At 42.4% G+C, this 72089-nt stretch overlaps 2 protein-coding genes and 1 long non-coding RNA gene across 13 annotated transcripts; 2 read left to right on the plus strand and 1 right to left on the minus strand.

Moving 5' to 3' along the window:
- The first annotated feature begins 20237 nt into the window (after positions 1-20237).
- On the plus strand, positions 20238-39249 carry LOC112261718 (serine/arginine repetitive matrix protein 2). Of its 5 annotated transcripts, none has more exons than XM_042322033.1 (10): positions 20238-20374; positions 21774-22028; positions 22608-22703; positions 35486-35665; positions 35779-35868; positions 35961-36020; positions 36476-36589; positions 36810-36948; positions 37110-38934; positions 39129-39249. In XM_042322033.1, the coding sequence occupies exons 2-9, from the start codon at positions 21781-21783 to the stop codon at positions 38817-38819; spliced, it is 2637 nt and encodes an 878-aa protein (XP_042177967.1). In that variant the 5' UTR covers positions 20238-20374; positions 21774-21780; the 3' UTR covers positions 38820-38934; positions 39129-39249. The 5 variants fall into 5 exon arrangements, with proteins under 5 accessions (XP_042177967.1, XP_042177963.1, XP_024293072.2 ...); XM_042322029.1 differs by having other exon boundaries at positions 20276-20512; XM_024437304.2 differs by having other exon boundaries at positions 20276-20495.
- Positions 39250-48169: 8920 nt separating this feature from the next.
- On the minus strand, positions 48170-50714 carry LOC112261725. 2 transcript variants are annotated; one of them, XR_002955193.1, is made up of 5 exons: positions 50625-50714; positions 50194-50300; positions 49926-50088; positions 48972-49120; positions 48170-48714 (listed from the first exon to the last, which is right to left on the minus strand). It is a non-coding gene; the product is annotated as an uncharacterized LOC112261725 (long non-coding RNA). The 2 variants fall into 2 exon arrangements; XR_002955192.2 differs by having other exon boundaries at positions 50194-50685.
- Positions 50715-60744: 10030 nt separating this feature from the next.
- On the plus strand, positions 60745-69275 carry LOC112261590 (ras-related protein Rab-35). Of its 6 annotated transcripts, none has more exons than XM_024437059.2 (7): positions 60745-61155; positions 61940-62999; positions 63462-63512; positions 63656-63779; positions 66600-66724; positions 68055-68179; positions 68741-69275. In XM_024437059.2, exons 2-7 carry the CDS (start codon positions 62939-62941, stop codon positions 68888-68890), a joined length of 636 nt encoding a protein of 211 aa, XP_024292827.1. In that variant the 5' UTR covers positions 60745-61155; positions 61940-62938; the 3' UTR covers positions 68891-69275. The 6 variants fall into 6 exon arrangements, with proteins under 6 accessions (XP_024292827.1, XP_024292819.1, XP_024292836.1 ...); XM_024437051.2 differs by having other exon boundaries at positions 61954-62999; XM_024437068.2 differs by having other exon boundaries at positions 60745-61151.
- The last annotated feature ends 2814 nt before the right edge of the window (positions 69276-72089 follow it).

The raw sequence follows: 72089 nt of genomic DNA on the forward strand, positions 1-72089 counted from the left end.
TAGTTGTCACACTTTACCAACCATATCTAGCTAAAGTAGGGCAGTCTCATAGGCTTTTCCAATGGAGGAAAGATATCAAGGCACAAGGCGAGACCCAGATGCAGAGGCAGATGGTTGGAGTCTTACAATGTTTATTAATCCAAAAGGAGTAGGCAAGAGAATGGTCGTGGACAGGCAAAAGGTCAAAACCAGATCAGAGTCCAGGAGGTACAGAGTGTCACACCCTGACCATAGTTTGCTTTGTATGTTTATATGTTTTGTCATTGTGGGTTGTGGGTGATTGTCTATGTTATGTTGCTTGTTAGCACTGTGTTTCAGTAGCGTCACGGTTGTCACTTTGTTGTTTTGTTTTTGAAAGTGTTCAGCTTTTCTATTTAAAAAATCACGAACACTTACCACGTCGCATCTTGGTCCTCCTCTCTATCTCCAGACAAAAACCGTGACAGAATCACCCACCACAAAAGGACCAAGCGGCGTGGCAACGGGCAGCAGCAGCAATGTCAGAATTTCTGGACATGAGAGCGAGATCTGGACTGTGTCACTACTTGGGAGGAGATAGACAGGTGGGCGGTTGACCCAGGGAGAGTGCCGGAGCCCACCTGGGATTCTCTGGAGCAGTGTGAGGAGGGATACTGGTGAATACAGTCAGCACGGTGGCGCGGTAGGAAACCCGAGAGGCAGCCCCAAAAATGACTTGGGGCTTGGGGGGGGAGCACCACAGGGAGTGTGGCGAAGCCAGGTAGGAGACCTGTGCCAACTCCCCGTGCTTGCCGGAGAGCGAGAGGGACCGGGCAGGCACCGTGTTATGCTGTGGAGCGCACGGTGTCCCCAGTGCGGGTGCATAGCCCGGTGCGGTACATTCCAGCTCCTTGTATCGGCCCGGCTAGAGTGTGCATCGAGCCAGGTGCCATAAAGCCGGCTCTACGCATCTGGTCCCCGGGGGCATCTCCTTGGGCAGGCGTACATGGCACCAGCCTTACGCATGGTGTCCCCGGTTCACCAGCACAGCCCAGTGCGGGCTATTCCACCTCGCCGCACTGGCCTGGCTACCGGGAGCATGCAACCAGGTAAGGTTGGGCAGGCTCAGTGCTTAAGAGCTCCAGTGCGCCTGCACGGTCCGGTCTATCCAGTGCCACCTCCACGCACCAGCCCTCCTATGGCAGCCCCCCGTACCAGGCTGTCTCTCCGTCTTCTGCCTACAAGTGCTTCCTCCTCTCCAGTGCTGCCAGAGCCTTCCTCCTGTCCTGAGCCGCCAGAGCCTTCCTCCTCTCCAGCGCTGCCAGAGCCTTCCTCCTCTCCAGCGCTGCCAGAGCCTTCCTCCTCTCCAGCGCTGCCAGAGCCTTCCTCCTCTCCAGAGCTGCCAGTCTCCCGTCTGTCCAGAGCTGCCAGTCTCCCGTCTGTCCAGAGCTGATAGAGTCTCCCGTCTGTCCTGAGCTGCTAGAGTCTCCAGTCTGTCCAGAACTGCTAGAGTCTCCCGTCTGTCCTGAGCTGCTAGAGTCTCCCGTCTGTCCTGAGCTGCTAGAGCCGCCAGTCTGCCCTGAGCCGTCAGTCAGCCAGGAGCTGCCAGAGCCGTCAGTCAGCCAGGAGCTGCCAGAGCCGTCAGTCAGCCAGGACCTGCCAGAGCCGTCAGTCAGCCAGGACCTGCCAGAGCCATCAGTCAGCCAGGACCTGCCAGAGCCGCCAGTCAGCCAGGAGCTGCCAGAGCCGCCAGCCAGCCAGGAGCTGCCAGAGCCGCCAGCCAGCCAGGAGCTGCCAGAGCCGCCAGCCAGCCAGGAGCTGCCAGAGCCGCCAGCCCCGAGCTGCCCCTCAGTCCAGTGGGGCCCTTTAGTAGGGTTGCCAGTCCTAGGTTGGCGGCGAGGGTCGCCGTTCCTAAGGGGCCACAGAAGCGGACAGCGCCAGAGCCGCCACCGCGGACAGATGCCCACCCAGACCCTCCCTATAGGTTCAGGTTTTGCGGCCGGAGTCCGCACCTTGGGGATGGGGGGGTACTGTCACGCCATGACCATAGTTTGCTTTGTGTGTTTATATGTTTTGTCATTGTGGGTTGAGGGTGATTGTCTATGTTATGTTGCTTGTTAGCACTGTGTTTCAGTAGGGTCACGGTTGTCACTTTGTTGTTTTGTTTTTGAAAGTGTTCAGCTTTTCTATAAAAAAATTACGAACACTTACCACGCCGCATCTTGGTCCTCCTCTATCTCCAGACGACAACCGTGACAGACAGGCTCATGGTCAAGGCAGGCAGATTGGTCAGGTAGGTGGGTACAGAGTCCAGAAACAGGCAAGGGTCAAAACCCGGGAGGACTAGAAAATGGAGAATAGCAAAAAGCAGGAGAACGGGAAAACCGCTGGTTGACTTGAAACATGCAAGACAAACTGGCACAGAGAGACAGGAAACACAGGGATAAATATACTGGGGAAAACAAGTGACACCTGGAGGGGTTGGAGACAATAACGAGAACAGGTGAAACAGATCAGGGTGTGACGAAAGAGATCAATTTTATATTAGGGACCCCCTGTACTTAGGTTACGCAGGGCTCTGGTACTTGGAGTACTGTTATCCTGTTTATTCCAGTGGCACCTAACAGAAATATAGTAGGGTGAATTCAGAAGAAGTGGAACACTTCTTTGACATCTATTCAGCATATTAGTCCAACACATGATACACTTCTGAAATCCTCAATATTATCATCTATATTATTATCATATAACAATAAAGTGTAAATTACATTTTCAAATAGGTACAATTAGGACTATTTAGTATTTTGTTATTTTATTAGGATCCCATTTAGCTGTTGCGAAAGCAGCAGCTACTCTTCCTGGGGTCCACACAAAACATGAAACATTACATAATATAGAACATTAATAGACAAGAACAGCTCAAGGACAGAACTACTTACAGAGGCAAGAAAAAGTATGTGAACCCTTTGGAATTACCTGGATTTATGCATAAATTGGTCCTACAATTTGACCTGATCTTCATCTAAGTCACAACAATAGACAAAGACAGTCTGCTTAAACTAATAACACACAAACAGTTATACGTTTTCATGTCTTTATTGAACACACCGTGTAAACATTCACAGTGCAGGGTGGAAAAAGTATATGAACCTTGGATTTAATAACTGGTTGACGCTCCTTTTGCAGCAATAACCTCAACCAAATGTTTTCTGTAGTTGCGTGTCAGACCTGCACAACAGTCAAGAGGAATTTTGGAATTTTCTTCACAAAACTGTTTCAGTTCAGCAATATTCTTGGGATGTCTGGGGTGAACCGCTCTCGAGGTCATGCCACAGCGTCTCAATCGGGTTGAGGTCAGGACTCAGGACTGGGCCACTCCAGAAGACATATTTTCTTCTGTTGAAGTCATTCTGTTGTTGATTTACTTCTGTGTTTTGGGTCATTGTCCTGCTGCATCACCCAACTTCTGTTGAGCTTCAATTGGTGGACAGATAGCCTTACTTTCTCCTGCAAAATGTCTTGATAAGCATGGATTTCATTTTTCCGTCAATGATAGTAAGCTGTCCAGGCCCTGAGGCAGCAAAGCAGTTCCATATTTTACAGTTGGGATGAGGTTTAGATGTTGGTGTGCAGTGACTTTTCTCTCCACACAACAAACAACACAACTTGATTTTAATCTATCCACAGAATAATTTGGAACATCCAGGTGCTCTCTTGCGAACTTCAGACGTGCAGCAATGTTTTTTTTTGGACAGAAGTGGCTTCTTCCGTGGTGTCCTCCTATGAACAGTGTTTTACATATCGTAGACTTGTCAACAGAGATGTTCGCATGTTCCAGAGGTTTCTGTAAGTCTTTAGCTGACACTCTAGGATTCTTCTTAACCTCATTGAGCATTCTGCACTGCTCTTGCAGTCATCTTTGCAGGACGGCCACTCCTAGGGAGAGTAGCAACAGTGCTGAACTTTCTCAATTTATAGACAATTTGTCTTACCGTGGACTGATGAACATCAAGGCTTTTAGAGATACTTTTGTAACCCTTTCCAGCTTTATGCAAGTCAACTATTCTTAATGTTAGGTCTTCTGAGATCTCTTTTGTTCGAGGCATGGTACACATCAGGCAATGCTTCATGTGAATATCTAACTCAGATTTTGTGAGTGTTTTTCATATTGCAGGGCAGCTCTAACCAACATCTCCAATCTTGTCTCATTGATTGGACTCCAGGTTAGCTGAGTCCTGACTCCAATTAGATTTTGGTCATTAGCCTAGGGGTTCACATACTTTTCCCAACCTACACTGAATGTTTAAATTATGTATTCAATACAGACAAGGAAAATGCAATAATGTGTGTGTCATTTGTTTAAGCACACTGTGTTTGTCTATTGTTGTGACTTAGAGGAAGATCAGATCAAATTTTTTCACAAATGTATGTAGAAATCCAGGTAATTCCAAAGGGTTCACATACTTTGTCTTGCAACTGTACATACAAAAAGTACACGTAGCCTACATATCAATACATACACACAAACTATCTAGGTAAAATAGGGGAGAGGCGTTGTGCTGTGAGGTGTTGCTTTATCTGTTTTTTTTAAACCAGGTTTGTTGTTAATTTGAGCAATATGAGATGGGAGTTCCATGCAATAAGAGCTCTATATAATAATGTACGGTTTCTTGAATTTGTTCTAGATTTGGGGATTGTGAAAAGACCCCTGGTGGCATGTCTATTCGGGTAAGTGTGTGTGTCAGAGCTGTGATTAAGTTGACTATGCAAACAATTTGGAATGTTCAACACATGAATGTTTCTTATAAAAAGAAGAATGGTGTCCCACAAACTGAAAATATGGTTTTGGCTCCGTGTACACAAATGGGTGTCATGCCTCCTGTGAATATTATGTCAACATTTGCCCTGTTTGTGTCATTAAGAAACATCTTGAGGATTTCATAAATGTATCATATGTTGGGCTAATATAGATAGATGTGAGAGAAAAATGACAATATTATGTTTAATAGTGTTCATGAATCGAATAGCTATGGCGAGTACCCTCATCTGTGTCTGTGGCACTGAGTTGGGCCTCTGGAGCTTGAGCTGACAATTGACAATGACTGATTAAAAACCTACAGTCGGCATTCCATAGATATGATGTGGTGTGTGTGACCCGAGATAGAGATAGCCTGGAAAAGTTAGGACAATCCCTCATTGTCTCATCTTTGTCCTGGCATCTGGGAAACTATGCCGGGTTGGGGGTAAAACAACATTCTGTGCGGATAACCAGGAGATGAACCCAGGTTGGGGTTCATAATGTGGCTTATGATGCCCATGATCAGCATGGGAGGGGTGGAACCAGCCCTGGCTAAGCATTTTTAGGTCTTCTGTTTAAGATCTGTTTTTTCATTATCAGTTAAGCTCTCGGCAGCACACTGCAATAATGAATCAATATCAAATAAAGATGATTGTTTGAAGAAATGATAAAGTCTCTTGATTAGAATATTCCACGACAATATTGAAAGAGGTTACAGAAGACGGAAATGCTGTGTCCCACTTTTTCTGAATTCACCCTATGTAGCCTACACATATCAAACAAGCAAGGCACAGAAAGGCAGTAAAAAGTGATTTAATGTTATTTTTTCATCGTCATTGCAACATTTGCTAAACAGGAGCTGGCTATATGACAGCATAACTATAAAGATGACATCAATGCAATGTGTAGACTGCGTCTTGCTTGTGCTATGACAATATCCGTTACAACAGACAGAGAAGGTTGTAGCCTTCATATATATTTTTGGAACGTTCGTTCAAATTGCAGCTGTTCAGAAATATCAGGCAGAGAGATAGGCTACATCATCATATTGATCAAATTGGTTGAGTGTTCAGAAGAGGGTGAGTAAAGAGAGAAATGTGACTCCAATGAAAAACAGCTGCTGCTGTTGCAAAAGCTAATGGGGACCTGCAAGGCGGGTGCAAAACCTTTGTATTCGTAGCCTCAGTCGGACTTTACTTGAATAAAAACTGGACAGACCTTTTGGTTAACTACATTTTAGACACCTTTCTGGACTGGTAACAGCACAAATACATAGTCCATGAATACAGCAATTAAAGTTAAAGTTCAAATCGTTATTGTCCATTCTATTCAAGAATGGAAATTTGTCTTTGGCTTCCAGGCCTGTGCTTCATACACATAGCAAACATACAGACAGAAAACATAGAAACAGTAGTTTCACCATACTTTCTGCAAAATGAGCTAAATATGACTATGATTATTGTGTTGAGGCTTGTGACAAGCCTTAGCCTCACAGATCCAGCGTTGTTCATGGTTGAAACAGGACAGGTAATTTCAGCTCTCCAGGGGGTCTAAAGGATTGACCAAGATCTCCAGAGTCCTCCTCCACCTCTTCGCAATGGTGGAAAAAGTACCCAATTGTTATACTTGAGTAAAAGTAAATATACCTAATAGAAAACTACTCCAAAACAATGACCCAGTAAAGTACTACTTGAATAAAAGTTTAAAGGTATTTGGTTTTAAATATACTTAAGTATCAAAAGTTCATGTAATTGCTAAAATATACTTACGTGTCAAAAGTAAAAGCATATTAATGGCGCTGGAGTGGATGGCTGCCGTTTTATGGGCTCTTAACCAACTGCTACTTTTTATTTTTTTTGCATTGTTTGTAACTTATTTTGTACATAATGTTGCTACTACCATCTCCTTTGACCGAAAATAGCTCCTGGACATCAGAACATCGATTACTCACCTTGAACTGGATGAATCATTTTTCTTTAATGAGTCGGACGAGAGGGATTTACTCCAGACACCAGACGAGGCCATCATCCCCGTCATTCACAGGAGAAAAAGACAGCGATATTGCGGAAGAAGATCGGGGTGCCTTGTAAGGATCCGGCGACGAGTGGCTAATCTGCCTTTGCCATCGGTACTATTGGCCAACATACAATCGCTGGATAACAAAGTGGACGAACTACAAGTACGTATACCTTACCAATTAAAAACGGTAATATCTTATGTTTCACTGAGTCGTGGCTGAATGACGACATGAATAACATACAGCTGGCGGGTTACACACTGTATCGGCAGGATAGAACAGCAGCCTCTGGTAAGACAAGGGGTGGCGGTCTATGTATATTTGTAAACAACAGTTGGTACACGATATCTAAGAAAGTCTCCAGGTTTTGCTCGCCTGAGGTAGAGTATCTCATGATAAGCTGTAGACCACACTATCTACCAAGAGAGTTTTCATCTATATTCTTCAAAGCCGTCTATTTACCACCACAAGCCGATGCTGGCTCAAAGACTGCACTCAATGAGCTGTATACGGCCATAAGCAAACAGGAAAACACTCATCCAGAGGCGGCGCTCCTAGTGGCCGGGGACTTTAATGCAGGGGAACTTAAATCCATTTTACCTCATTTCTACTAGCATGTCAAATGTGTGACCAGAGGGAAAAAAAACTCTAGACCACCTTGACACCACACACAGAAATGTGTACAAATCTCTCCCTCACCCTCCATTTGGCAAATCTGACCATAATTCTATCCTCCTGATTGCTGCTTACAAGCAAAAACTAAAGCAGGAAGCACCAGTGACTTGGTCAATAAAAAAGTGGTCAGATGAAGCAGATGCTAAGCTACAGGACTGTTTTGCTATCCCAGACTGGAATATGTTCCGGGATTCTTCCGATGGCATTGAGGAGTACACCACATCAATCACTGGCTTCATCAATAAGTGCATTGATGATGTCGTCCCCGCTGTGACTGAACGTACATACCCCAACCAGAAGCCATGGATTACAGGCAATATCCGCTCCGAGCTAAAGGTTAGAGCTGCTGCTTTCAAGGAGCAGGACTCTAACCTGGAAGCTTATAAGAAATCCCACTATGCCCTCCAACGTGCCATCAACCAGGCAGAGCAGCAATACAGGACTAAGATCGAATCGTTCTGCACCGGCTCCGACGCTCGTCTGATGTGGCAGGGCTTGCAAACTATTAGACTACAAAAGGGAACAATGGCCAGTAATGACACAAGCCTACCAGACAAGCTAAATAACTTCTATGCTCACTTTCAGGCAAGTAACACTGAAACATGCATGAGAGCATAAGCTGTTCTGGACGACTGTGTGGTCATGCTCTCCAAAGCCGATGTGAGAGACACCTTTAAACTGGTCAACATTCACAGGGCCGCAGGGCCAGACGGATTACCAGGACGTGTACTCAGAGCATGCATTGACCAACTGGCATGTGTATTCACTGACATTTTCAAACGGTCCCTGACTGTGTATGTAGTACCAACATGTTTCAAGCAGACCACCATAGTCCCTGTGCCCAAGAACACTAAGTTAACCTGCCTACAGTAAATGACTATGGCACTCTTTAACCATGAAGTGCTTTGAAAGGCTGGTTATGGCTCACATCAACACCATTATCCCAGAAACCATAGACCCACTCCAATTAGCATACCGCCCCAACAGATCCACAAACGATGCAACCTCTATTGCACGCAACACTGCCCTTTCCCACCTGGACAAAAGGAAGACCTACGTGAGAATGCTATTCATTGAGTACAGCTCAACACCACAGTGCCCTCAAAGCTCATCACTAAGATAAGGACCCTCGGACTAAACAAACACCCCCCTCTGCAACTGGATCCTGGACTTCCTGGTGGGCCGCCCCAGGTGGGAAGGGTAGGTAACAACCCTTCCCCTCAGGGGTGTGTGCGCAGTCCCCTCCTGTACTCCCTGTTCACTCATGAGTGCATGGCCAGAAACGACTCTAAAACCATCATCAAGTTTGCCGATGACAACAGTGGTAGGCCTGATCACCAACAATGATTAGACCGCCTATAGGGAGGAGGTGCGAGACCTGGCCGGGTGGTGCCAGGACAACAACCTCTCCCTCAGCGTGATCAAGACAAAGGAGATGATTGTGCACTACAGGAAAAGGAGGATAGAGCATGCCCCCATTCTCATCGACAAGGCTGCAGTGGAGCAGGTTGAGAGCTTCAAGTTCCTTGGTGTCCACATTACAAACTATCATGCTCCAAATACACCAAGACAGTCGTGAAGAGGGCACGACAAAGCCTATCCCCCCTCAGGAGACTGAAAAGATTTGGCAATGGTCCTCAGATCCTCAAAAGGTTCTACAGCTGCACCATCGCTTGCATCCTGACTGGATGTAGCACTGCCTGGTATGGCAACTGCTCAGCCTCCGACCACAAGGCACAACATAGGGTAGAGCGTACGGCCCAGTACATCACTGGGGCCAATTTCCTGCCATCCAGCACCTCTATACAAGGCAGTGTCAGAGGAAGGCCCTAAAAATGGTCAGACTCCAGCCACCCAAGTCATAGACTGTTCTCTCTGCTACCTCATGGCAAGCGGTACCGGAGCACCAAGTCTAGGTCCAAAAGGCTTCTTAACAGCTTCTACCCCCAAGCCATAAGACTCCTGAACAGTCAAAGGGCTACCCAGACCCCTTTTAACCTTTTAAGCGCTGCTGCTACTCATCTGTGCATAGTCACTTTAATAACTCTATCTACACTACCGTTCAAACGTTTGGGGTCACTTAGAAATGTCCTTGTTTTTGAAAGAAAAGCACACAAAAATTGTCCATTAAAATAACATCAAATTGGTCAGAAATACAGTGTAGACATTGTTAATGTTGTAAATGACTATTGTTGCTGGAAACATCAGATTAAAAAAAAAAAAATGGAATATTTACATAGGCGCAGAGGCCCATTATCAGCAACCATCACTCCTGTCTTCCAATGGCACGTTGTGTTAGCTAATCCAAATTTATCATTTTAAAAGCCTAATTGATAATTTGAAAATCATTTTGCAATTATGTTAGCACAGCTGAGAATAGTTAAAACTGGCCTTTAGACAAGTTGAGTATCTGGAGCATCAGCATTTGTAGGTTTGATTACAGGCTCAAAATGGACAGAAACAAAGAACTTTCTTCTGAAACTCGTCAGTCTATTCTTGTTCTAAGAAATTAAGGCTATTCCATTTGAGAAATTGCCAAGAAACTGAAGATCTCGTACAACTCTGTGTACTACTGCCTTCACAGAACCGTGCAAACTGGCTACAGAATAGATAGAGTGGGTGGCACAAATGAGCAAGAGGACAAATACATTAGAGTATCTAGTTTGAGAAACACAGGCCTCACAAGTCCTCAACTGGCAGCTTCATTAAATAGTACCCACAAAACACCCATCTCAACGTCAACAGTGAAGAGGCGACTCTGGGATCCTGCCTTCTAGGCAGAGTTGCAAAGAAATATTCTTATCTCAGACTGGCCAATAAAAAGAAAACATTAAGATGGGCAAAATAACACGAACACTAGAAGGGAACTCTGCCTAGAAGGCCAGCATCCCGGAGTCGCCTCTTCACTGTTGACATCCAGCTAAAATGATTTGATTTGGAAATGTGATTTTATTTATCCGATATTTTCCTTGCCAAAAAAAACGATACCGATAACATTTTAAGCATTCTAATACAGTTAAATAGTAAACACACACACGTGGACGCAGTGGTCTAAGGCACTGCATCTCAGTGCAAGAGGTGTCACTACAGTCCCTGGTTCAAATCCAGGCTGTATCACATCCGGCCGTTATTGGGAGTCCCATAGGGTGGCGCACAATTGGCCCAGCATCGTCTGGGTAGGCCGTCACTGTAAATTTGAATTTGTTCTTTAACTGACTTGCCTAGTAAAATAAAAGGTTTCACACACACACCACACTTCCCAAAAAGTTATTTTATTGGCATTTACGTATGTCCCCATTACCAGTAAAACATAATCAAAACCTGTTTCTTTCATTTACTTGCTGTGCTGTTTCATTTTTCATTTGTTCAGTCATTTCGTTCTCAACCAAGATTTCTATGGAACGCCGTTGGGTGTTTACATGTCTAAAAATAAACACGTCAAATAACACTATTTGACATGTCAAATAAGCTTGTTGAGCAATCAGGACCTGAATATGACTGCCCGTCACATCATTTAACGCATTCATTAATTGTTTACGTAGTTATTACACATTGATTACACTATCACCCGTATTTCGTATGTCACAAAGATTTGTCGATACGTATGCTATAATGCTGGTAAAGTTGTCTCGCGCACCTACAGTGCTGGTGATAAAAATAAAAAACAGCTAGCTAGCTCGCATGCAAACAATTTTCTTCCCCAAAAACTTAGCAAAACGACAATCTGTTTCAGTAGCTATATTTAGCTGGCTAACTATATAGCTAGGTGTCATCTAAAATAAGCCTAATTTATAAAACAGTTCTTATTTGATTAATGGTTGTCAGGCCCATATGTGAAGCTAGCCACAATAAGGATTAGCTACAATAGTGGACTTTGCGGTTAGCCTTCAAAATAAAAGTGTGTCATTGACAGTGATGCGAACACATACAAATAGTAGAATTATGCCATAATTGAATAGACCATGCTAAACGAGGTTGGAATGTTATATAAAATCAACAAAAGACAATTCGTTTGACAAATCTGTTAATCACACTGGATGTATTATACTTTAGAATTACATTGGGGGCATACTTATTTCACTGTATTTCACTGTTATCTATTGATTGTGGATCAATGACATGGGATATCAGTTTACTCAGTGACACCCAGAGAACATTAGCATCGTAGCTCTTTTTGCAGGACTCTGAAACAACAGTGAATTAGCCACATTTTTGTCAACCTATGTGTACTGAACACTATTCCGAGGAAAAACAATACTGCATGGATGTTTGAGTCTGATAACTCTGAGGAGGACATTGGGAAAAGATATCTTTGGTATTGAGTAGACTGATACCCCATTTCATAGATCCCCAATCCTAAGGTAAAGCTGTACAGTGCAATATGAATGTCAATACACACAATAGGCTGACTGGGAAGATGATTTCTCACAGTCCCGTGATGAGAGCTACAACGCTAATATTTGTGTAAACTCTTCAGTTGTGTTCTGTTGGTGTCACCGAGTAGACTGGTAACCCATTTCAACCCAAATCAGTAAACACGGGCACCCTCAGATGTCATCCTAACTAATTCGCCCTCCAAATACACCTCTGCTGTTTTCAATCAAGATCTCAGCGATCACTGCCTCATTGCCTGCATCCGTAATGGGTCTGCGACCAAACGACCACCCCTCATCACCGTCAAACGCTCCCTGAAACACTTCTGCGAGCAGGCCTTTCTAATTGACCTGGCTGGGGGTATCCTGGAATGACATTGACCTCATCCCGTCAGTACATGATGCCTGGCTATTCTTTAAAAGTGCCTTCCTCACCATCTTAAATAAGAATGCCCCTTTCAAAAAAATGTAGAACTAGGAATAGATATAGTACTTGGTTCACGCCAGACGTGTGTGCCCTTGACCAGCACAAAAACCTCCTGTGGCATTCTGCATTAGCATCGAATAGCCAATGTGATATGCAACTTTTCAGGGAAGTTAGGAACAAATATACACAGGCAGTTAGAAAAGCTAAGACAAGCTTTTTCAAACAGAAATTTGCATCCTGTAGTACTAACTCAAAGTTAATTGTAGTCTCAGAGTTAATAATTTAACTGCGTACACATACCTGAAAAATTAGTGACAGTGAGAAGCTACATATGATCATTAAAAAGGCCTCAAACTATATAAAGAAAATGAACATTACCATATTCTGTATGTTGAGTAACAATATACGATAGAAAGAATAATAGCCACATATCAGTGTGTATATGTATATGTGTGTATGTATATATATAAGTATGTGTGTATATATATAACTTGATAACCCTTCAGAAGGTAGATTATTTACCGTAAACTAATGAACAATGTGACCACAGCGAGTCAGGATTTCAGGAGACATTAAACTCTTATTTACACTGTTTGCCTTTTCTTTGCTTTCTCAGTGAAGTGGTGCACCCAACATCAGTTCTGTCTCTTACTCTCTAGGCTAGTTACCTCACACAACTTAGCTGTAAATCAGACACAATGTCAAGTAAAAATGGCAACCACTATCTTAGTGGAACAGGACCTCTTCAACTGTCCCATCTGTCTAGACATGAAGGATCCGGTGACTATGCCCTGTGGACAAAGACACTGTATGGGCCGTATCCAGGGATTATGGGAGAAGGAGGACCTTAGGGGAGGTCAGATCTGCCCCCATTGCAAAGAAAGCGTTACAAAACCTTGGCCCATTCTGAACCAAAATACTCTTGTGGCGGAAATGGTGGCCAAACTGAATAAGACAGAACTCTAAGCTGCTCCTCTTATGTAATATATGGTTGCATGTGACTTCTCCTTTAGAGGAGAGAACAAAGCTGTCATCCTGCCTGGTGTGTCTGGCCTCTTACTGTGAGACTCACCTAAAGCCCCACTATGAAAACCCTTCCGTTGGTAGGCACAAGCTGTTGGATACCACCAAAATCACATTTTATTGGTCATATACACATGGTTAGCAGATGTTAATGCGAGTGTAGCGAAATGCTTGTGCTTCCAGTTCTGACACTGCAGTAATATCTAACAAGTAATCTAACAATTTCCCAACAACCTAATAAACACATCTAAAGGGGTGAATGAGAATATGTACATATAAATATGGATGAATGATGGCTGAGCAGCATAGGCAAGGTGCAATAGATAGTATAAAATACAGCATATACATATGAGTAGGAGTAATGTCAGATATGTAAACATTAAAGTGGCATTATTTAAAGTGACTAGTGATTGGGTCTCAGTGTAGGCAGCAGCCGCTCTGAGTTAGTGATTGCTGTTTAGCAGTCTGATGGCCTTGAGATAGAAGCTGTTTTTCTGTCTCTCGGTCCCAGCTTTGATGCACCTGTACTGACCTCGCCTTCTGGATGGTAGCAGTGTGAACAGGCAGTGGCTCGGGTGGTTGGTGTCTTTGATCTTTTTGGCCTTCCTGTGACATTGGGGGCTGTAGGTGTCATGGAGGGCAGGTAGTTTGCCCCCGGTGATGCGTTGTGCAGACCGCACCACCCTCTGGAGAGCCCTGCGGTGCAGTTGCCGTACCAGGCGGTGGTATAGCTCGACAGGATACTCTCAATTGTGCATCTGTAAAAGTTTGTGAAGGTTTTGTGTGACAAGACAAATTTCTTCAGCATCCGGAGGTTGAAGAGGCGCTGTTGCGCCTTCTTTACAACACTGTCTGTGTGGGTGGACTATTTCAGTTTGTCAGTGATATGTACGCTGAGGGACTTAACTTTCCACCTTCTCCACTGCTGTCCCGTCGATGTGGATAGGGGATTGCTCCCTCTGCTGTTTCCTGAAGTCCACGATCATCTCCTTTGTTTTGTTGCCACAATCTGAGAGCCCTCACCTCCTCCCTGTAGGCTGTCTCGTCGTTGTTGGTAATCAAGCCTACTACTGTTGTGTTGTCTGCAAACTTGATGATTGAGTTGGAGTCGTGCATGGCCACGCAGACATGGGTGAACAGGGAGTACAGGAGGGGGCTGAGCATGCACCATTGTGGGGCCCCAGTGTTGAGGATCAGTGAAGTGGAGATGTTGTTTTCCACCTTCTCCACCTGGGGGTGGCCCGTCAGGAAGTCCAGGACAAAATTGCACAGGGCGGGTTTCAGACCCAGGGCCTCAAGCTTAATGATGAGCTTTGAGTGCATTGTATATATACAAAAATACAACCAAGTATTAGACTAATCATTTTTCAAAGAAGAAGCAGGAAGGGTAACAGGAATATATACACATTAGGAATATGTTGAATATTTAAGTGGCAATGCCCTCGAAGGCGGTGTTTGGAGGATATAATTGGCACAGGTGTTGTTAGGCCCGAGACAAAGTTGGCGGCAAACCGTGCCAATATATCCTCCAAACACTGGCTTGTATTCATACTATTTCATCCTTCCACAAGATATAGTCCTGACACATCTAGGGTTGCTACCCAAGCAGGCTGGTTGTTCATTCTATCGGTTTGGTTGCTTGAGACATGACCCAGTCGTTCAGTCTTTTTCTTCTGTATCTATGGACGCGACCCTGTCATTCGTTCTAAATGTTCCATTGCCATACTGGCTGGAAACATTCTTATCCCTTGCTTGCTAGCTAGCCAACTACAGCTAATTTACAGTCACGTCAAAAAGTGCATCCAGATTAACAGCAAAGTAGCTGCGTTTGCATTTGTTTAAGCTATTTTCTAGTGAGATTTATTTGGATACATCAATAACAATTAGCTAACGAGGTGCGATTTTGCCTGGCATAGAAAATGTGCTCACTCGTCAGAACACTGTTGTTCAGAGGAGCTAGCCAACAACACATCTAACACAATCACTTCAAACTGAAGATGGAAAGACTGCAAAACATTCACCTTATTCTAATTTACATTTCTTTGTACATATACATAAAAATTATGCCAGCTGATTCATGTTTTCGACTTGCTGAGAAACGCTGCCTGCCTGTCTGTCTCGTCCTGACTCCCAAAACGTTCATTACTATGGGACAGCTGGAGATCGAATTTGAGTATTGAAACAATGTTGCAAATGTCGGAGAGACAGACAGCAAGGTTTATACAAATCTCTGCTGTTGAAAACTAAATGTTAGTCTAAAAGTAATGTGTGATAATGTCTAGATGCTCTTTATAGTAGAGATCAAGTTTATAAATTGCTGGGCTGATGAGACAGTGGATTGCGCAATCAGATGGAACAGAGTATTAGGCATTTTATCAGATTTAGCCTGTGGTAACTTGTGGAATAGACACCTGCTGGAATGCAGTTTTAACCAATCAGCATTCAGGATTAGACCCACCCGTTGTATAAACTTTGTATGAAATATACTATGACTACTACAGAAAATGCTGGGATGTGCAATAAAGTAAATAGTATTGACAGCGTGTGTGTGTCAGTGAGTGTGTCTCTCTCTCTCCGTGTTGTTGTCTTCCTACCTCCACTGCACTCTGCTGCAGCAGCTGAGCTGTCTGTACTACGTCTAGCATCACTGGGACCAGAAGATGAGGGGACCACACTGCCTGTACTGGGCCCAGCAACATCCTAGTTGTGAATGAATAAACACATACAGATTAGACAAATAAGAAAATTACTGAAGGCATTTAGCCTTATAGATCAGTGGTTCTCACGTGAAATTCAGCAGCATTGTGGTTCTTAACACAAACCATTTTTTAACTAGGCAAATCAGTTAGGAACAAATTCTTATTTTCAATGACAGCCTAGGCACAGTGGGTTAACTGCCTTGTTCAGGGGCAGAACAACAGATTCTTTTAACCTTGTCAGCTCGGGGATTTGATCTTGCAACCTTTTGTCCAACGCTCTAACCACTAAGCTACCTGTCACCAGTGTACCTGGCACCTACTAACATACCTCTTCAAAGGCACTTAACCCTCCTGCTGTACTCTGGTCGAATTGGTCCGATTTTCAAGTTCTCTCTCTGAAAAATATAGTTAATTTAATCTGATTGTCATAAGGTTCCATGACTTTGTCCACACAGGGCATCTGAACACACAAAATACATTTGGATGATTTTCATTACATTTTGGGTGTTGTATTTAACTTTTGTACACCTATGGTGTTCCTGGTCAAAAACGACCGGTCACTAGAAATGAATGGTTGAGACTACAATTAGTGTAAAAAATTGAGTTCAGGCACATGCCCATTCATCAGATGGACACACTTCCTCTCCCAGACCCCCACATGCAGGTGTGTTTGAACACACACACACACACACACATACACACCTCACTCCCCTTCTTGGCTTCCATGGCAACCCCCACAGGGACCTTTCCCCAATAGAATCTTTCCCCCCACGGGAACCACACCTGTCGGCATTCTCACAACCAATCGCAACATTGTTTCAATAATATATATAACTTTTCTTGCATATAGAGCTTTTTTGGTATATAGAGCTTTTTTGAGGCCTTGCTCACAATTCATTCTGTGGCAGCACAATGACCAAATGATATACTGTATGTGAGGCTCTTGATCATATCTTTGATCATGATACTGGTGAGGAGAGAGGCCAGGAAACTGACAGTGAAGATGCATTAGAGGAGGAAGTGTCAGATGTTGAAGACAACACAGAATATGATCCAGACCAAGAGACAACCGATATGGAACAATCCAGTAATGAGGAAGAGGGCCCTGCTGAGGTTGTTGTTACATTCCAGTCAAAGAATGGGAATTTGTCCTGGTCTTCATCCCCACCTAAGAGGAGAGGTCGGTTGTCGGCTGGAAATGTTATCAGGATGATCCCAGGGCTAACGAGATATCCCATATCCTGAGTTGATGACATAAAATCCTGCCACTATTTAAGCATTAGAAATGGTTTCAAAACGAACGTCCCTGTTAAACTTTGACACAAAGTAGTCTGTGATAAATAACATATGTCTCATCTGAGTATTTGTTATAGTCAAAATAATCCATATATTATGCTTTTTTACTCAAAAGCGAGTTGTATGAGCTCAGTTCAATGAGACCTACAGGCCATAAATAGCAAATAGAGGTTCAGAACTTGTAATGTTCACAAGAAGTTAAGTTGATAAACAAATTCTAACACAACATTAGGTGATAATATATGTATTATTTTTGATTTATAATCAGCTATAATGGGGCGGTCATTTTGGACCGGGAACACAGAAAGAATTAACATGAAACGAACACAACAGGAGGGTTAAATCTTTTGTCTTGCCCATTCACCCTCTGAATGGCACACAAACAAAATCCATGTCTCAATTGTCCCAAGGCTTAAAAACCTTCTTTAACCTGTCTCCTCCCCTTCATTTTTTATTTTTTTTATTTCACCTTTATTTAACCAGGTAGGCCAGTTGAGAACAAGTTCTCATTTGCAACTGCGACCTGGCCAAGATAAAGCATAGCAGTGTGAGCAGACAACACAGAGTTACACATGGAATAAACAATTAACAAGTCAATAACACAGTAGAAAACAAAGGGGGGAGTCTATATACAATGTGTGCAAAAGGCATGAGGAGGTAGGCGAATAATTACAATTTTGCAGATTACCACTGGAGTGATAAATGATCAGATGGTCATGTACAGGTAGAGATATTGGTGTGCAAAAGAGCAAGTAAATAAATAAAAACAGTATGGGGATGAGGTAGGTGAAAATGGGTGGGCTATTCATCTACGCTCATTGAAGTGGACATCGATAAGGGATCATAGCTCTCACATGGATTCACCTGGTCAGTCTGTCATGGAAAGAGCTGTTCCTAATGTTTTGTACACTCAGTGTTTATCTACTATATACTGTATATACTGCTGTTTTGGAGTTTGACTGACGGGGATGGAGTGCATTTATATGTTCAGCTTACAATGAGGAACCCTATTGTGCTTGCCTGAGAGGAGAAGCTGAAGCTCTGGGTGGAGTACATAGGAGGGTTATGACATTACTTTCTTGGCCAGTCTCATGATTGTTTGCTCATAAGCACAGTCTGCAATGTAGAGCTACCTCACACCTACTGTATCACCTTCATGGCAGTCTGGACCAGGTGATTGATTTGTTATTTTAAGGTAACTGACAAGTTGCCAAACCAGGCTGAAATGCCATAGGATAGAATGCTCTCTATGACAGCCTGGTAGAATAGGATCATGCCCTTCTGTTTGACTCCACAAACCCTGAACCTATGCAGAAAATAAAGGTGTTTTTGGACACTAGAGCATTTGTAAGATTGGAGTACTGAGTATTGTCCACATTATGGACCACCACAGGTGAGTGGTCACCAACAGATTTGGGGTCAAAAAAACATTTACACAGTTTGCTGGACATTTAGGATGAGGTGGTGGTCATCACATCACTACACAAACCTTTGTATCTCTGACATATACACAGTAGTGTCAGTGTCTATAAATTAGACAGAGAATGGCAATATTATCAGATATATTATCGTATATATTAGTATAGTATATATTGTCCACAATATAGTTATCAGGGTGTCTACTTGTACATTCATTTGTATACTGTGTGAATAGGATGGGTGAACTCTCAGCCTTTGGGGGGCACCTCAATGACCTTCGGCTCCAGTTGGTCAGAAATGAGTGATACCACCTGATGGTATAGGGTTTGACTGACATCTGTCTGAGTTTACTGAAGAGGATGTGTGACTGCAAGATGTTAAATGCTGAACTAAAATTCACAAATAGCAACCTTGGGGTTCTCCAGATGTTGCAGGATGAGATGCACTATGCTGAAGATTGCATCATCAGTGCCACGCTTGTATTTGTAAGAAAACTGATACAGGTCCAACAGTGTGTTTAGTCTGAGTGAAGCTAACACACCATGATCTTTTCAAGACAATTCATTACAATGGAGGACAGAGCAACAGGTATACAGTCTTTGTTTTCTTTGGGAGAAGGCTTTTGGGAAAGAGGGGTGATGATTGTTTTCTTTCACCGAGGTGGAACCGTGTGGGAATGTACAGACCTCTGAAAGACAGGGACCCAGGCTGGTGTAACTAAGGGAATGGCGCTGGCATGTATAGCGGCTGTTTTACGGGATCCTGACTAATTATGCTATTTTGTGTTTATTTTGCATTGATCTCAACTTTTTTTGTACATAATGCTTCTGTCATCATTTCCTATGACCGAAAAGAGCTCCTGGACATCAGAACAATGATCACTAATCTCGGCAGCGAAGGACATACTGCTCAACCGGGACCAGGCCCTAATCCCTGACACTGAGAAGAGGAAAAGACGAGAGCTCCGTTCGAGATTATTCTATTAATGGGACCTGGATTACCATAACGCATGCGCTGACCAGCTGGCAAGTGTCTTCACTGGCATTTTCAAAGGATTATTCCACCAACTCCATGGGCCTTTTCTACAGACAGCATAGGTGTAATTTCTGCAGCCCCATCATTGGGCTCCTGAGTGACGCAGCGGTCTAAGACGCTGCATCTCAGTGCTAGAGGTGTCACTACAGACCCTGATTCCAGGCTGTAACCGGCCGTGATTGGGAGTCCCATAGGGCGGCGCACAATTGGCCAAAGCGTCGTTAGGTTTTGGCTGGGGTAAGGCCGTCGGTTTAAATTTGAATTAGTTCTTAACTGACTTGTTTAGTTCAATAAAGGTTAAATAAATGTACCTTATTGTAAACAAGGTGGAAGGAATTACAGATTGTGCCTTTAAATGAACAAGAACCTGAAAATACAAGGGGGCTGTCATTCATGGCATGGACAATATGTCTTCACATTAGGCTACTCATACAGCAGATAAACTCATACTCAGAGTTGTTGTTACTTGTGGCATCAAGTCAACAAGGTGAAAAGTTTATACACCAATAGGTGTAGTCGGCCATAAAACTTTGAAGAAGAAAATTATTAATGGGAAACATGGGAAATGTAGTTTAGACGCGGAGTCTGGGGTCGCCATCATCATGCATGGTTTCCCCCCGATGTTCAGCCAGTGACGATATCAGCAGGCATTAGGTGTTTGTTTTAAGAACACGTACTAGAAGTAGATTTCTTTTTGTTTCTGTTGTCGTTTTATTTAGGCTTTTGCCAGTGTATTTGCTTCCCTTCATCGTCTCCGTTCGCGGGGATCTCAGAGGTAACGTTCGCTATTTGGTTGGTATGCTAAATTGGCTTAATAGTTGCCAGCTACCATGCGGGGATAAAATATTTCGATATCTAACGTTAGCTAGCTGACAAAAAAAAGATACAATGACCTGACTGCTGTCCAAATAATGTCAGAAAACGTATATTGTTTTTGATGCATTCCACAAGTCTACAGCGCACGGTAGCTAGCTACGCTAGTTGCTAACTAGCCTATAATAGAAGGCCGATTTGGGCCAAAGTTTGGCCCGTAAGGCAGGGGGCTCGTTAAGCCTCGGGTTCGATCACTGAGGGGTAGGGCTCGCACAAGAAGTGTGTGTCAACGTCGTCATCTTTAAGTGTAGTAACAAGCTAGTCAGGTACCGTTAACAGTTTAATTTCGACGTAATGCCCGCTGACGTTAGTTATTTCGCTAGCGATTTCATTGTAGACGAACTACCGTAGCCGGTCATTTGTCCCTACTAATAGTTTAGTGCGTAGCTAAAGAAGCTAGCTAGCTATCTCAGTTTCTGATACATCTCATACTACTATAGCTAGCTAGGCTTGTTTCCCTTTCCTGCTGCGAAGTGTTGTGGTATGGTACGTTATAGTAGCTAGCTAGTTAGTTGGTTACCTAGAAATTGTCGGGTTCAAAGGCAGGTCACTTTTTTTTTTTTACTAAACCTTAGCTAGCTATCGGTGACTATATTCTGTTCTACTAAGGTAGCTGTTGCAACGTTAGCTAGCAATCTGTTTTATTTAAGAAGTAAACATAATTTCAAATCCCAAATGTTTATCATAGATAAGCATTTGGGAGAATTGAAATTGTCGTTTACTTCCTGAATTAAAACATTGACCCCAACCTTGCCAACTAGTTTATTTATTTATAAGCTGTGTTTGACAGTGTGGCCTAGTTTGGAATCTCTTCTATATCATCAATATGGTTTATAGGGGAGGGTTATTATAATTACCTATTTGTGCATTGTACCTACCCAATACACTCCCATTTTAGTATTTATTGGCATGCCTAACTCCATAGTGCATGGCTTAAGATACTATGACCAACATTTTTTTACAGCAGCGTCGTGGTCAATTAATATTTTCATTTTACTTCCTAAATTGACCCCAACCCTGGTCTGCCAGCCTAACGTGGTTGATTTTTGTGACCTGGTTGTAGGCTGTTTGTTTTGTTCGGGTCTGACTAATAGGCCTACTACCCTCAACCATTCCAGTTCCAATCATTTTAATACTCACACTTATCTGACCTTTGTCCTTTTCCCCTCCCGGTCCACAGAGGAGCTATGTACAACGGCATTGGCCTGACCACGCCGCGAGGCAGCGGCACTAACGGCTATGTGCAGCGTAACCTGTCGAGCGTGCGTGCAAAGCGTCCACGGGACGAGCGCGGTGGCGAGCGGGACGAGAAGGACCGTGAGAGGCTGGAGAGCCAGCTGAACCGTCAGCCCAACGCAGAGATCCTGGAGCACCAGAGAAAGAGGCAGCTGGAGGTCAAGTGTGCAGAGCTGCAGGACATGATGGAAGAGCAGGGGTGAGAGAGAGCGAGGGATGGGTGGATAGGTGAGGGAGGGGCAGACAGGGGGTGGGGTGGAGAGGGGATTTAATTAAGCTGGCCTGGGTTGCACGGGGCTATGGCCTGTCACGTGACCGGACAAAGCTGGTGAGGTAGGTGTGCCCTGCCCAAATTGAACGGTAATCTGCACCACTCTGTCATATTGTCAACAATGCAGCATGTTGAGTTGTTTATAAATATAAAATATATGTTCACATTTTCAAACTAGTTTCCATTGGGAAGGCAGATGAAGCAATCACTTTCGTATGCGAACACAGAATCCTAAACATTACTCCACATGCTTAACCAACGTCACTTTTTTGGGGGAGGCGAAGTTGGCCAGAGCGGGGCCCCTGGTTCAAGCCCGGGAAGCAGCTCGGTTCCAAAACGAATGCAATCACTTTTCGCCCAGTGCAAACTCCAGGCAGGCGGGCCATTTTAATCAAATCCCCTCAGAAGGGGATGTGGGGGACAGAGATTTGGAGAGAAAGGGTGAAGATATGGGGTGCTGAAGGAGAGCGTTCAGTGTCTTAACTGCTGAGCCGTGTGTGTTGACAGGTACTCAGCTGAGGAGATTGAAGAGAAGGTGAACAGCTTCCGCATGATGCTGCAGGAGAAGCAGGAGTCGCCTTCAGCCCCTACCGAGAGACCATCGTAAGTACACACCACCACAGATCACTATAGAGTAGTGTGAGCACTACGGACTAGTGACATTTCTACTGCAGACAACCACATGGCTGCACAAACTTTTAAATTAACTACAATCATGCTTTATTTATACGGAACATTTCAGGCAAGGGAAAAACTAAGAAAAGCAATGAAAATAAAAACGGAAATATTTACTAAACAAATTAAAATACAACAAATAACTAAAAACTGAATGACTAAAAAGCACCCTAAGGAAAGTAAAGCTAAATATAAAAAATAAAAAAAAATAAAAACTCTTTTTAAAATGTCAAACGTTTCAACCGCCTCAGGTTCTCAGGCAGGCTATTCTAATGGCTGGTGGCATAGTAACTAAAGGCTGCCTGGTCATGCCTCTTGGTCCTAGGCTTTGGGATTGTTAAAAACCTAACTTAAAAGCATGTCTGACATGTATTGGGGTGCACAGTTGTTACGAATCCCTTTTGGCCCGACAGTCTAGGGGGGATGGTAATGAGACCCGTAACATAACTCATGCAAATTATTATTGTGACAAAGTAAAAGTGTGAACGAAATAACCACGACAACAGAAATCTACCGTCAAACTCCAGGTTTATTTATGAACACACGGTAATGGGGGGGAGCAGAAAAAGGGGCTGAGCTGGACCCAAGGAAAGAAACAATAAATATACAAAAACACCCCTAAGCTAGACTAGCCTACTTTAACAACAGCTAACTAACCAAAAATACAGTGGGTGGTCCGCCCAGTTCTAACTAGTGTATTTAACAAAGTTCACCTACGGGTAGTGTATGCCCATGGGCGACTTGTCTTGGTTTCCCCCTTTTCCCACCAGCAACAAACAAACACCATAACCAAAAACAATACTCACAGGTGATGACAAAGTGCTATGGAGGTGCTCAAACAAAAGAGAGGTTAAGACACAAAGCGAGAGTGAAACACAGAGACCTACAGACATGGCATTTACAGAGAGATTGAGCTCTAGAGCAAACAAATGATGGGGTTTTTAAACCATGGGGAAGGAACTGTGATAGGGTAGGAAATAGGAGGAGGTGTGTCTTCTGATTGATGATTGATTGTTGACTGATTGGGGAGTGATGATTTTCACCTGTGAGGGGAGAAGGAGAGAAAAGAAACACACACACAGGATACACACACACACAGGATAACTGTATCCGTAACAACAGTCATGGATTGATAAAAAAAATCTTCATCTTAAAATGTGTTTTCAAACTCACAGGCAGTCATTGCAGAGACCTTAAAACCGGTGTAATGTGTGCTCTCAATTTGGTCTCAGTCAGTACCCGTGCAGCAGCATTCTGTGTGTTTTACAGTTGACCAATGGCTTTCTTGGGTAGATCAGACATTACAGTTGTCAAGCCTGCTTGTAATAAAAGCATGAATTGTGTCTCTGTATCAGCCTGAAAGAGAAATAGCCGCACCTTGGCACTGTTCCTCAGGTGGTAAAAAAAATATTATATGTATATTGTGTGATTTGAAATTGAGAACAATTGAAAATAACACCAAGGTTTTTTACCTGGTGTATTACCTTTATTGCCCCTGAAAGAAAATGTGCAACCAGATACATTCTGTGCTTTGGCTCCAAAAATACATACCTCTGTCTTGTCTTGGAGCTAAAGTCCTCGGGTGACACAAATGGAAAGTTGTCTAGTCTGCGTAGCAGTGGAAATCAATGCTGTGCTTTCTGATAATGCTGCCAAGGGGTTTTAGATAGATAGATAGTCGGACCGGACCCAAAATCAAACCTTGTGGAACGCTGCCAAGTGATATGTAAACTCGGCAACAACAAAAAACGTCCTCAACAACTAAGACATAAACTGAAGAAGTTCCACGGAAATTGGATAATGTGTCCCTGAACAGGGGGGGTCAAAATCAAAAGTAACAGTCAGTATCTGGTGTGGCCACCAGCTGCATTAAGTACTGCAGTCCATCTCCTCCTCATGGACTGCACCAGATTTGCCAGTCCTTGCTGTGAGATGTTAGCCCACTCTTCCATCAAGGCACCTGCAAGTTCCCGGACATTTCTGGGGGGAAGGGCCCAAGCCCTCTGATCCAACAGGTCCCAGATGTACTCAATGGGATTGAGATCCGGGCTCTTCGCTGGCCATGGCAGAACACTGGCATTCCTGTCTTGCAGGAAATCACGCACAGAACGAGCAGTATGGCTGGTGGCATTGTCATGCTGGAGGGTCATGTCAGAATGAGCCTGCAGGAAGGGTACCACATGAGGGAGGATGTCTTCCCTGTAACGCACATCATTGAGATTGCCTGCAATGATAACAAGCTCAGTCCGATGATGCTGTGACACACCAGACATTGACACTCTCCACCTCCAAATCGATCCCGCTCCAGAGTACAGGCCTCAGTGTAGCGCTCATTCCTTTGACGATAAATGCGAATCCGACCATCACCCCTGGTGAGACAAAACCGTGACTCGTCAGTGAAGAGCAATTTTTGCCAGTCCTGTCTGGTCCAGCGACGGTGGGTTTGTGCCCATAGGTGACGTTTTTGCCGGTGATGTCTGGTTAGGACCTGCCTTACAACAGGCCTACAAGCCCTCACTCCAGCCTCTCTCAGCCTATTGCGGACAGTCAGCACTGATGGAGGGATTGTGCGTTCCTGGTGTAACTCGGGCAGTTGTTGTTGCAATCCTGTACCTGTCCCGCATGTGTGATGTTCGGATGTACCGATCCTGTGCAGGTGTTTTTACACGTGGTCTGCCACTGTGAGGACGATCAGCTGTCCGTCCTGTTTCCCTGTAGCTCTGTCTTAGGCGTTTCACAGTACGGACGTTGTAATTTATTGCCCTGGCCACATCTGCAGTCCTCATGCCTCCTTGCAGCATGCCTATGGCACGTTCACGTAGATGAGCAGGGACCCTGGGCATCTTTCTTTTGGTGTTTTTCAGAGTCAGTAGAAAGACCTATTTAGTGTCCTACGTTTTCATAACTGTGACCTTAATTGCCTACTGTCTGTAAGCTGTTAGTGTCTTAACCTCTTGATCCTACTTGAGACGCAGACGTCCCAACTAGAGCTCTGGAAATGCAAATGCGCTACGCTAAACGCTAATAGTATTAGTTAAAACGCAAACGTTCATTAAAATACACATGCTTGGTATTGAATTAAAGCTACACTCGTTGTGAATCCAGGCACCAAGTCAGATTTTTAAAATGCTTTTCGGCGAAAGCATGAGAAGCTATTATCTGATAGCATGTAACACCCCAAAAGACCCGTAGGGGATGTAAACAAAAGAATTAGCATAGTCGGCGCTACACAAACCGCACAATAAAATATAAAACATTCATTACCTTTGACCATCTTCTTTGTTGGCACTCCTTGATGTCCCATAATCAATACTGGGTCTTTTTTTCGATTAAATCGGTCCATATATAGCCTAGATATCGATCTATGAAGACTGTGTGATAAACGGAAAAAAATAGCGTTTCATAACGTAACGTCATTTTTTTTAAAGTTAAAAAGTCGACGATAAACTTTCACAAAACACTTCGAAATACCTTTCTAATGCAACTTTAGGTATTAGTACACGTTAATAAGCGATAAAAATCATCAGGAGGCGATGTAAATTCGATAGCTGGTCGTCTGGAAAAAATGTCCGGAAAAACACCGGGCCAATACATCAAGTTGGTGGTCGGAGGGAATCGGTTCCCTTTGGTCGGTTCTACCAAGAATCAAATCCGAATCAAATGAGAAGACTCTATACATCCTGTGGAAGCTGTAGGTACTGCAACCTCGGCTCATTTAATACGGTTCACCTTTAACAATGGGTTGAAGTGGCGCATGGATATTTTTTTTTTCCATTTCCAGTGATCAGATTTTCCTGCGCTTTTCGATGAAACAGACGTTCTGTACTAGTCACAGCCGTGATTGAACCAGTTTTAGAAACGTTAGAGTGTTTTCTATACACACATACTAATCATATGCATATACTATATTCCTGGCATGAGTAGCAGGACGGCAAAATGTTGCGCGATTTTTAACAGAATGTTCGAAAAAGTAGGGGGTAGGCTTAAGATGAACTTCTTTGGGACAGGGGACAGTATTTTCACATCCAGATGAAAAGCGTGTCCAAAGTAAACGGTCTGCTATTCGGACCCAGAAGCTAAGATATGCATATTATTACTAGATGTGTATAGAGAACATTCTGAAGTTTCTAAAACTGTTTGAATCATGTCTGTGAGTATAACAGAACTTATTTGGCAGGCGAAACCCTGAGGAGAAAAAATATATATAAAAATTTTTTTTTTAAATCGCTCAGATTTTTTTGTTGTTTTTGAGGTCACTCTCTTTTCAATGAGAAATTGGTTGAGGTTTTTCCTTTGAGAAATGAAGTAACACTGTTCAGAATGAGGCTCGAGGGATGTGTACTCTTTGTTAGAGGCGCGTGACCTGAAAGCACGCTCCACTTTGTTTTCTTCCGGTATTGAACACAGTATATCCCGTCTTCAATTTTATCGATTATTTACGTTAAAACAAAATACCTAAAGTTGTATTACTAAAGTATTTTGGACAATGCTTGCAGGTAACTTTTGAGATATTTTGTAGTCACGTTGCGCAAGTTGGAACCTGTGTTTTTCTGGATCAAACGCACCAAATAAATGGACATTTTGGATATATATCGACGGAATTAATCGAACAAAAGGACCATTTGTGATGTTTATGGCACATATTGGAGTGCCAACACAAGAAGATCTTCAAAGGTAAGGCATTAATTATATTTTTATTTCTGCGTTTTGTGTCGTGCCTGCAGGGTTGAAATATGATTTTCTCTCTTTGTTTACTGGGGTGCTATCCTGAGATAATAGCATCGTTTGCTTTTGCCGTAAAGCATTTTTGAAATCTGACACGTTGGCTGGATTTAGCTTTAATTTGGTATATTGAATGTGTGATTTCAGTTGAATTTTTATAGTAATTTATTTGAATTTGGAGCTCTGAATTTTCAATGGATGTTGGCCGGGTGGAACGCTACCGTCCCACATATCCCAGAGAGGTTAATGAACATGCACCTGTGGAACGGTCGTTAATTGTTTATGGTTCATTGAACAAGCATGGGAAACGGTGTTTAAACCCCTTACAATGAAGATCTGTGAAGTTAATTTGTAAAAGTCCAAATATCTTTGAAAGACAGGGTCCTGAAAAAGGGATGTTTATTATCAAACTTTTTATCAGGTCTTGCCTGACTGATACCCAGACTGTTTATCTTATTTCTGAAATATGCCGCAAACTCATCACATTTCGATGTGGAAGAAACTTCATATATGATTTATCAGGCCACCTGGTCGAGAAGAGCAGTCTCGAATTTATTCTGATTCAGTTATCAAGTTAGAAAAGTTTCCTCAACTGGCATTGTTAATTGCCTTGTTATATATGCCAAGTTGCTCTCTCAGAATATCATAATGGACCTGCAACTTTGACTTTCTCCACTTCTGCTCTGCCTTTCTGCAAATTCTCTTAAATGTATTAGTTTCCTTAATCATCCAGGGGGCTCTCCAGTTGGATGTGACCCTTTTCAACTTTTCTTTTGAGCTATGGCATCAATGGTTGCCCTTAATTTTCTATTAAAGTTGTCAACTAAATCATCACAAGAGGAAGGCAGAATAGGTGGAGTATTGTTTATACACTCAATAAAATCTTAAAGCGTTTCTTAATAATGCGTTCAGCATTACTCTGTTATGGGCAACAAGGTAGTCAGCTGAAGCAACGTCAACAATCGAGGATATGTCAATAGAACGCTCCTTGGTAATAATCAGGTCCAGAGTATGGCTGCGGTTATCGGTCGGCCCAGTAGCATGTTGCATGAAGTCCATAAAGCTCAAAAGATTCAGAAATTCAATATCCTTGGAGTCGCTCTTTGTCAACATGATTATTCAAAAAGCACTCACACATCGGAGCTATCTTTTTTGCAGGGGCATGGTAACAGTTGAATAAAATGAGAGAAAAGATGAAACTCGAACACTGCTCTTGATAGTATCAATGCTCTTTAACTTCTTGACGCAACCCATCCCGTTAGCGGGATAATTGTCATCAACAACCGCTGAATTGCAGAGTGCCACATTCAAATAATATTACTAAAAATATTTATATTCATGAAATCACAAGTGCAATATAGCAAAACACAGTTTAGTTTTTTGTTAATCCACCTGTCGTGTCAGATTTAGAAAATATGCTTTACAGCGAAAGCAATCCAAGCGTTTGTAAGTTTATCAATCACTAGACAAAACATTATGAACACCTAGCGTCAAAGTAGCTTGGTCACAAATCAGAAAGCAATCAAATTAATCGCTTATTAATCGCTTACCTTTGATCTTTGGATGTTTTCACTCACGAGACTCCCAGTTACACAATAAATGTTATTTTGTTCCATAAAGATTATTTTTATATCCAAAATACCTCAGTTTGTTTGGCGCGTTATGTTCAGAAATCCATAGGCTCGAGCGGTCACTACAACACAGACGAAAATTCCAAATAGTATCTGTAATGTCCACAGAAACATGTCAAACGTTGATATATTATCGATTATATATATCTCTTTTTCAGTAGGAGAGGGAGAGTCAATGGCTGCCCCACTGTGTTGCGGAAGCAAAACTCATGCGAACACTCAGCTATCCACTGACGCAATGTTATCTTTCTCGCTCATCTTTCAAAATAAAAGCCTGAAACTGTCTAAAGACTGTTGACACCTTGAGGAAGCGATAGGAAAAGGAATCTAGTTGATATCCCTTTAAATGGAGCGAAGGCAGGCTATGGAACATGGAGCTTTCAAAATAGAAGCCACTTCCTGGTGTGATTTTCCTCAGGTTTTCGCCTGCAATATCAGTTCTGTTATACTCACAGACAATATTTTGGCAGTTTTGGAAACTTTAGTGTTTTCTATCCTAATCTGTCAATTCTAGCATATGGGCCTGAGAAATAGGCCGTTTACTTTGGGAACGTTATTGTTCCAAACATAAAAATAGTGCCCCCTAGCTGAAAAAGGTTAATAAGCTTTACATATCGGCCTCACGGCCTTCGTCAGCTTTTTCAACATGAATATTAAAATCACCCAACACAATGATTTTATCATAGTTTTCAAGGACAATAGTACAGAGAAATCGGTAAAGAAAGTGGGGCAGTACTTTGGTGGCCTACACAGGGTTATGGCCAGCACTGGTGGCTAAAATTTAAACAGTATAGCATGCTGCTCGAAAGACCCAAAGTCGCCAAATGAAATGTCCTTACAGCTGAGAGCATTAGTGAAAATAGATGCTGTCTCCACCCTTTTTCCCTTTTCTGATAGAGTATGAAAAGCTGTAGTCTGGGGGGGAAGCTTCAATAAGAGCAGCACTACAGTCGACGGCCATGTTTCAGTGAGTAACATTGCAATCAACTTTGCGGTCAGTAATGTAATGAGGTTATTCACGAGAGAGGTTTTACTAGTGATTGCATTTAACCGCTCTAGGGTATGTGGGACGCTAGCGTCCCACCTGGCCAACATCCAGTGAGTGTGCAGAGCGCCAAATACAAAAATACTCATTATTACATTTCAGAAAAGATACAACTATTTTACATTGGTTTAAAGATTAACTTCTTGTGAATCCAATCACGGTGTCATATTTCAAAAATGCTTTACGGCGAAAGCATACCTTACAATTATTTGAGAACATAGCCCAGCAGACAAATTATTACAAACAGTAACCAGCCAAGTTGAAGAGTTACACAAGTCAGAGAGAGAATTAATCACTTACCTTTGATGATCTTCATATGTTTGCACTCAGAAGACATTAATTTATTCAATAAATGTTCCTTTTGTTCGATAGTCTCTCTTTATATCCGAAAACCGTTTTGTTCTCGCGTTTTCTTCAGTAATCCACAGGCTCAAACGCAGTCACAACAGGCAGACAAAAAATCCAAATTGTATCCGTAAAGTCAAACGATGTTTATATTCAATCCTCAGGTTGTTTTTTTGCCTAAATAACCTATAATATTTCAACCGGACAATAACGTTGTCAATATAAAAGGTAAACAAGAAAGGCACTCTCTCTGGTCGCGCGCATGAAAAAGCTCTGACACGGCAGAGTCCACTCATTCAGACTGCTCTTACTCCCTCATTTTTCAGAATACAAGCCTGAAACAATTTCTAAAGACCGATGCCATCAGGTGGAAGGCATAGGAACTGCAATTTGAGTCCTAAGTCAATGGATACTGTAATGGCATTAAATAGAGAACTGCACCAAAAAAAATGTCTTACTTCCAGAATGGATTTTTCTCAGGTTTTCGCCTGTCAAATCAGTTCTGTTATACTCAGACATTATTTTAACAGTTTTGAAAACTGTTAGTGTTTTCTATCCAAATCTACTAATTATATGCATATCCTATCTTCTGGGCCTGAGTAGAAGGCAGTTTAATTTGGGCATGCCTTTCATCCAAAATTCCAAATGCTGCCCCCTACCCTAGGAGAAGTTAAGATGTATGGGCCACTCTTCACCTGGGCCATCTGCCTAGAGGTAACCAATGGAGTAACAACCAAATTATCGTTACAGCCATGTTTTCTAACAGTCTCCAATCTATCAGACTTGTAGGAGATGAGTTTGTATAAACTCACTGGAAAGCAGATAAAGGAACATAAATTAGGTTGCTCGCAATAACCAAAGTGGCTATTTCTATGGGAGTTGATATGGTTTCCAAGTCCTCTATTGCTTATTCTAACAGGGACAACTGGAGTACTACCAGACCCTATCTGTCAGTCTCTAAAACAGTTTGCAATGTTGCTGGAAATTGGAACCCCTGCGCTTAGGGGTAATCATATCTCTTTTAAAAAGTGCTGGTTGCACCCACAAAAAGACATTCTTGTCATTGCAAAGTTTCTTCAGGTGCTCGTTTAGGGCAAAGAGTCGGCTGAAAAGTTCCAAACCCCTTCGGTAGCTCGGGAGGGGGCCAGAGAATTATCTAACCTAACCTGTGCCAGCGAGGGTCGTAAAGATAAACTCCTAAAATGAAGGTTGTTTAAACTAGAGCTCGACCGATTTATGATTTTTCAACGCCGATACCAATTATTGGAGGACCAAAAAAAGCCAATAACGATTAATCTGCCGATTTAAAAAAAAAAAACAATAAAAAACAACAACTATATATATATTTTTTTTTGTGTTATTTTTTGTTATAATAATGACAATTACAATGATACTGAATGAACACTTATTTTAACATAATATAATACATCAATAAAATCAATTTAGCCTCAAATAAATAATGAAATATGTTCAATTTGGATTAAAAAATGCAAAAACAAAGTGTTGGAGAAGAAAGTAAAAGTGCAATTATATGCCATGTAAGAAAGCTAACGTTTAAGTTCCTTGCTCAGAACATGAGAACATATGAAAGCTGGTGGTTCCTTTTAACATGAGTCTTCAATATTCCCAGGTAAGAAGTTTTAGGTTGTAGTTATTATAGGACTATTTCTCTCTATACCATTTGTATTTCATATACCTTTTGACTATTGGATGTTCTTATAGGCACTATAGTATTGCCAGTGTAACAGTATAGCTTCCATCCCTCTCCTCGCCCCTACCTGGGCTCGAATCAGGAACATATCGACAACAGCCACCCTCGAAGCAGCGTTCCCCTTGCTCTGCATGGGTAACAACTACTCCAAGTCTCAGAGCAAGTGACGTTTGAAGCGCTATTAGCGCTCACCCCGCTAACTGGCTAGCCATTTCACATCGGTTACACCAGCCTAATCTCGGAAGTTGATAGGCTTGAAGTCATAAACAGCGCTGTGCTTGCGAAGAGCTGCTGGCAAAAGGCACGAAAGTGCTGTTTGAATGAATGCTTACGAGCCTGCTGGTGCCTACCATCGCTCAGTCAGACTGCGCTATCAAATCATAGACTTAATTATAACATAATAACACACAGAAATACGAGCCTTAGGTCATTAATATGGTAGAATCCGGAAACGATCATTTCGAAAACAAAACGTTTATTCTTTCAGTGAAATACAAAACTGTTCTGTATTTTATCTAACGGATGGCATCCCTAAGTCTAAATATTCTTGCTGCATTGCACAACCTTCAATGTTATGTCATAATTACGTAACATTCTGGCAAATTAGTTCACAATGAGCCAGGCGGCACAAACTGTTGCATATACCTTGACTCTGCGTGCAAAGAACGCAAGAGAAGTGACACAATTTCACCTGGTTAATATTGCCTGCTAACCTGGATTTCTGTTAGCTAAATATGCAGGTTTAAAAATATACTTCTGTGTATTGATTTTAACCACATTGATGTTTATGGTTAGTTACATGTTGGAGCAACGACAGTCCTTTTTCGCGAATGCGCACAGCATCGATTATATGCAACTCAGGACACGATAGATACACTAGTAATATCATCAACCATGTGTAGTTATAACTAGTGATTATGATTGTTGATTGTTTTTTATAAGATAAGTTTAATGCTAGCTAGCAACTTACCTTGGCTTCTTACTGCATTCGCGTAACAGGCGGGCTCCTTGTGAGGAGCGTTGGACTAGTTAACCGTAAAGTTGCAAGATTGAATCCCTGAGCTGACAAGGTAAAAATCTGTCGTTCTGCCCCTGAACAAGGCAGTTAACCCACCGTTCCTAGGCCGTCATTGAAAATAAGAATGTGTTCTTAAAAACTTCTTATGGCTGCAATCCCGTTAACGGGAGCGATTTGACAACAGCCAGTCAAAGTGTATGGCGCAATTTTCAAAACATCAAAAATCTCAAAATTAACATTCCTTAAACATACATGTGTCTCATACCATTTTAAAGCTATTCTCATTGTTAATCCCACCAAAGTGTCCGATTTCAAAGAATATGCTTTTCAGCAAAAGCACTACAAACGATTATGTTAGGTCTCACCAAACCACAATAAGCACAGCCATTTTACAGCAAAATATAGCATTCACAAAAAACAGAAATGGAGATAAAATTAATCACTAACCTTGAATTATCTTAATCAGATGACATTCATAGGACTTCATGTTACACAATACATGCATGTTTTGTTTGATAAAGTTCATATTTATATAAAAAAAATCTGAGTTTACATTGGCTATTAAGATTCACTACTTCCAAAAACATCAAGTGATTTTTGCATAGCTACATCGTTTCAACAGAAATACTCATCATAAATGTAGATGATAATACAAGTTATACACATGGAATTATAGATATACCTCTCCTTAATGCAACCGCTGTGTCAGATTTCAAAAAAGGTTTACGGAAAAAGCCAGCCATGCAATAATCTGAGACAGAGCTCAGAACAGAAGCCAAATTAGCCGCCATGTTGGAGATGAACTTCATCAGAATGCAGTCCTAGGAATCCCAGGTCCACAATAAATGCTTGATTTGTTCAAAAATGTCAGTTATTTTATGTCCAATTCGCTACTTTGGTTAGTGCGTTTGGTAAACAATTCCAAAGTCACAAAGCGCGTCCACTATAACGTGACGAAATGTCCAAAAGTTCCGTAACAGTCAGTAGAAACATGTCAAACGATGTACTGAATCAATCTTTAGAATGTTGTTTACATATATCTTGAATAACGTTCCAACCGGAGAATTAGAATGACTTCAGATGACCGGTGGAACGCAGGTCCTTCCCCTGTGAACGCGCATAGTGAAAGCATGTTCAACTCGTGGCAGTGGTGACTATTTCCTGTCTCATTCGACCCCCCTTCACATTAGTTCTAAGTTCTATACAAAGTTCTATTGACTGTTGACATCTAGTGGAAGGCGTAGGAAGTAAAAACTCATCCATATCTCGCTGTAATTTCAATGAGCTTGGTTGAAAATCTGCCACTCCCAGAAAAAATACAAACAGGAAGTGGAATTTCTCAGGTTTTTGCCTGCAATATGAGTTCTATTATACTCCGACATAATTGAAACAGTTTTAGAAACTCCAGAGTGTTTTCTATCCAATACTAATAATAATATGCATATATTAGCAACTGATACTGAGGAGCTGGCTGTTTACAATGGGCACCTTTTCATCCAAGCTACTCAATACTGCCCCTCCAGCCATAAAAAGTTAACTGACTTGCCTAGTTAAATATTTCCGATTGTTATGAAAACTTGAAATCGGCCCTAATTAATCGGGACAGATCAACGCCGCCCGACTCATAATTAGATATGCTATAGGAGGCATTTAAAACATATTTGGTTTGCCTGGGTTACATTAAGGTTGGTGTACTTAGAAAGCAGATGTTTCTTTTCTCGCAGCCGAGCTAACAGCCGGAGGATCTCTTCCCTAAGATGTTTGATGGTGGTGCATTTAGGGCAGACACATCCCTGTCCATTTTCCAGTTCCACCTTATCTTCATCTTGTGATTGTGTGGAAATCATCTCACTCCTGAAGCATTTGCGCCAAGCCATGAATGGAAACACTGGTGGGCTAGCACGGCCAACGTTTGCCTGCTCCATTTTCATGATGGCTAGCAGCTAACTGGAATCCGGGACACACATTTTTGGTCCCAGCCGTAAAAGCTGATCGCATCACGAAATCAGTAGTAATACAAACTTTTAGCTATGATTTAAAAAAAATGATTTAATCAAATATTTCATAACAGTGTACACTGTTCTGTTGTGCGCTCTGATGTCTGTTGCGTGATGACGTGGCTCTTCCAACAGTTGCTGGCCATTGAACAAGGTGGTGAAACACCACTGTTCCTCTCTTTGGGGAGTAACCAAGCGTGACAATAATAGGACCTATTGAACAATGGTCCCCCTCCTTCAGGGCGACAGAGACTCACGCCCTGGCTGCAGCCAATCAGCAGAAGAACGACCGGCTAAAGGCGGCGTTCGGCATCGCCACTGACTACGTAGACGGCTCCTCCTTCCACCCAGAACGCAAGGAGCGAGAGAAGGAGAAGAGGGAGCAGGAGAGGCTGGAGAAAGAGAAGCAGCAGAAATACGTGTGAGTCGAGGGGAGGGGGGTTCTCCTAGCTAGACTTATTTGTGTAACTCTGATTTTCCTTTGTTTATCTGTTACTTACCATCTCTTTCTCTCCCCCTCCGTCTCTCTCTCAGGCTGGTAGAAGAGTCAGAGGACTCGGACTCACCAGCCCGAAAGCAGAGCCGTAAGAAGAAGAAAAGGAAGAAAAACAAGAACAGAGACAGGTGAGGGAAGGGAGAAAGTCCTATTTTGTGTGCATGCGTAAAAATAATGCATAGCTTGTTTGATTGACAGATCACTTTACTCTCTTCTTCAGCTCAGAGAGTCCCTCCCTCTCTCCTACACGGGTGAAAACTAAAAAGAGGAAAAAGAAAAGGTTTCCATTTTTTTCCATTTTGCAGATGGTGAATGGATTTCTTGTCCAACGTAGTTTCATAACATTGGTATTGTTATTTCAGAACATCTAAATTGTAGTGGATCAGAACCTCTTATGTAAGGGATGTGCTAGCTTTTAGTTTGCTAGCGAGGACTCATACTTAGCACCTCTGAATGTAATTTGCCTACCGATTTTTACGTGGAGAATCACGTGAAAAAATTACATCTACAGCGGGCGTTCCCCCCCAAAACAAAGCATGCTGAACGATCAACAGACAAACGCTAGATTCACGTTCGGTGTGATGTGTGCGAGCCTTTTACCCATTTCAGCTTAATGAACAGACTTTGTTCTAGGGACAGGCTAGAAAAAAAGGGTGACAAAGACAGGTGGGTCCTACAGAAAGTGGTTCATAGTGTGTGTGTGTACTAAAATACTTTGTTTGTTTTCCCTCTCAGCTCCTCAGACGAGAAGCAGGCGTCCAAGAAAAAACGCAAGAGAAGTGAAAATGAGACTCCGCCCCAGGGTAAGACACGGCGCCATAGGAGTGGGTCCTCAAGCTCTGCTCACAGGTACTTCCGGGTCACCAGAGGTCATGACTCACAATTTGGGGTTGTAACTTCCCCTAAATTCCTAGGTTTTCTACAAATCCTCGTTGAAGTTACTGAAAATGTGCAACCCTACTCAGTTACTCAATTCCTAGTCATTCAAGAACTTAAAAGTCAAGGCAGAGTTTTGAGTTGCACCCCATGCTGTTATTCTATCTCTCATGCCTTGTCTCCATTTGATCAGCCAATCCCCTCCCCTGCTGAGAGAGAGGCAGCAGAACCAGCCAGTCAAGAGAGCAGAAGAAGGGAGAAGGGGGCTGGCTCCTGACAGGAGGGGTTGTAGTCGTGAGGACGGGAGTCCACAGCGTCCAGGAGGCAGAGTGGTAAGACCACCTGTGATTGGTCCGGTGATCAGATCTCTACTATTTCAAAACCTTCTCTCCTGTTTTGTGACAATTCGGCATAATCAATGGCCTTCAGCACTCTCACTCATTCTCCTTTCCCCTCTCACCTCACTCTCCTTACCTCCTTCTCTCCCTCTCAGAGATCTCCCAGGTATCACAGCTCCCCTGAACGCCGACCGAGGGCAAACAAGGAAAAGGAGAAGGAGCGACTGAAGGACAAAGAGAAAAAAAGAGAGAAGGAGCGTGAGAAAGTGAAGCCTACAAGAAAGAGACACGACTCCTCTTCCCCCTCTCCTCCTCGACTGGAACGAGAGAAAGCCAGGCGCTCCAGAAGTGGAGAGCGAGAGAAGGATAGAGGAAATCAGAGAACAATGCTGCAGAGGAGCAGAGACGACTCTTCATCCCCCTCTCCACCCCCGAAACAACCGGACACCAGGAAACAGAGGAGCGGAAAGGAGGACAAACCACAAAGACGAGACTCCTCTGTGTCTCCATCACGAGAAAAAGAGGGAGCAAAGAGTAGAGAGGGGGAGCGAGGAAAGGAAAGAAATGTTCCCCCCCGAGCCCCAGCTGACAGAGAGAGGGGGAGAGGGAATGAGAAAGGACCTCTCCCTAGTCGGAAAAGCGATGGAGGGAGGGGTAGAAACTCATCCCGCGACTCCACATCCCCTGTCCCTCAATCACCTCTCGCCAATGGACGACAGAAAGAAAGGGAGCGTGAGGGAAGGACAGAGAACGAGTGGAAACCGGAGGAGAGGGGTAAAGGGAGGGAGAGGGAATTGAATGAAGAGAGGCAGAAACAAGATGAGCGGAGGAAGCAGGAGAGTGAAAGGGAAAAAGAGAGGGAGCGAGACCGAGATGGAGGGAGAGAGCGCGAGAGATCTGGCAGATTGTCTTCTACTCAACAACATCCGTCTATCTGTTTGTCTGAAGACCTCCCCGTGGAGCGAATTGGGGAGAGGGGGACAGTCGAGAGGGAGCGAAAAAGACAAACTGACGAGGACACCAGGTGGGAGAACAGAGACCAAAGCCTGTCGGAAAAAGAGCAAGACAAGGAGAAGCAGAAAGCGAAGGAAAGCAGCAGCAGTAGCAGCGGGAGTGACAGCGACAGTTCTTCCTCATCCTCCTCTGGCTCATCATCTTCTTCATCCTCCGACGAGGAAGAGAAGAAAAAGGGAACCATGGTGAAGAGCAGCCTGGCGAAGAAAGCCCTCCCCTCCCTCATCGCTCCACCCGCCGTAGGTGCCGCCTTCCAGAGGTATGTGGCCAATGGGGACAGAGGGAGCGCTTCGGAGAGTGACGAACAGAGAGCTATAGGGAGAGAGAAGGAATGTGAGAGAACGGGAGGAGGGGACAGGGTCATGCTCTCTGAAAGGGAAAACCCGCCCCCTGCTGCCCAACGTCCCCCTGCTGCCGAACGCTCCCCCACAGACAGAGAGAAGGAGCGAGGGAGGGGACAGGAGAGGTACAGCCCAACGGAGGTAGAGAGCTCCAGCCCTCCACCCTCTCCTCCCAGAAGAGGAGCCCCCCAAGGCAGAAGCGAGAGGTACGCCCCCACTGAAGAGGAAAGAGAAAAGGTGCGGGAGAAGGAGAGAGAGGGAGGGGTGAAGAGCCAGGCCAGGAGGGCAGAGAGGCACAGCCCCTCTGAGCAGGAATGGGAGAGGAAGAGGGCGCCCTCCCCAAAAGCCCCCGCAATAGCAGTTGTCCCGCGGCCCTCCCCTCGCCGCACCCCCACGGCAGTACCAGGACCCCCAGCCCTCGACGACAAGCCAGCACCCGGAGAGCCTCGCCTCCTACCCGCTCCCCGACTCGCGCCTACGCACCACGGCGGAGCCGCAGCCGGGAGCTAGAGCACAACCGAGAGAGGCAGAGAGCGAGGGATAGAGGGGGGAGGGATTGCTCCAGAGACAGAGGAGCCAGGAGGAGCAGGTCGAGGAGCCCCAGAAGACGCAGTCCCCTCTACAGGTACGACCAGGACCTATTCACAACAAATCAAACACAACTCAACTACACACTACATCAAACATCACACACAGTGGGGCAACTTCCTGCGTACATAAATCAATAATAACTCAATTCAAATCTGCCAAGACCTCAGAATGCCAAACCGGATTCTAAATTGTTTATTTAATTTGTGTATTTATTTTCTCGTCCCTCAGGTCTCGGCGATCCCCCTCTCCCATTCGAGGAAGTAGAAGCAGCCTCTCGCTATCCAGAGAAAGGCGGAGAGACCAGGAGAGAGAGAAGAATAGAGAGCTGGAGAGAGCGAGGGAAAAAGAGCGGCAACGTGAAAAAGAGCAAGAGAGGCGAGAGCGTCAACCTATTAAAGAGGTCCCCCCACCCCGTCGCTCTTCCACTTCTGGTTCTTCTTCCTCATCCCCCTCTCCGGCCCGAGAGAGGAAGGAGCTGCCTGTAGAAAAAGTGATGAAACCAACGGTGGAGAAAGACCGAAGAAGTGATAGAGACGAACGAGAGAAAGGGGGAGACAGAGGAAGGAAGGCTCGTTCCATACCCTCACCGCTCCACTCCAAGGAGACCAGTCCCCTTCCCAGCCAATCAGAAATCAGAGCCCACCCCAAAGAAACACGTCACTCTGACCCACCCCACTTCAGGTCACCACAGGCCCTCAGCCATTCAGAGACCAGAGTATCTCTACGAGACACCTCGAGGACCCAATCTCCTCTCCCCTCACGCAGCGCTACCGATCCCTCAGACCGACCAGTCAGGACTGAAAACGGTGTGAGCGAGAAGGGGGCCAAAGAGAAAAGGAAAGGAAAGTTAGGCAGCCCCCGTTCTTCATCGTCTTCTTCTTCTTCCTCCTCCTCATCTTCCTCTTCATCAGACAGTTCTGACTCTGATACAGAGCAAGGAAAAGCGTAAGGAGGGGTGTTAAATGATTGACATGTTTTACATTTGGATCACATTGTGGATAGAAATGCCGTAAATGGAGCTGACATGATTCCTCTCGTTACAATATCTCCCTCTCTCTCTCCCAGAGGTGACAGGATAACGGCTGCCCATAGCTCCTCCTCCTCCTCCTCTTCTGAAAGTGAGAAGGAAGACAAGAAAAAGTGGTAACCAAAAAGACTAGGACCACCAGAATTGTTGTTAATGTTAACTATTTGTTAACTATTTGTCATAGATCTATTATTTCCATTGGTTCTTGACCCAGAACTCATATAATGTAATGTTTCTAGTTATGGAAATTACAATATTATTTATTACCTAATGTTATTCAAAAAGTCTGGAATATTTCTGTAACATACAGGAACCAGTTGATATTTGACACCTCTGTCATCTTTTCCAGCCCAGCGCAACCTCAAAGAGTGCCAGCTGATTCGCTGAGAGACTCTCGCTCCCTCAGCTACTCTCCACCCAGACAGAGGCGACCTGCACATTCTCCACCCAGCCGCAGGTCAGTAGTCAACTAGCCAATTTGAAGGCAAACATATTTTTCTGTGTTCCTATAGGACAAAACAGACTAATCTTTAAAATGATTGACTCCAACAGAAGGTATAGGTTTTGAGAAATAAAGTAATTGTACTTGCTACAACAGGTGATTTTCACCTTGCCATCTTAAGATGTATACACTAATTGTCCGTCGCTCTGTATAAGAAGTTTGCTTAAATGACTAAAATGTAAACAAACTATTCTAGCAACTACTGTATGTAAATAATTATTGTGGAGTTATCAGTACTGATTGTATTGGGTTATTCTCCCCCTCTTTTCTAGGAGAGGCAGCAGACAGTCCCCAAGCCGATCGCCAAGCAGTAGGAGAAGAAAATGATCCTTTGCTCTGAAGTGTAATTGCCACTTTCCCTCCCCCTTCCTCCATCCAAACACTTCTGGGCTGGATTGAACTGGACTGTATCATTTGGATATTAAAGGGAGGGGAAGTTAAGGACATTTGATCTGTGAATGACTGAGTGAATTAAGCTTTGTTGTTGATTCTGTGGCATGAGGATAGCACCACAGGAAGAAAATATTGGCAGAATTTGAAACCCAACAGAGACCAAGAGGTCTGCTTTTAGTCAAGGGGTTTTGTACATTTTGTTTTATGCTGTACTGTAAGGAAGAAATGTAACTGTAAATGGTAGGTGGAAGAGCCCATGGTAGGAAAGTTAAGCACAGAAGCTTTCCAGACTCAAAACACTGTGTGCACACCCACACAGTCCTATTCAATTATCTCAAAACAACAAAGTAACATTCACTGTGCATTTTCTTCCCCTCTGTATTTGTGTTGATCAACATGTAGATATGACCCATCTGTGTTTTGGTTATCGCTGAATTATGTGATGTTTCCATGTTGATTAGAAACTGCAACTCATGGTTTGTTTCTCTTTGAAAATAATGAATAATAATAAAAAAGTTGTATCATTTGTGTTGGCAGTGATTAATTTTCAACCATTCAATTGTTTGTAAGTAATCTCTGCAACATTGAACTAAAATTTCGTGCCATTAAATGCGGATTAATTTGTAAGTAAAAACAAGTGCAATCACTAACCAGTTTTCCATCCAACCTTTCTATGCGAGTTAAGTACATGACAGGCCTGATGGAAACAACATTTGTTGGTAAACTTTCCAAGTGTAGTGGGACCGCTTTTATGCACAAATATCGATATATCTAAGTAAACTTGGGAGTCAGGAGAACGTGTTTTCGGCTCGCAACGACTAGTCGCAATCATCGCGCAGGGTGTAATTGCGGCATGCAATTCTGGGCATGTACAGGAAACCCTCTATATTTAGGTTTGTCCATTTTTAATATTGGACAGGCGGGGGCAGTACAGTAGGTGGCGTTAATGCACAATAACGTTGGATGCCAGCCACCGCTAAACTCCATAGAAGGAGTGCACTGTTCTCGCAGCAGTATAGGGGGTGATGAAGGTCATAAATAATACTCGTGAAGCTACTGATACCTCTCACGAAGTCACCTAAAGTACCGCCATGAATTAACATCGACTGTCAAAGGAGACAAGTTTTTTTTTTTAAAGGCGTCAAACTTCCGACACGTTCACGTCCTGTAGACGTAGCGTTCACGTCGCATAACGTGGCAATGGCACGTCACGTGTCAGTTTGGGTGTAAATTCATGGACGATCTTACCGCGATATTCCAGTAAAAGAAGAATTTACATATTTAGGCATAACCATTACAACGGATCAGAAGTCTAGAGGCTTACTAAATTTTAACCCTCTTATTAAAAAACCCCAGAAGAAACTAAATCAATGGCTACAGAGGGACTTATCTTGAAAAGGTAGAGTCCTAATAACCAAGGCTGAAGGTATCTCTAGACTAACATATGGTGCTCTATCTTTATATCTTTGATCGTAAAATAAGCAAGGAGATAGACCAGATGCTATTCAATTTTCTTTGGAGAAATCGTACCCATTACATTAGGAAAACTGTTGTAATGAACACTTATGAGAATGGTGGACTGAATTTTCTGGACTTTACTACTTTAAATAATACTTTTAAGATCAATTGGATAAAACAATTCCTAAGAAGACCCACTTCTATCTGGAATTTTATTCCTCATCATGTCTTCTCTACTTTTGGTGGCCTTAACTTCATGTTGTTTTGCAATTCTAATATTGACAAAGTTCCAGTGAAACTTTCTGCTTTTCATCGGCAGGTTTTCTTGTCATGGTCCTTAATTTATAAACACAATTTTTCTCCACACAGATATTATATATGGAATAATCGGGATATATTGTATAAAAATACCTCTGTTTTTAGAATATTGGTTCCGAAATAATATCCTATTGGTGAGCCAACTGGTAAATGCAGAGGGTCTTTTACTCAGTTATAAAGAATTCTTATCACTTTACAAGGTCCCTGTAACACCTAAAGATTTTGCAATTGTTTTAGATGCCATTCCCTCAGGTGTTGCTATGTTATTCAGGAACATGTCAAGACCTGACCCTCAGAGCCTACCTTCTGTTGACCCTGTTGACTCATCAGTAGGGAAGATTTGGTTCTCTTTTGGTCCATTCAACAACAGAGCGATACGATCCTTGTTTCAGCAGGATATTGTAACTATACCTTATGTCATGCCTTATTGGAATGGATTTATTGATAATATCTGTTGGAAAAAAGTTTGGATGTTGCCACACACATACCTACTTGTTAACAAAATTAAGGAAGTTTCCTTTAAAATTATTCAGAAATATTATCCTGCCAACCACTATATGAAGAAGTTTAAGGAAAACATCAACTCAAATTGCCCCTTTTGTAATGACCACCCAGAAACAGTTTTGCATCTTTTTTGGCATTATATGCATGTAAGAAAACTGTGGCAAGACATCAGTAGGTTTATAATTGAACACATTTATGAAGATTTTACACTATTGTGGAGAGATGTACTGTTTGGATTCTTTACATACAATAGAAATAAGCAGAATAATTTTTATGTAATTAATTTCATTATTCTTTTGGCCAAATGTCATATACACAAATGTAAATTTACAAACAGAAAACCACCTTTTCGTACCCTACAAAAATAAATTGAACTGTATTTTAAGACGGTTAAATGCTCTACTAACAAAAAAGCTGTTAGAATTGTAAGTATATGCATGTCCCTTAAGGTCCTTGTGTAATTGTAATGTGATATTGTACCCCCTAGCGCGATTGTCTATTGTTTGTAATCTATGTATGCTTGTGTTCCCTCATGTGCTTTATGTATTGATTAGTTATTAATAAATAAATAAATAAAATAAAAAAAGCTCTTTACCGTGAACGCCTTAACGTCTTACATGTGTTCTTGGTCACGTGTTAGTTTAGTTCATTATTAAAGATCTCACCATTAACCATGTACATGATTTTGCAAAAAATATATATTAATTGCCAGAGTAATCTAATCAATTTCATTAGCCCTTCATTAGCAATTTCCTCATTAGCAATTATATTATTTTAGCTAAATCGACAATCACCTCAATACAAAAATGATTAGGCTAGTTGATATCACAGCCAGCCACCATTACTGTGTAGATATGCCTATTTCTCATATCAATACACATACAAGGGCTCCTTTGTTGGAGGTAGCCCTACTCAGAAACAAGAGGTAGCCTTGGTCTCTAGTGGCGCATTAAAAACAACTTGGAAGTCAGCAATCTCTGACTTCCGACTTCAGTGCGTTCAAGACAACTGGGAACTCTGGAGAAAAAGGAAAAACGAGCTACCTGGGATTTTTAAATATTTTTTAACAGTCATCCAACTCGGAATTCCAATTCAGAAACTCTGGCATCTTTCTCTGATTTGACCTCTTTTTCCCCACTTCCCAGTTTACCGGATTAACAGTCACCATGCAATCCTTAGGCTATACATATATGTGGAGATGTCTTATGGTTAAAAGCAGAGTTCAAATTGAGGGAGTATGTGATACTGTTTATGATATCTGGAAATGTGCATGTACATCCTGGCTCATCTACAGTTGCTAGCCCCAATTCGGACTTGTGCTCTGATATCTGCTTCACTGATTTCTGCTCTCTTAAAAGCCTGGGTTTTCTGCACGTTAACCACTAGAAGCTTATTACATAAAATTGATCAATTGAAAGTGTGGGTTCAAAGCTCCAATCCAGATGTGTTGGTCATTACTGAGACGTGATTAAGAAATAGTGTTTTGAATACTGATGTTAACCTTTCTGGTTATATCTTTTTTCGGAAAGACAGATCTTCCAAAGGTGGGGGAGTGGCAATCTTTACCAAGGATCACCTTCAGTGACTTTCAAATAGCTCTTTGTTGACTGTTGCTGGGTGCTACCGTCCTCCATCAGCACTGGCCTGTACCCTAAACTCTCTCCTGGCCCCTTACACTAAGTCTGAATATGTCCTGCTAGGTGACCTAAACTGGGACATGCTTAAACCACCTGACCAAGTCCTAAAGCAATGGGACTCCCTAAATCTTTCTCAGATTTTTACCAATCCCACAAAGTATGACTCCAAACCCCCAGAAAAGGCTACTCGTCTTGATGTTATCCTCACAAATAATACTGAAAGGCATCAGTCTGGTGTTGTCTGTAATGACCTTAGTGATTACTGTTTTACAGCCTGTGCTCGTAATGGCTGCTCAGTGAAACGAACTGTCCTGATTTGTCATAGATGCTTGCTAAAAAACTTTAATGAGCAATCCTTCCTTCATGAACTGGCCTCTGTAAAATGGTATAGAATCAGCTTGATCCCTTCTGTCGTAGATGCTTGTACCTTCTTTTTTGATATTTTCAGTGGTATTGTTAACAAACACGCCCCCATAAAGAAAATGAGAATTAAAAACAGGTTCAGCACCTGGTTCGACCGTGATCTTGCAGAGTTACTCCACCTCAAGAATTGCATTTGGTGAAAGGCTTGGCACACTTACTCAAGCTGACTGGCTATCATTCAGGCAAATGAGAAATAAGTGCACTCAGGCTATCTGCAAGGCCAAAGTTAGTTACTTTAAGGAGCAGTTCTCTCTCTGTGGGTCTAACCCCAAGAAGTTCTGGAAAACGGTTAAAGACCTGGAGAATAAACCCTCCTCACAACTACCCATGTCTCTTGATGTTGATAATGTGGTTGTTACTGACAAGAAGCACATGGCTGAGCTCTTTAATCAACACTTCATTAAAGTCTGGATTCCTATTTGACTCAGCCATGCCTCCTTGCCCGTCCAACATTTCCTCATCTCCCACCACTTCTAATGCGACTATCCCTGATGCTTCTCCTTCTTTTACCCCTGCCCCGCTACAAAGTTTCTCGCTGCATGCAGTCACTGAATGCGAGGTGCTAAAGGAGCTCCTTAAACTTGACCCCCAAAAGAATGACCCAGATGGTTTGACCCTTTCTTCTTTAAGGTTGCTGCCCCTATGTCCAACCTTCTTAACCTGTCTCTCCTTTCTGGGGAGTTTCCCACTGCTTGGAAGGCAGCTACAGTTCGTCCTTTATTTAAAGGGGGAGATCAAGCTGATCCTAAGTGTTATAGGCTAATTTCTATTTTGCCCTGTTTGTCAAGTGTTGGAAAAACTTCTCAATAATCAACTGACTGGCTTTCATGATGTCTATAGTATTCTCTCGGGTATGCAATCTGGTTTCCACTCAGGTTATGGATGTGTCACTGCAACCTTAAAGGTCTTCAATTATGTCACCATTGCCCTTGATTCTAAGCAATATTGTGCTGCTATTTTTATGGACTTGGCCAAAGCTTTTGATGCGGTAGACCATTCCATTCTTGTGGGCCGGCTAAGGAGTATTGGTGTCTCTCAGGGGTCTTTGGCCTGGTTTGCTAACTACCTTTCTCAAAGAGTGCAGTGTATAAAATCTGAAAATCTGCTGTCTCAGCCACTGCCTGTCACCAAGGGAGTACACCAAGGCTTGATCCTAGGCCCCACGCTCTTCTCAATTTACATCAACAACATAGCTCAGGCAAAAGGAAGCTCTCTCTCATCCATTTATACGCAGATGATAGTCTTGTACTCAGCTGGCCCCTCCCCGGATTTTGTGTTTAATGCTCTACAACAAAGCTTTCTTAGTGTCCAACAAGCTTTCTCTGCCCTTAACCTTGTTCTGAACATCTTCAAAACAAAGGTCATGTGGTTTGGTAAGAAGAATGCCCCTCTCCCCACAGGTGTGATTGCTACCTCTGAAGGTTTAGAGGCTGAGGTAGTCACCTCAAACAAGTACTTGGGAGTATGGCTAGACGGTGCACTGTACTTCTCTCAGCACATATCAAAGCTGCAGGCTAAGGTTAAATCTAGACTTGGTTTCCTCTATCGTAATCGCTCCTCTTTCACCCCATCTGCCAAACTAACACTGATTCAGATGACCATCCTACCCATGCTAGATTACGGAGACATAATTTATAGATCGGCAGGTAAGGGTGCTCTCAAGCGGCTAGATGTTCTTTACCATTCGGCCATCAGATTTGCCACAAATGCTCCTTATAGGACACATCACTGCACTCTATACTCCTCTGTAAACTGGTCATCTTTGTATACCTGTTGCAAGACCCACTGGTTGATGCTTATTTATAAAACACTGTTAGGCCTCACTCCCCCCATCTGAGATTTCTACTGCAGCCCTCATCCTCCACATACAACACCTGTTTTGTCAGTCACATTCTGTTAAAGGTCCCCAAAGCACACACATCCCTGGGTCGCTCGTCTTTTCAGTTCGCTGCAGCTAACGACTGGAACGAGCTGCAACAAACATTCAAACTGGACAGTTTTATCTCAATCTCTTCATTCAAATACTCAATCATGGACACTCTTACTGACAGTTGTGGCTGCTTTGTGTGATGTATTGTTGTCTAGACCTTCTTGACCTTTGTGCTGTTGACTGTGCCCAATAATGTTTGGTGCTGTTACCATGTTGTATTGCTACCATGCTGTGTTGTCATGTGTTGCTGCCTTGCTATGCTGTTGTCTTAGGTCTCTCTTTATGTAGTGTTATCGCGTGATGTGTTTTGTCCTATATTTATATATTTTTTTAAAACCCCAGGCCCCCGTCCCCGCAGGAGGCCTTTTGGTAGGCCGTCATTGTAAATAAGAATTTGTTCTTAACTGACTTTCTTAAAGGTTAAATAAAAAATACGAAATAAAATGTGAGGATATTGGCCTATCCCTTGTTATGAAGACGGGCAAAATGAGCCATGGGAAAAGCAACGGTCCAGATTATATTAAGTGATCTAGGCAATAACAATGATTAATTCGACGATTATTTCCGCAGTCTGTTAGCCTATCGAAGGTCTTGCTCAGCCTCAACATCACAAGAAAATGTGGTTGGTTTATTAAATGCCTACCGCAAAATAACAAAAAGTTAGAATCAGTATTGGTATATGCATAGACAGAACAGTTTAACAGATTCAGGGGAATCCCATTGAATCAGGCTATTAATTTCAGTGAAGTTGCGGTTTTACGCATATCCTTTGATCACAGATCATGAAGCCTGAACATGTCAACTGTTTGTCATTGATTTAGCCCACAGATTTGATACGCATAACCTTTTTAAAAATCTGGATTTGACAAACGCTTGACTAGGATCCACACATTGTTACTTACCTTACAGATCACAAAGTCAGCTAAGTTCCACTCCATTCATATGCAAATACATTTGAATAATACACTGGCTGGTCTGGCTGGCATGTTTTCATTTTAAACAGGCCATCACTTATCTACACTGAAATAATATTAGTCCTCAAAATGATTTTTAAAACCATACCTCATTAGTACACCCTTGTGGTTGAACATATATATTGTATGTCTTCAACATTATTAATTGTTGTAATTAACAAATACCATCAAGGAATACCTTACAATTGACAATAATGAACATCCTATGAAACAGCTATAAAAAACAATCTGGCAATATTTTATAGGTACATGTGTCAATTTACTTATTTTTTTGTACACTCACATGGCAATCATAGACTGAAATGCTGAATTCTGGTGTGTGGAACAGAGAGGAGGTGGGTATTGTGTGGATGGGAGGTTCTGCCTGTCACTTGTTTTCAACAGGTCGTCCGTCTTGGAAGGTGGACTCAAAGAAGGAGACCGCAAAATCCAGGCGCTGCTCCCCTCTTTGTTCTGAGTGTTTGCAGTGCTAGTGTTTTAAGCTAATCTGTGTATCTCACATAATGAGCCCAGTATGATAGTTGGCTTGCTTTTTCTTAGCAGATAATGACAATAACAGTAGCTGATGTAATGGAAAGTTGGAGTGTGGTTGGTAATGGAGGACATCAGGTGGATCCATGTCTGGGTGTTGGGCATAACTCCTAGGTCCTGGAGAACAGGAGCAGAGTAAAGGGAAAGGGTAGGAGACACGTAAACAAGCAAACACACAGGTTAAAGGATTATCAGGCATGTAAAAAAACAGTTATTGAATTGTTTAAATGTTTGATTAGACATGCAATAATGTTAATGGCAGACAGGAAAGAAAACATCTCATTTTTTTTATGTCAGTGGGTTTGATAACGGAGGTAAGAGATGGTCCCTGGAAAAGACAGATCACTGAAGTCATACACCTTAACAGTACCTACCTGGATGTAGTTGAGGACTTTACGTAGCACAGGTGCTTGTAAGGGCACGGATGATAGGCCAGTTGAGGTTGTTTAATGACGCTGATTAAACAGAGCAAATACAGCACAGTATGGCTTGACAACTGTGTTAACTAAGAGTTTGTGTGGTTCTGAAAAGGGGAAAATTAAATACAACAGTAAATGGCAGGTTATAGGCTTAATACAACCTACAATTACATAAGCTATAAATAATATGGCTACAATTGGTTATCTGCTGGTTAACAACATGGCTGTGACTTCACTAATGAATGATCAGAAGAGTGTAACTACACAGTACTACTGATCAGCACCATCATCCTCACACAACTTGAATGTATAATGCATCCACAAGGCTCATTGCTCAAACAAATACCCACATAATCAGTAAACAGTATACATCAATATAACCACAGGGCATATAAGACTAGACACTGAAATGCGAAATGTCTGAAATGAGATGACAGAAACAACAGGGTTAGCAAGCTTACAGTTGCTAGCTCACGGTAAAAACGCTAATTAGCATAACAAACACATGAATTGTAAGAAACATGAACTCACATTTCTGAAGGACACCCACTGGCCTTGGCTAAAACAAAGAATGCTAACTGGGGGTAATCACATGAGATGGCTGGAATTTATCACGGCTTGTGTACTCTCTCTAGTTACTTCCTACTCCTTAGTTAGAGATCGCCCAGCATGCTCTGCTCCACATCACCGGTTGCCGGAGCTACAGCTCTCCTATAATTAACTAATATTTACTCTCATCAGTCTTTCGTACACTGGAAGTGGCGGTTACTCAGCGTGACCCAGTAGTTAGCCTTGAGATTGACTATTTGGAGAACCCCCTGGGCCAGTGTTGGTACTGCTGACAACATGGCAATGCCGCACACCACGAGATGGCAAATGAAAATAGTTATCTGAGATTTGTATATTCACCTTAATAACGGATGGTGACCCCAGCTAGAAGCACCAAGCTTTCCCGGGTCTCGTCTTCCTTTCAAGCTAAGTCATTTGCCCAGATGTCGAACCTCTTGGTCACCTTGATTCTACTCCGGTGGCTCTCCGTTTTCTCATGTACCCTGTCCATGTTCAGTCTCACCTTGATTGATAGAAATGCAATAATATTTAATATTTCTACAAATGTATAACTCATATCTCTCTTGGAAGGCCAGAAAATAAATTAACAATGGACAATAATTTTTACCTGGTAAAAGGATGTGGAAGTTTTTTAAGTCCGCGCCTGAAGGTGGTCTTCGAAGGCGTTCTGATCTGGTTCGACACTTCCACCACATCAGGTGGAGTATCAGTGACCTCAAAGTACGTTATACAAAAACAGCAATAGAAAACCCCGAAGTCAATCACACTTTTCTTATACTACAGTATATGCAATCATTTCATATTCGATATCATAATAGATATCAGTGGCAATTTCGAAAAAGCTCATTTAAAAAATATATAATAATATATTTTAAAAAGTAGACCATTAGCAACCTAGCCTAACTACATTACTTACAATGGGGAAAATGCCAACTAGTTTTTCACATATTCCTTGAACACCATCAAACTCATGAACTATGTAATTAACCATGCTACATCAATAATTTGAGTCATATTGCAATTTTGCACATTACATACCTGAATTTATAGGGTTAATTGATGAGACGGGGGGAAACGTTAGTTTTCAGAACTAGTCATTCTCCAAGAATGAAGAAGAAATGCCCAAGATCTCACAAATGCACTCCATTGACGTCACAGCTTCCTCTAGCGGCAGTAATTATATAAATCAATTAAATGCAAATACCAGGGAGGCCTAGAAATGGCTCGATAAAATAACAAAATAAAATGACCTTACATATGTTTGTGTCACATATACACATGGCATATGTTTGGGTACCACCTTAACATCTCTGATCTGCTTGCCTCAATAAATGAATGCTAGAACATTGGTAGCCAGGATTAGCTATTTGTGTCTAGTCTCTTAATAATTGCACAATGGTGCAAGTTAGACACGTTATCATTTGTTTGCATGTAAGCATGTCTTTTTTGTTGGTCCTGTCAATGTTGAGTGATCACACATGCCTCAGCTTAAAGTGGGGATGTTTCATAGTATTTCTGATCATCTTAACTCACCACCAATTATTTTTTATTTTTTTTACAGAAAACCACTGAACCACCACTGCAATATAGGCCTACACTCAGATAAAAAAGGTGCTGTCTGCAAACTAACAGGATTCTTCTTCTATCCCCATAGAACACTTTTTGGTTCCAGATAGAACCCCTTCTGTGTCTTGGTAGAACCCTTTTGGGCTCCATTCCACAGAGGGTTCTACATGGAACCAAAAAGACTTCTCCTTTGTTAACAGCCAAAGAACCCTGTTCGAACCCCTTTCTCAAACAGCGTGCTCAACAAGTTTAGCCTGTTAAGTTTACACCATTTCATTCTGTACTCAAACATCAGCCTGTTTAAAATAACACGCAACAAAGCACCACCACCTTTTGAACGTTTTCGTCAACATCTGCTCAGACTTAAATCGCAGTGTTCCAAGAACCTCCACCAGGGGTGACTGTAGTATCCTCAGACAAAAAGGAGACGAGGCACCTAGCACTCATTTTAAATCCCAAGGAGTCTTTATTTTCATACTGTATGCTCTCACTCTCATCACCATCTCTTCATGTCTTTACTTAGAACTCCATCCATCCACACACATACACAAACTACACTATAGCATCTTGCTTACATGTATCACATTTTAGGCATCCAGCTGAGGCCTTGGATGGATCATGTTGCACTGAGATGGACACAGGAGAAAATGTACAGTCATTTTTAGTGCCGTGGCAAAGTAATTGAACAGGAGAAGAGGATGTGGTTACTTGTGGAGGGAGAACAGTGAGGGTGGTGGGTTTAGCAGCTGATTGGTTGCTCTGGCTACTAAAAGTAGGAGATTTAGAAAGAGATTTAGAAATTAGTTTGACATTGCCATAGTTCAACAGCCATCATTAACACACTCCCAGAGATTGCAATACATTCAGTATTCACTGAATTATGTAGCCTACCCATCCCCATTTACAATTGTATTCATCAATGATAAAAATTATACTAGAGCACATTCAATTACATTATTATTGTAGACTATAGACTACTCTTGTATCTACCTTGTACAATACTGTAATCATTGAATGAAGTAGCTTACCCATCCACATTTATAATTGAATTGATCAATTAGATATAATACTAGCACATAACAGTTACACTGTTGTAGAATAAGCTACTTCTGTATCCGCACTATATTAGGATACCGTTGTGATTTTGTCAGGCATGATTTTAGGTCTTCGATCAAAGTTGCATGTTGTACCTCATTTCCCTTCTTTAGTGAAAAGTAGTGTCCCCCATTCAATTCAGTTTGATTGTGAATGTGTAGTAGAGGTAGACCGATTATGATTTTTCAACGCTGATACCAGATAATTGGAGGACCCAAAAAATCTGATACCAATTAATCGGACAATTTTTTATTTGTAATAATGAAAATTACAACAATACTGAATGAACACTTATTAACTTAATATAATACATCAATAAAAATCCATTTAGCCTCAAATAAATAATGGAACATGTTCAATTTGGTTTAAATAATGCAAAAACAAAGTGTTGGTGAAGTAGAAGTGCAATATGTGCCATGTAAAAAAGCTAACGTTTGAGATCCTTGCTCAGAACATATGAAAGTTGGTGGTTCCTTTTAACATGAGACTTCAATATTCCAAGGTAAGAGGTTTTGGGTTGTAGTTAATATAGTATTTATAGGACTATTTCTCTATATACACCATTTGTATTTCATATACCTTTGACTATTGGATGTTCTTATAGGCACTATAGTATTGCCAGTGTAACAGTATAGCTTCCGTCCCTCTCTGCTAACTACCTAACCTGGGCTCGAACCAGCAACACATCGACAACAGCCACACTCGAAGCAGCGTTACCCATCGCTCCAGAAATGCCACAGCCCTAGGGGAATAACTACTCCAAGTCTCAGAGCGAGTGACATTTGAAACGCTATTAGCGTGCACCCCGAGAACTAGCTAGTCATTTCACATCGGTTACACCAGCCATTAGGCTGATAGGCTTGAAGTCATAAACAGCGCTGTGCTTGCGAAGAGCTGCTGGCAAAACACAAGAAAGTGCTGTTTGAATGAATGCTTACGAGCCAGCTGCATACCATCGCTCAGTCAGACTGCTCTATCAAATCATAGACTTAATTATAACATAACACACAGAAATACAAGCCTTTGGTCATTAATATGGTCGAATCCGGAAACTCTGTCACGTTTGTCGTAACGATGAGACCAAGGCGCAGTGTGATTTGAATACATTCTTCTTTATTTACGAAGAACACTAAACAAACTAACAAACAACCCGACCGTGAATCTAATAATAACAAGTGCTGACAATAACCCACCAAACCAAAATGGAAAATGGCAACCTAAATAGGATCCCCAATCAGAGACAACGATAAACAGCCGTCTCTGATTGGGAACCAATTCAGGCCACCATAGACCTACATTTACCAAGACAATACCAAAACCCCATAGATATACAAAAAACCCTAGACAAGACAAAAATGCACATACCACCCTGTCACACCCTGACCTAACCAAAATAATAAAGAATACAAAGATAACTAAGGTCAGGGCATGATACTATCATCTCGAAAACAAAAAGTTTATTATTTCAGTGAAATACGGAATTGTTCGGTATTTTATCTAACGGGTGGCATCCCTAAGTCTAAATATTATTGTTGCATTGCACAACCTTCAATGTTATGTCATAATTACGTACAATTCTGGAAAATTAGTTCGTAATGAGCCAGGCTGCCCAAACTGTGGCGTATACCCTGACTCTGCGTGCAATGAACACAATTTCACCTGGTTAATATTGCCTACATGATGGTGTGTTCCAACCTCCATGATTGATGACATCCCCACCTCTCTCTCTCTCTCTCTCTCTCTCTCCCATTTTGAGAAAGGTGTGAATGACATTGTTGCTGGGGTACAGCAGTATCAATCACCACTATTGGACAACCTCAGGAAGCAGATGGAAGCAGTGCTAAAGAAGCATTCAGGAAGCACATCAGGTCAACTTGAAAAAGATGCAATGGATATATTTGACAATTTCATTGACCCTTTTGCTGGCGTTGCAACAACATTTAGACAGGACAGTGGTATTAAGAAGCTGTTTGGACGCAGAGGAAATTCCAATTGCTCGAACCATATGCAGGATGAAATGTGGAGGATCAAAAGACATTTTCATCAAAGATAAATTATTTTATTATGTACCATTAGTCAAAAGTCTAGAACAGTTCTTATCACACCCAAGGATTTTGTCTATGGTTAAAAAGGGACCCCAGATGTGCAGGGAAAGTTTTTTCATGACATGGTTGATGGTGCTCTTCTAAAATCACATCCCTTATTTTCAGAGAAACCAAAGGCATTGCAGATTGTTCTGTACACGGATTAAATAGAAATCTGTAATCCACTAGGTCCTTTGCATCAAAAAACAAGTTAATTGTGTACTACACCCTAGGAAATATAAATCCAAAATACAGGTCTAAACTGGCTGCTATCAGGATACTTGCCATGGCTAGATCAGTAGACCTCCGTCAATCTGGTGTAGATGTAATATTGAATAGAATCAAGGAAGACATGGATGCATTGTACAGTGGGGTTAAAATGCTAACTATTAACGGAGAGAAAATTATATATGGTGCCATGGTTTCTCTGTGGAGACACCCTGGCACAACAGGGTTCAAAGAGGGTGTGGGCTTTGCCTACAGTAAGTGCAGACATGTATATACTAAAGGATATATAGGATGTATATACTAAAAAGACATTGGAGAAGCATGTCAGTGTGATGAAATAGAAAAGGCACAGACGGACTTGCTTCGCAACAGCCTGAGAACAACATATGGGATCAATAGAAGGAGCAAGTTAGTTGAATTCCCAGCCTTTGATATCATACAAACTCCGCAAGACATTATGCATGTCATTCTGGAGGCATATCCCCATTGGAAGTCAAATGTGTTTTGAATCATCTCGTTGTGTCAGGACAGATTGATCTGGACTGAGTGAATTCTGCTATTCTTGGTTTCCCTTAATTCCCCTCTAGATGTTAGAGATCGGCCATCCCCAATTTCTGTTAGTACATTAAAGTCAAGTGATGGTAAACTAAAACAGTCATCTGGGCAAATGCTTGTCCTGCTAAGGATATTGCCATTTGTTTTTGGGGAGTTTGGAAGTCAATGCATATATACAACTGATAATTGAGCTAATAGAGATAGTACAGATAGTATTTGTACAGATAGTATTTGCGCCTGTTCTTTCCATTGTGACTGTGTCTAGGTTGAAGTTGCTCATTGAAAATCATTTGAAGCATTGGAAGTTGCTTTTTCCAGACCGCAATGTTACACCTAAACAGCATTATATGATACATTTGCCATCACAGATAAAGTCATTGGGTCCAATGGTTAGACATATGTGTATGCGGTTTGAGTCTAAAAATTGTTTCTTTAAACAATGGGCTTCCAATGGGCTTGGGCTTTGCAAGTCTTTGATCAATCAGAATCAAATATATGAAAGCTGCCAAAATGTTGACAGTTCAATGCACCCAATTTTTTCAAATGAAAGGGAGATGGGACCTGTATCAGAGGTTAAAGAGGTACAATATTTACGTGGGAAATTGAGGGACTTCCTAGGTTTCAATGAAGTAAACCATGCTGTATCAGTCAAATGGCTTGTAATAAATTGTAATAAATACATAACTCAGAAGTCCATGATCTTTGCCAATGTACTGAATGGTAATATGCCAGAATTTGGACTGGTCAAAAACATATATTTCTTCTTGATTCTAGGCTTTATTGTTTGGAATATCAACCATTTCAAACTATACGCTTTGATAGAAACTTCATGGCTTATCAAGTTGAGGTCCCACACCTTGCACAGGCCACTGAGTTAGTGGATGCTGAAAAGCTGGTTGATTTTACGTCTTATTACACAATTAGCAACAAGAGCCAAACTTATGTACAAGTCAAATACCATCTTGGGGATGTAATAGAATTGTACAACAGTTCAAATGACTCATACTGTGTTCCCCAGATATGAAAAGTGTACTGTCTTTGTTCTGTACTGTATTTTGTCTACACGATTGCTGTGTGTAAGATTGACAATAAAACAGTGAATTCCATTTGGTCATTATCTGTTCTTAATATGTGAAGAGATGAAAAGGATAAGATGCTTGAAATAAGAAATTCTGACTTTGACAAAGCAGTTTTGTACTTGTCAGTGTTGATCAAACAGCTTTATAATTCTGGTAATTCTAGTTTTGAGTATTAAATTACTTATTAAGTTACTTAATTGACTATAAACTTTTATACTAACGTCACCAACCTGAGGTAAAACAATATGTAACCCCCCTTAGAGCCCCTAACCAACAATAGAGTTTAAAACAAAATACAGATAAGAATAAGAAATAAAAGTAACAAGTAATTAAAGAGCAGCAGTAAAATAACAATAGCGAGACCTATGTACAGGGTGGGTACCGGTACAGAGTCAATGTGCAGGAGGCACCGGTTAGTTGAGGTAATATGTACATGTAGGTAGAGTTATTAAAGTGACTATGCATAGATGATAACAACAGAGAGTAGCAGCTGTGTAAAAGAGGGGGGGACAATGCAAATAGTCTGGGTAGCCATTTGATTAGATGTTCAGGAGTCTTTGACAATTTTTAGGGCCTTTCTCTGACACCGCCTGCTATAGAGGTTGTGGATGGCAGGAAGCTTGGCCCCGGTGATGTACTGGACCGTTCACACTACTCTCTGTAGTGCCTTGCGGTCGGAGGCCGAGCAATTGCCATACCATGCAGTGATGCAACCAGTCAGGATGCTCTCAAAGGTGCAGCTGTAGAACCTTTTGAGAATCTGAGGACCCATGCCAAATCTTTTCAGTCTCCTATTCCCCGAATAGGCTTTGTTGTGCCCTCTTCACAACTGTCTTAGTATGTTTGGACCATGATAGTTTGTTGCTTCAAGGAACTTGAAGCTCTCAACCTGCTCCACTGCAGCCTCGTCGATGAGAATGGGGGCCTGCTCGGTCCTCTTTTTCCTGTAGTCCACAATCCTCTCGTTTCTCTTGATCACGTTGAGGGTTGAGGTTGTTGCCCTGGCACCACACGGCCAGGTCTCTGACCTCCTCCCTATAGGCTGTCTCGTCGTTGTCGTTGTCGGTGACCATCGGTGTCATCGGCAAACTTAATAATGGTGTCGGAGCCGTGCCTGGCCGTGCAGTCATGAGTGAACAGGGAGTACAGGAGGGGACTAAGAACGCACCCCTGAGGGGCCCCTGTGTTGAGGATCAGCATGGTGGATGTGTTGTTACCTACCCTTGCCACCTGGGGGCGGCCCATCAGGAAGTCCAGGATCCAGTTGCAGAGGGAGGTGTTTAGTCCCAGGGTCCTTATGGTGTTGAACGCTGAGCTGTAGTCAATTAATAGCATGCTCACATAGGTGTTCCTTTAGGTGGGAAAGGGCAGTGTTGTGTGCAATAGAGATTGCATCATCTGTGGATCTGTTGGGGTGGTATGCAAATTGGATTGTGTCTAGGATTTCTGGGCTAATGGTGTTGATGTGATCCATGACCAGCCTTTCAAAGCACTTTATGGCTACAGATGTGAGTGCTACGGGTCGGTAGTTGTTTAGGCAGGTTACCTCAGTGTTCTTGGGCACAGGCACGTTCATGGTCTGCTTAAAACATGTTGGTATTACAGACTCGGACAGGGAGAGGCTGAAAATGTCAGTGAAGACACTTGCCAGTTGGTCAGCGCATGCTCGCAGTACACGTCCTGGTAATCCATCTGGCCCTGCAGCCTTGTGAACGTTGACCTGTTTAAAGGTCTTACTCACATCAGCTGCAGAGAGCGTGATCAGTCTTCCAGAACAGCTGGTGCTCTCATGCATGTTTCAATGTTATTTGCCTCGAAGCGAGCATAGAAGTAGTTTAGGCTCGTGTCACTGGGCAGCTCTCGGCTATGCTTCCCTTTGTAAGGGGGAGCATAGCCGGTTTGTTGGAGTGCATAGCGGGATTTCGTATAAGCTTCCGGGTTAGAGTCCCGCTCCTTGAAGGTGGCAGCTCTAGCCTTTAGCTCAGTGGGGATGTTGCCTGTAATCCATGGCTTCTGGTTGGGGTATGTACATTCAGTCACTGCGGGGACGACGTCATTGATGCACGTATTGATGAAGCCAATGGCTGATGTGGTGTTCTCCTCAATGCCATCGGAGGAATCCTGGAACATATTCCAGTCTGTGCTAGTAAAACAGTCCTGTAGCTTAGCATCTGCTTCATCGGACCACTTTCTTATTGATCTAGTCTCTTGTGCTTCCTGCTTTCATTTTTGCTTGTAAGCAGGAATTAGGAGGATAGAATTATGGTCAGATTTGACAAATGGAGGGTGAGGGAGAGCTTTGTATCCATCTCTGTGTATGGAGTAAACGTCGTCCAGAGTTTTCTTTCCTCTGGTTGCACATTTAACATGCTGATAAAAATTTGGTAAAACGGATTTAAGTTGCCCTGAGTAAAATTCCCTGGCTACTAGGAGCGCTGCCTCTGGGTGAGCGTTTTCCTGTTTGCTTATGACGGAATACAGCTCATTCAATGCTGTCTTAGTGCCAGCCTCAACAGCTATGAATAATACAGATGAAAACTCTCTAGGTAGGTAGTGTGGTCTACAGTTTATCATGAGATACTCTACCTCGGGCGAGCAATAGCTCGAGATCTCCTTAGATGTTGTGCACCAGCTGTTATTTATGAAAATACATAATCTGCCCCCCCTTTGTGCAGATTGCGTAACAAAATACACATCATAATTCAAACAAGCTTCTACTCTTTCTCTCACTCCCTCTCTTTCTAGGAATGTGCCCGCCCTCAATATGGCAAGTGGATCAGCTGCCTGATGACCGACTCTGATTGGATGGTGAGGAAGGGCAGCCCTTGCAATTGAGTTTTTTTCCCATAAGTCAATGGTCCCTTCCCCCATGGCGATACATTAGAACAGTCGCGAAGGTCGACTCCACCTGTGGAATGTCTCGCGCTCTTATCTTTTAGTCCTTCAGGATGAAAAGTCGAGATGCCTGAAATGTTTTTTGCAATGCCGATACTGTAACATTACTCAGCGTTTCCTCCTACAATTTGATCTCCTTTTAATGTAGTTAAATAATTCTCCCTATCCCCTGTGCCTTATTTTTCCCCACCAGCTCTGTGGAGGAGGCCCATCCCTTTCCCTCTGGCACCTCCGCTCCATGTCACCCACCTCCATCTTCTCTCTCTCCGGATGCCAGCGACAAGCCAACTTTTACCAGGACATGGTGAGACGTGTGTGTGGGTCAGACTGCGTGGGAAGGGAGAAATAAAGTTTGTGTTTGTCTTTCTCTAACTGCAGACAGTGTGTGTGTGTGACCTCTCCCCCGCCTGTTGATCTTGTCGGTGGGTGAGGGCCAGTGTGTGTCCCACTGTCTCCTCGGGGGAGAGGTAAAGGCTCAGATCCCCAGCACCCCCCACTCCCTCAACACGCTGGCACTGAACCTCAACAGCACTGTCATTAGACAGACCATCTGAACACTCCACATTACTCATCCAACCCCTCAGGTTAAATTTCCTTCTTTGCTCGTCCCACTTGTTTTCTTCCTGTTCTTGTTCATAAGTCCTGTGTGGCTCAGTTGGTAGAGCATGTCGCTTGCAACACCTTGTTTGTAGGTTCAATTCCCATGGGGTACCAGTACGGAAAAAAAAGTTACGTAATTATGCACTCACTACTGTAAGTCGCTGTGGATAAGAGCATTACTAATGATTACATTTTTGTCCACATAAAAGCTTCAGCACATTTATTTTTTATTTTTTAAATGAAACCTTTATTTAATTAGTCAAGTCAGTTAAGAACAAATTCTTATTTACAATGACGCCCTACCCTGGCCAAACCCGGACGACGCTGGGCCAATCGCCGCCCTATGGGACTCCTAATCCCGGCCGGATGTGATACAGCCTGGATGATATTATTGATATTCAGTTTAGATATGGTTTCAGTTTTGATATGGTCTCAGTGTTGATATGGTTGAGTTTTGTTGAGCAGGGACTGTGGTGGTTTTTGGTGTATGAAGGAAGTGGTTGTGATGTCTTTGGTTTTCCAGGTGCTGACAGCAGGTGGAAGCAGTCACCAGATGGACATATTCACCAACCTGTCACACAGAACCTTCTCGCTGTCTTTCTGAGGACACACACATAACCCGATTTGAGCTCATAATGTGCTATTCCTTGATTAATTGTACTATACTATTGTGTACATAACTCATGCCTCTCTTGTCCAAAGGACTTCCATTCCAGGATTCATCCTGATGTGTTTTATGATAATAAAACATTTTGATCACTTTTCCATATCTGTGCATCAGTCTTGATGAAAAATTAACCCCGGCCTTATGCTCTGAAGGAATACATTGTTTGAAAAATCTCTATATCTTGTCTACATAAAGCCTTGGATTATTCCATTTAGATTTATAGAATATTGGTTTCCCTCCCCAGTGTTAATATTTCATATTTGTAGAGATAGTGTAAGTAACCCAGCCTACTACTATAATCACATTAAACAAGTATAGTACAAACAGACCTATTTTTTTGTATGTATTGATGAGACAAGATAAAGCACACTGAGCAAGATGGGGTGAACAGAGAGGAGGGAGAAGCACATGATTTGGATGTGAGTGACTCAACAACACTCATGTGTGGCCTGAAGACGTCGGGCCGTTGACTAGTCTAAGGCTCCGTCCTTTCCTGAGTCATCCCCCCAGGAACGGTCAACAGATCCTCGTATTTCTCCTTCCGACTTTGTAGCACGACGCGTTTGTAATGCGCATAGAAACTTAGCTACTCTCGAGGAATTATTCCTATACCGTTATCTAGCCGAGTTGTGTTTTGCGCTCATTACATTTTTATGACAAAGTAACTTTTAACTTCGTCTGTGGGTGAGCGGCTAGCAAATAGCAATTCCCAAAGATCCCGGATACAAACGAATCTAGCCTCAGCTCAGGCAGTCACTGCTGATCCTAGCGGTTGATAATGTCCTCTGGTTACATGGTAGGTAAGTGTGTTAAACCCACATGTCTATGGTTTAAATTAAATCAAACATTGTGGTTTGTCATCAACTGTTTTTGAGTAGTTTGCGATTGTAGCTAATTTACGAAGTGTGTTATTGTTGCGACCTAGCCAGCTTGTTTTTCCTCAGACAGCAGACGATTGTGGGTTTGGGTAGGGACTAGGGAGGGACACTTTCCCAGAGTTTTCAGTAATGTTTTCATTGATAATCACGATGAAGAAGAAGCCATAGAAAATAGAAAACGTTGTAGGAATGTGTCAGGATTTATTTTCAAGAACTAACTTTCGCCCCATGTACTCTTTTTTTAAATTTATTTTGTATGTGTTTATTATGGGGAAAACTGTCCTCAGTTCTTGCCATTCTTTCGCCCTAAAATCGGCGACGCGGACAGACATGAGGGATTCTTTTGCTGTCCCTAAAAATACTTTGGTCACTTAGTGAATATCAAAGAAAAAGTATGTTTCTATGATACACACTTTCTACTATTTAACCATATAACCTTTCCCCAAACATTTAGTTTTAACCTCTTCCCAATCCATTACGCCTTCAACCATATATGCTGGCTGTTTCATATAGGTGTGGTTCATATAGGTCTATTTTTAATGTGTGTGGAGAGAGGGAAAACGGCTGGAAACGTTACAGTTAGTGAACAGGGAAGGGAGGGTGCATATAGGGACTGGGTTGGCATGTGGTCACAGAGAATTGACAGACTACAGGTTGTCTCATCACTCTGTCTCTGTATATTGTCATTGATAAATGTGCCATACAGATGTTCTTTTTCAGGGTATGGGCCAAACAAGGGAGCTGAGGAAAGCCTGAAACAAACCAAATACTGTGAAGGTGCCCAACATTTATTTTCCCATAGCTCAGAGAGGAAGTGTAACCAAGGGATTGAGACCGAAGCAGTTCAATGGATGAAAACGTTGCATGGACTGTAGATTGAAAGAGGAAGTACTTCACCCTCTCAGATTTTTGCTTTCGGTCTCTGCTTGTCCAGCCCTTCAGGCCCCTCTGCCTGTTATTTTGTTTCTTGTAAGAGGTGCGTGATAACTTGACGCAGAGATGACAGCAAGACTGTGGAATAAGCAAGAGTGGTAACTGAGAAGAGCAGTGACGTGAATTCTTACATCCGTAGGCTACCCACTGGAATCTAAGTATTAGCTAATCAAGCAACAACAATCCATCTACCTTGGACACAGACTAACAACTATGAGCACTTTCAAACGCTCATGGAGGAAGTGACTGACTCTGCCAGACCGCAATTTGACGAGGATAGTCTCTTTGCCCTTGTGTAGAGTTTAAAGTGTCAGAAGTCCTTCAACATCTGTCACTACAGCCCAACTAAGGGGGAAAAACACATTTCTGCACTGGACTGGTAGAAAGAAAACTTAGGTGAACCTGTGAGTCGGAATATGGTGCTGCAATGAACTAGGAATCCCCTACTGGAGTTAGTGGGAGGAACTGGAACTGAGGTGAAACCCAGAACTAACCGAGGCCTTAGCACGACAACGGAATGCCATGTACTAAACTGGAAATGCGCTTGATTTAACTGGTAATTATTGCACTTTGGAGGTAACAGAACTAGTTTGTAATATTGGAACTGATCTGGGAAATCAGCAGGAAATGAAATTGCAATGGAAGTGTTTTGAGGATGTTTTCTGTACATCTTCCATTCTGAACTGGTAGCATTTGGGAAGACTGGAAACTGTTCCTGTGGAACGGCATTTATTGGGAGAGATTACTGAAACCAACAGCACTGTCTGCAGAAATGGCGGGCCCGGGAAAGGACTACAACCATCTCTTCAAACTGCTCATCATTGGAGACTCCAGTCAGTGCATCTTAACTTCCATCTTCATACAAAGTTCCTGTGGTCCCTTAGTGCTTACTCTGTCTGTGTTTAAAATAGTGTAATTCATGTGTAGCTGTGCTGTGACACTGATGTTTAGCGGGCAGGTCATATTTTGTGAGTTGTGATTTAAAGGATTAGGTTACTGTTTAATCTCCTTAGTAACACAGAAAATATCAGTCAGTCTGCTTAATCATTGGGTGATTATGATGAACATGCCTCACTTACTCACCAAGCTTACAGCTCTGATGATTGACGAAGTAGACTTATTTGTCGCCAACTCTTCAGACAATATGATAGATTTTAAAACATTTACCCATGATGTAGTGATATGGCTTGCTGTATGTTGGCTACTTGTAATAAGTAGCCTGATACTGTGTACTCAGAAGTGAATGAAGGCCTAATCACCTAACATCTCATACCTGTCTAACCTCTCTGCTCAAGATGTAGGGAAAAGCAGTCTACTACTACGATTTGCAGATAACTCCTTCTCTGGTGAGTTGCTGTTCTCTATCTGGTCAGTGTATATACTATTAAACGATGTGAGTGTTTCCTGTTTTCTATATTTTCTTCAAGATTGTGAATGTGTGCATAGCATGTGGTGTGTGTTTCTCTAACCTCTCTGCTTTGGCCTGCAGGCAGCTACATCACTACAATTGGTGTGGACTTTAAGATCCGTACGGTAGACATAGACGGGGAGCGAGTCAAACTGCAGATCTGGGACACGGCGGGCCAGGAACGCTTCAGGACCATCACCTCAACGTAATCTATCATCTATATCAATGATCTATCTACACATATAGAAGCTATACAGTCGTGGCCAAAAGTTTTGAGAATGACACAAATATTAATTTCCACAAAGTTTGCTGCTTCGGTGTCTAGTTCTGTCAATGTTACTATGGAGTACTGAAGTATAATTACAAGCATTTCATAAGTGTCAAAAGCTTTTATTGACAATTACATGAAGTTGACGCAAAGAGTCAATATTTGCAGTGTTGACCCTTCTTTTTCAAGACCTCTGCAATCTGCCCTGGCATGCTGTCAATTAACTTCTGGGCCACATCCTGACTGATGGCAGCCCATTCTTGCATAATCAATGCTTGGAGTTTGTCAGAATTTGTGGGGTTTTGTTTGTCCACCTGCCTCTTGAGGATTGACCACAAGTTCTCAATGGGATTAAAGTCTGGGGAGTTTCCTGGCCATGGACCCAAAATATCTATGTTTTGTTCCCTGAGCCACTTAGTTATCACTTTTGCATTATGGCAAGGTGCTCCATCATGCTGGAAAAGGCATTGTTCGTCACCAAACTGTTCCTGGATGGTTGGGAGAAGTTGCTCTCGGAGGATGTGTTGGTACCATTCTTTATTCATGGCTGTGTTCTTAGGCAAAATTGTGAGTGAGCCCACTCCCTTGGCCGAGAAGCAACCCCACACATGAATGGTCTCCGGATTCTTTACTGTTGACATGACACAGGACTGATGGTAGCGCTCACCTTGTCTACTCCGTACAAGCTTTTTTCCGGATGCCCCAAACAATCGGAAAGGGGATTCATCACAGAAAATGACTTTACCCCAGTCCTCCGCAGTCCTATCTCTGTAATTTGGCAGAATATCAGTCTGTCCCTGATGTTTTTCCTGGAGAGAAGTGGCTTCTTTGCTGCCCTTCTTGACACCAGGCCATCCTCCAAGTCTTCGCCTCACTGTGCGTGCAGATTAGAGGTCGACTGATTAATCGGAATGGCCGGTTAATTAGGGCCGATTTCAAGTTTTCATAAACAATCGGAAATCTGTATTTTTGGGGCGCCGATTTTTGCCGATTTAAAATATATATATATATATTTTTTATACCTTTTTTATTTAACTAGGCAAGTCAGTTAAGAACACATTCTTATTTTCAATGACGGCTTAGGAACGGTGGGTTAACTCCCTTGTTCAGGGGTAGAATGACAGATTCCACCTTGGGATCCAATCTTGCAACCTTACAGTAAACTAGTCCAACGCTATAACCACCTGCCTCTCGTTGCACTCCACAAGGAGACTGCCTGTTACGCAGATGCAGTAGAAGCCAAGGTAAGTTGCTAGCTAGCATTAAACTTACCTTATAAAAAAACAATCAATCAATAATAATCACTAGTTATAACTACACATGGTTGATGATATTACTAGTTTATCTAACGTGTCCTGCTTTGCATATAATCGCTGCAACGCTGGGGGATGATTTAACAAAAGCGCATTTGCAAAAAAGGCACAATCGTTGGACGACTGTACCTAACCATAAACACCAATGCCTTTCTTAATATCAATACACAGAAGTATATATTTTTAAACCTGCATATTTAGCTAAAATAAATCCAGGTTAGCAAGGCAATATAAACCAGGTGAAATTGTGTCACTTTTCTTGCGTTCATTGCACGCAGAGTCAGGGTATATGCAACAGTTTGGGCAGCCAGGCTCATTGCGAACTAATTTGACGTAATTGTACGTAATTATGACATAACATTGAAGGTTGTGCAATGCAGCAAGAATATTTAGACTTAGGGATGCCACCCGTTAGATAAAATACCGAACGGTTCTGTATTTCACTGAAAAAATAGTGTTGTTTTCAAAATGACAGTTTCTGGATTCGACCATATTAATGACCAAAGGCTTGTATTTCTGTGTGTTATTATGTTATAATTATGTTATAATTAAGTCTACCGAGCGATGGTAGGCAGCAGCAGGCTCGTAAGCATTCATTCAAACAAGCCTATCAGCCTAATGGCTGGTGTAACCGATGTGAAATGGCTAGCTAGTTAACGGGGGTGCGTGCTGAAAGCGTTTCAAACGTCACTCGCTCTGAGACTTGGGAGTAGTTATTCCCCTTGCTCCGCAAGGGCCGCGGCTTTTGTGGAGCGATGAGTAACGCTGCTTCGAGTGTGGCTGTTGTCGATGTGTTCCTGGTTCGAGCCCAGGTAGGGGTGAGGAGAGGGACGGAAGCTATACTGTTACTTTGGCAATACTATAGTGCCTATAAGAACATCCAATAGTCAAAGGTATATGAAATACAAATGGTATATAGAGAAATAGTCCTATAAATACTATATTAACTACAACCTAAAACCTCTTACCTTGGAATATTGAAGTCTCATGTTAAAAGGAACCACCAACTTTCATATATTTTCATGTTCTGAGTAAGGAACTCAAACGTTATCGCTTTTACATGGCACATACTGCGCTTTTACTTTCTTCTCCAACACTGTTTTTGCATTATTTATACGAAATTGAGCATGTTTCATTATATATTTGAGACTAAATAGATTTTATGTATTAAGTTAAAATAAGTGTTCATTGTTCGTTCAGTATTGTTGTAATTGTCATTATTACAAATATATTTATATATATATATTTTAAAAACTGATTATTTAATTGGTATCGGCTTTTTTCGGTCCTCCAATAATCGGTATCGTCGTTGAAAAATCATATTCGGTCGACTTCTAATTGATACCAGCCTGGGCAGAGTGCCAGCCAACACAACTATCCCCTGAAAAACAATGTAACGATTTCCTCTTTTATACAGTAGTCTTTCTCCCTGTTCCCCTACCAGGTATTACAGAAATACCCACGGTGTGATTATTGTTTATGACGTCACCAACCCAGAGTCGTTTGTGAACGTGAAGAGGTGGCTTAATGAGATCACTCAGAACTGTGACAACGTCTGTAAGATCCTAGGTGAGTTTGGTGTGCTGAGGTGATAGAGTTGAATGGATATTCACTAAAAATGACTTTTGACTTCCAGTCCAATGTGTTAATGTTATGGCTGATTGTGAACTGATAGACACACATCATATATCCCAAAAGTATATGGACACCCTTTCAAATTAGTGGATTCGGCTATTTCAGCCACACCGTTGCTTACAGGTGTATAAAATCGAGCATGCAATCTCCATAGACAAACATTGTCAGTAGAATGGCCTTACTGAAGTGCTCTGTGACTTTCAATGTGGTACCGTCATAGGATGCCACCTATCCAACAAGTCAGTTCGTCAAATTTCTGCCCTGCTAGAGCTTCTCCAGTCAACTCAAAGTGCTGTTATTGTGAAGTGGAAACGTCTAGGAGCAACAACGGCTCAGCCGCGAAGTGGTAGGCCACACAAGCTCACAGAATGGGACCGCCTAGTTCTGGACCCCGTAAAAATCATCTGTCCTCGGTTGCAACACTCACTACCGAGTTCCAAATTGCCTTTGGAAACAACGACAGCAGAGTAACTGTTTGTCGGGAGCTTCATGAAATGGGTTTCCATGGCCGAGCAGCCACACACAATGCGCAATGCCAAGTGGTGTAAAGCTCGCCACCATTGGACTCTGGAGCAGTTGAAACTCGTTCTCTGGAGTTCTGAATCCCGCTTCAACATCTGGCAGTCCGACAGACAAATCTGGGTTTGGGGGATGTCAGGATAACGCTACCTGCCCCAATACATAGTGCCAACTGTAAAGTTAGGTGGAGGAGGAATAATGGTCTGGGACTGTTTTTCATGGTTTGGGCTAGGCCCCTTTAGCTCCAGTGAAATTAAATCTTAATGCTACAGCATACAATGACATTCTAGACGATTCTATGCTTCCAACCTTGTGGCAACAGTTTGGGTAGGCCCTTTCCTGTTTCATCATGACAATTACCCCGTGCACAAAGCGAGGTACATACAGAAATGGTTTGTCGAGATTGGTGTGGAAGAACTTGATTGGCCTGCACAGAGCCCTGACCTCAACCCCATAGAACACCTTTGGGATGAATTGGAACACCAACTGTGAGCCAGGCCTAATCGCCCAACATCAGTGCCCGACCTCACTAATGCTATTGTGGCTGAATGGAAGCAAGTCCTCGCAACAATGTTCCATCATCTAGTGGAAAGACTTCCCAGAAGAGTGGAGGCTGTTATGGCATGATTTTGTAATGAGATGTTTGACGTGCAGGTGTCCACATACTTTTGGTCATGTAGTGTACTGTGCTGTCCAAAACAACATCTTTCATTCATCCCCACTTCTCTCTCTCGCCCTCTTTCAGTGGGGAACAAGAATGACGACCCCTCCAAGAAGCAGGTGGACTCCCAGGATGCAATGCATTTCGGGGAGTCGGTGGGCGTCCGGGTATTTGAGACGAGTGCCAAAGAAAATATCAACGTTGAAGAGGTGAGCCTGGCAGCCATGTTCCAAACCCAGGGTGTACCTCATTCACTTCCTCCTAGTAATAATAATAAAATAAAATTAGTCAGCTCCGTCAAAATAAAACTAAGCCTCAAATATCCAGGATGTCTTTGGGAAAGCTGAGCTTGAGACCTGATATGTCTCTCACAGGGAATTATCAGTTTATTTAGCTTTTTTTTATGGAAAAAAAAAGTACCCTGCTATCAGAAGCCATGACATCATTTTCTGGACTTTTCCATACTGTTTAAAGGCAGAGTCAACTTAGTGTATGTAAACTTCTGACCCACTGGAATTGTGATACAGTGAATTATAAGTGAAATAATCTGTCTGTAAACAATTGTTGGGAAAATTACTTGTCATGCACAAAGTAGACGTCCTAACCATCTTGCAAAAACTAGTTTGTTAACAAGACATTTGTGGAGTGGTTCAAAAACTAGTTTTAATGACTCCAACTGTATATATCGTGGTGTGTATGTATTTTACAGTCATTGCCCTGTTTTGCTCCTTTGCCTTCTCCTGCTCCTCCCCTCTCCTTCCCTCTCTCAGATGTTTATGGCTTTCACTCACATGGTCCTTCGGACAAAGAAGCAGAGTCAGAGTCGTGCAGAGAGAGAGCGGGAACGAGAGAAGGAAACGGTTGACATCAACTCTCACAGACACAGAGAGAGGAGGAAGAGGGGGAAGAAGTGTTGCTGAGGGAGAAAGGGAGGATATTTTCCAAGAACAGGACAGACCAATGGAGAGTCGAGCATCCAAAGTCTGTCTGCGCTCATGTGGAAAGAGCCAGGACATTACATGTTGACATTGCACTGAGTGAAGATTACAAGAGGTTAAGGACAGAAAACCACTGTTACGTGCCAAATTTTTACCCTAGCAGTTATTTTTTATGAATGTATATTAATGTCATTTTCTCATTAAAAAGGAAACTGGATCCCCAAAGTGTCAAACTGTTATTAAAACCCCTAATTTAGGAAATACACTAATGACTTCAAGTGACTAGAGTGATGCATCTGTCTTATTTGTAATGAAAAAGACTGTGACAAATATAACATCCTAAATAAACAGTGAGCAATAAAGTCAATCTGTATGCTTTTTATATGCAATATACCATTCCTAAAACCTATTCAGTATTTCAATGCTGAACCCCATTACACTCTTGTTTACCTTTTTTTTTTTTGTCTGGTAAATTAACACAAGATTCTCAAGTGTGTATGATACACATTGTCTAGTATATCCATCCCTTAAAGTCCATTTGTGCCAGTGCTTCAATGTTGACAATTAGGGCACTTGCCTACTTACGGGAAAAAAAAGTAAAAGGCATAAAACCATGTGAAGATAAACTTGGGTTATGTCCAATATCACAACACTTTGAATTTGTTTTTAAAAGGCCCATATATTGAACATTTCATGGGAGAGGCTTAGCTCCAGAAAGATACATGTATTATTACTTTGGTATCTCCAAACTTAATGTATTTTAAGACATCAACATTCACTATACCAGGCCAGCAGATGGCGATATTGAGTCGTTTCATCTCACTGTCCAAAGGGTATGTATGCAGCCGGCTCCACAATTGTCTCCCCCGTGAATCGGTTCATATATAAAACATAGTGCATTCAGGCTGCAAAAGTGTTGATTTCTTCCTTAACTCAATGTAATGGCAACACAGGAAATATGCATACTTTATGAAACACCATTTCCCACCACCATATTAGACTTGCTAAATGCTAGTCCCGGATGTTGTGTATCAAGTTGCAGCAGTCTGTTATTTACTCTTGGTTTGAATGCTGTACACAATGTCAGGAAGTAGCATTAGCCACCCTTGAATGGAGGTGGAAAATTCTGTTTCATGAAGAAAGTATGCATATTTTCCCTGTTTTTTCCCCCGACTTATCACCATTAAATTGAGTTATGGAGGGTAGTCGACACTTTTGCAGCCTGAATACATTCCCTATGGACGGTAAGGTGAAACGACTCAATATCACCATCTGCAGGCCTTTGGGCTACTATACCAGTAGTTTATTTGCAAAGTCATGGGTGATACATGTAATGTAATGTAATGCAAGACTATGGTAATTGGTTTCTTTTTTTACACAACTGCATTTTGTGCCTCTGTAACACCAATGTTCAGTAACTATTTACTCAATTATCTTGAATGCACCCCTGGTTGCTCAAGCGGTTTGAGAAACACTCTTTTCACTCCACTTTGGTACGGAATTACTTTTATGGAGCAGGTTAGGATAATTATCATGCAGGTTTGGAGACAGAGGTTAAGGTTAGGAAAAGGGTTTGGGTAAGTGAAAATGCTCTCCTAACCTGCTATGAAGGTTTAGCGAGCATGGAGAGGCCAGAGATAGCCATACTAGTAAATTGAGTTGGGGCGGACTTGCATTTTACCCACACCAGCCCACATCACTGCAAGTGCCGCCAACTCACACCCCATATACACCCTCCTTAGACACAGGCAGTAGTGCTGACACAACATTGGCAGTACAGTACAGCGTTTCTCAACCATTTCTGTACCAGTGACTGACGAAACATGGTCCTCCTCTTTTTTAACCAGCCTATGTTTAAAACAAATACAATATGTAAAAGCACCACTGGAAATACAACTCACCACTTTGCCTCTGCTCTAGCCATTTTGTTTGCCTCCCTGTTGTGCTGTCAATCTGTCTCAGCATCTTCTCTGCTGTCACTCTGTGCTTCTTCTTGTTCTCTGTCTGTCTGCTTAAGCCTTCTACGTTATAATAGCCAAGCTAATGACTTAGGCTATATTGCAAATTAGTGCCTGTCATATGTGTTCTCCTGAATCAACACCTACTATAAGTGTTCATTACTATTACAGGGCTCAACATTTTCCCCTGGTGTAGTTGGTTGCACCAGCCCATGATTTAGTCAGACTCAAATCATGAGTAATTATCTTAGAAAGTAATTTTGGATTGACAATTAGACTATAGTTGCTAATTTACTGTCAAAATAGGACCAGAATTTCCAGATATATATTTTTTGAATGAAGATGAATTACATACATCTTTATATGAATCTAATATCATAGGCTAATTAATTTGGGGAAGAGGATGTGGAAAACTCAAAACACATTAACTATATCGTTAACTTCACTGAACAAAAATATAAATGCAACATGCAACAATTTCAAAGATTTTACTGAGTTACAGTTCATATAAGGAAATCAGTCAATTGAAATAATTGCATTAGGCCATAATCTATGGATTTCACATGACTGGGAATAGAGATATGCATCTGTTGGTCACAGATACCTTTAAAAAATGTAGAGGCATGTAACAGAAAACCAGTCCGTATCTGGTGTGACCACCATTTGCCTCATGCAGCGTGACACATCTCCTTCACATAGAGTTGATCAGGCTCTTGATTGTGACCTGTGAAATGTTGTCCCACTCCTCTTCAATAGCTGTGTGAAGTTGCTGAATATTGGCGGGAACTGGAACACGCTGTCGTACACGTTGATCCAGAGCATCCCGCATGTGCTCAATGGGGCTGTTCATTTTCATGCTGAAACATGAGGTGATGGCGTCATGGTATCTCTGTGCATTCAAATTGCCATCGATAAAATGCATTTGTGTTTGTTGTCCGTAGCTTATGCCTGCCCATACCATAGCCAAACTGCCACAATGGGGCACTCTGTTCACAAAGTTGACATCAGCAAATGGCTTGCCCACACAACGTCATGAATCTGCCCGGTACAGTTGAAACTGGAATTAATCGGTGAAGAGCACACTTCTCCAGCGTGCTAGTGGCCATCAAAGGTGAGCATTTGCCAGCAAGTAGTCCATTACGACGCAGAACTCCAGTCAGGTCAAGACCCTGGTGAGGACGATGAGCACACGATGAGCACACAGATGGGCTTCCCTTGAATGG

This window comes from Oncorhynchus tshawytscha, linkage group LG01, assembly GCF_018296145.1.
Source record: "Oncorhynchus tshawytscha isolate Ot180627B linkage group LG01, Otsh_v2.0, whole genome shotgun sequence".
NCBI classification, from domain to species: Eukaryota; Metazoa; Chordata; class Actinopteri; order Salmoniformes; family Salmonidae; genus Oncorhynchus; species Oncorhynchus tshawytscha.

What these genes read in the sequence shown, in the direction of transcription:
- LOC112261590 (XM_024437059.2), top strand. Translation starts at nt 62,939, where the DNA reads ATGGCGGGCCCGGGAAAGGACTACAACCATCTCTTCAAACTGCTCATC. An exon ending in GCTCATCATTGGAGACTCCA is followed by an intron (nt 63,000 to 63,461) that starts GTCAGTGCATCT and finishes TCTCTGCTCAAG; the next exon opens with ATGTAGGGAAAAGCAGTCTA. An exon ending in TTCAGGACCATCACCTCAAC is followed by an intron (nt 63,780 to 66,599) that starts GTAATCTATCAT and finishes TTCCCCTACCAG; the next exon opens with GTATTACAGAAATACCCACG.
- LOC112261718 (XM_042322033.1), top strand. Translation starts at nt 21,781, where the DNA reads ATGTACAACGGCATTGGCCTGACCACGCCGCGAGGCAGCGGCACTAAC. An exon ending in GAGAAGCAGCAGAAATACGT is followed by an intron (nt 35,666 to 35,778) that starts GTGAGTCGAGGG and finishes TCTCTCTCTCAG; the next exon opens with GCTGGTAGAAGAGTCAGAGG. An exon ending in AGCGTCCAGGAGGCAGAGTG is followed by an intron (nt 36,949 to 37,109) that starts GTAAGACCACCT and finishes TCTCCCTCTCAG; the next exon opens with AGATCTCCCAGGTATCACAG.